The 72089-nt window shown below is 44.2% G+C and overlaps 1 protein-coding gene across 1 annotated transcript; it reads right to left on the bottom strand.

Annotated features, from left to right (window-relative positions):
* Nucleotides 1-15875: 15875 nt before the first annotated feature.
* Nucleotides 15876-43881, bottom strand: LOC130296276 (keratin, type I cuticular Ha3-II-like). Its single transcript, XM_056547668.1, has 7 exons — nt 43294-43881; nt 33216-33298; nt 32847-32915; nt 30908-31064; nt 28972-29133; nt 21217-21342; nt 15876-16082 (listed from the first exon to the last, which is right to left on the bottom strand). The coding sequence occupies exons 1-7, from the start codon at nt 43879-43881 to the stop codon at nt 15876-15878; spliced, it is 1392 nt and encodes a 463-aa protein (XP_056403643.1).
* Nucleotides 43882-72089: the final 28208 nt, after the last annotated feature.

The raw sequence follows: 72089 nt of genomic DNA, 5'->3' as shown, positions 1-72089 counted from the left end.
CAGCATTTTGGAATTCAATATTTCCTTCCACTCACCTCGTTTACCGTACAGGATCACAAACTATATTTTAATAGTGGTAATAGTGATACCAAATATGTTTGCTTATTGTTTTACATTATTTTTTTTTACATTGTTTACTATTTACATATGTTGACTATTTATAGCAATCTATAGATTTCTACTACTGTTCACTGCTATGCTTTAGCATTACACTGATCAGTGATACCAGCAATCTCCTTGTATAGTTTTCTAGATGCAAGACCATACAAGAAGATCACCGGAGTGTCCCTCGGGCAGGTGAGCAGAGCTCCGGACGCTATTTTGATTCACCTGACCCCCATGATCGTCCTGGGTGTGTCCTGATGAGTCTCTGTAAGCCCCTTAATGCATCAGTATGAATTATGGCATCTGAGGGGTTCATAGCAGGCATTATCATGATCCCTGATGTCCACCATTAGCAGCAGGTTCCTGGCTCACTTCATAGTCCGGATACATCTCAGGAACTACATGTACATTAGGTTCCGAGATGAGACCATACATTAGGTAACGAGATGAACCATATGCTGGTGCGGTTGGCCCTGGGTTCCTCCTAATGCAAGACAATGCTAGACCTTATGTGGCTGGAGTGTGTCAGCAGTTCCTGCAAGAGGAAGACATTGATGCTATGGACTGGCCCGCCCGTCCCCCAGACCTGAATCCGATTGAGCACATCTGGGACATCATGTCTCGCTCCATTCGCCAACGCCACGTTTCACCACAGACTGTCCAGGAGTTGGCGGATGCTTTAGTCCAGGTCTGGGAGGACATCCCTCAGGAGACCATCCGCTACCTCATCAGGAGCATGCCCAGGCGTTGTAGGGAGGTCATATGGGCACGTGGAGGCCACACACACTACTGAGCCTCATTGGATCAGCCTATAGTGGGGTTTTCCACTGTGATTTTGAGTGTGACTCCATATCCAGACCTCCATGGGTTGATAAATTTGATTTCCATTGATAATTTTTGTGTGATTTTGTTGTCAGCGCATTCAACTATGTAAAGACGAAAGTATTTCATATGATTAGTTCATTCATTCAGATCTAGGATGTGTTATCTTAGTATTCCCTTTATTTTTTTGAGCTGTCTATAAACTAATACTGTGATAGAAAATATATGAAAGCGATAATGCACAGTACACCATATTACTATTTTTTCAGGAATTAACATTTTAACAATATAAATAAGTTGCATTTTAGGGGACGGTCTTAGAGGGGTGTAAGTGACTCCGGGCTTCTGCCTATGGGTTATTGTAACATGCAGGATTAGATTATTAGTTTTTTCCTGTCCAAAACGCAAATAGTATAAAACTGGTGCAGGCATTGGCAGTCCAGGACAGTATGAAACACTCAATACGCTCGTGCATTTTAGAGTACTTATTGTTTAAAGGGGTATTCCAGTGAAAAACAATTAATATATATATATATATATATATATATATACATATATATATATATATATATATATATATATATATATATATATGAACTGGCTCCAGAAAGCTAAACAGATTTTCTATTAAAAAATCTGAAGTTGAGTTGTTATTTTCTGTCTGACCCCAGTGTTCTTTACTGACACCTCTGTCTGTCTCAGGAACTGTCCAGAGTAGCTGCAAATCCCCATAGCAAACCTCTTCTGCTCTGAACAGATCATGACATGGACAGAGGTGTCAGCAGAGAGCACTGTGGTCAGATAGAAAAGAACAACTCAACTTTGGCAAATGATAGGTACTGGTAGGATTAAGATTTTTTATTAGAAGTAATTTACAAATCTGGAAAAATGTGTGCAGCTCACAACCAGGTATTCAAGGTTATTGTGGTTAAAGGATTGATCCCCACCAATCCAAATGGGTAAAAACTAAAACAAAAATTAACCACACCTCAAGAATACTACCCTAGGGTACACAGTGAATAATTGTTTGAGACATAAAGTTTTGAAAATGCAGATTTTATTAAAACAGTATTGTGTAAAAAACCTAAATGGTTAAAAATATCAGAGCAATGTCAATGTTATCTTAAACTGTCATTGGGCCCTAATGACAGAATTAGAAAATATAGATATAGCAACCACCTAATATAGAATATTCTATAGATATTAAAAATAAATGCAATTTTTCAACGGCATATATCAATGATCCGGAATTGACTATTAGTCCGGCACTTGTGATGAACAAAAAGGGCTGATAGTCCGGCACTTATAATGGAAAAGGCAAAGTCACTTAATGGACTGATGTAGAAAACGCTGCCCACAGTTGTTAAACAAATGCAAAGTTCAATCTCACCCTGGCTGCTGGTCCCGTACTGCGATGGGCCGCAGCAATCCCGGCATGAGAGCCTCCGGCAGGAGACTCTCTCGGGAGCGGTCCGTGGTATCGGCAAATACCTGGATGTATGTCGGACCCTCGCTGGAGAGATCGTGGCTGGGTTCTGTTATTGCAGGCAGCAAGTTGGCTACTGAGGAAGGGGTCGTTCTTAGCACCCTGAAACGCGTCTAGGCTGATATCTAATCTGAACAGAGCACGATTCATATGCACCACCTAGACTGAAGCCGGCCCAGAACTTTGTGCACTACTTGCTGCATTCATCAAACATCCTCTCCCACTGAGCGCATTACCAACCTGCTGCCTGCACTACCAGAACCCAGCCACGATTTCTCCAGCGAGGGTCCGACATACATCCAGGTATTTGCCGATACCACGGACCGCTCCCGAGAGAGTCTCCTGCCGGAGCCCTTTATCCATCTAGGCTCTCATGTCGGGATTGCTGCAGCCAATACAAGAATTCCATCTATCGGCCCGTCGCAGTACGGGACCAGCAGCCAGGGTGAGGTTGAACTTTGCATTTGTTTAACAACTGTGGGCAGCGTTTTCTACATCAGTCCATTAAGTGACTTTACCTTTTCCATTATAAGTGCCGGACTATCAGCCCTTTTTGTTCATCACAAGTGCCGGACTAATAGTCAATTCCGGATCATTGATATATGCCGTTGAAAAATTGCATTTATTTTTAATATCTATAGAATATACTATATTAGGTGGTTGCTATATCTATATTTTCTAATTCTGTCATTAGGGCCCAATGACAGTTTAAGATAACATTGACATTGCTCTGATATTTTTAACCATTTAGGTTTTTTACACAATACTGTTTTAATAAAATCAGCATTTTCAAAACTTTATGTCTCAAACAATTATTCACTGTGTACCCTAGGGTAGTAGAGGTGTGGTTAATTTTTGTTTTAATTTACAAATCTGTTTGACTTTCTGGAGCCACTTCATATGGAAAAATTTTTTTTTTTCACTGGAGTACCCCTTTAAGAATGCCTCTCCCTAGCAGTGTATAGTATATTTGTGTATAGGGAGAGATGCGCCACTCAAGCTGGCTGTGTGGGGACCAGCTGCCAGGACCCGCCCCACAGGACTAGTTACCCAGGTCCCAATGCCATTTTTAAACCATGATTACTTTAAAATGCCCAAACATATTAGAGAAATTCATAATGTCCCGGACTGACGATGAGCCAGCTTTATGCTACCTGTGGTTGGAACAGCATAAAACTGATAAAGAGTTTCTCTTAATGAGGTATTCCCACATTTTAAAATGACCTCCATAGAATATTGAAAAAGAGGCTGGTGTGATTAGGGGAGGCCGGGTGTGGTTAGGCGGCTTGGCTGAGAATGTGGTTTGGTGCAGGGCTAAGCGTGTGGTTAGGGGCGCGGCTTTTAGGTGCACATCCTAATGCAATAAGCTGCGCACTCCTGAGAATCAGAGTGATCAGAGTGCAGACTAAGACCTGACAGTGATGTCATCAGAGTGCAGACTAAGACCTGACAGTGATGTCATCAGAGTGCAGCCTAAGACCTGACAGTGCTGTTATTAGAGTGCAGCCTAAGACCTGACAGTGATGTCATCAGAGTGCAGCCTAAGACCTGACAGTGATGTCATCAGAGTGCAGCCTAAGACCTGACAGTGATGTCATCAGAGTGCAGCCTAAGACCTGACAGTGCTGTCATCAGAGTGCAGCCTAAGACCTGATAGTGATGTCATCAGAGTGCAGCCTAAAACCTGACTGTGATGTCATCAGAGTGCAGCCGAAGACCTGACTGTGATGTCATCAGAGTGCAGCCTAAGACCTGACAGTGATGTAATCAGAGTGCAGCCTAAAACCTGACTGTGATGTCATCAGAGTGCAGCCTAAGACCTGACAGTGATGTCATCAGAGTGCAGCCTAAAACCTGACTGTGATGTCATCAGAGCGCAGCCTAAGACCTGACAGTGATGTCCTCAGAGTGCAGCCTAAAACCTGACTGTGATATCATCAGACTGCAGCCTAAGACCTGACAGTAATGTCATCAGAGTGCAGCTCAAGGCCTGACTGTGATGTCATCAGAGTGTAGCCCAAAACCTGACTGTGATATCATCAGAGTGCAGACTAAGATCTGACAGTGATGTCATCAGAGTGCAGCCTAAGATCTGACAGTGATGTCATCAGAGTGCAGCCTAAGACCTGACAGTGATGTCATCAGAGTGCAGTCTAAAACCTGACTGTGATGTCATCAGAGTGCAGCCTAAGACCTGACAGTGATGTAATCAGAGTGCAGCCTAAAACCTGACTGTGATGTCATCAGAGTGCAGCCTAAGACCTGACAGTGATGTCATCAGAGTGCAGCCTAAAACCTGACAGTGATGTCATCAGAGTGCAGCCTAAGACCTGACAGTGATGTCATCAGAGTGCAGCCTAAGACCTGACAGTGATGTCATCAGAGTGTAGCCCAAAACCTGACTGTGATGTCATCAGAGTGCAGCCTAAGACCTGACAGTGATGTCATCAGAGTGCAGCCTAATATATTGTTGCCAAGACTTAAGGAATTGCTCATATTGAAGCTACTAATGTTATGTATCTTTTTGATTACTTTGCCAACACATTTTTCAGACCAAAGCATCTTTTATTGCAGACTCTGTGGGATACAGTACATTTGCCCGAATTACAGAAATTACAGAATATTACTGACAATTTAGTTAAAGCAGAGAACATTTTCTGTCTGAAGCATGGAGGATGTGATTACAATGGTTGCACATTATATAAACTACAGCAATTCTTTAAAATACAGGTACTTTGTACATTGAATTCTACATATCCATGAACATCATTTTTATTGTGTCATTTATATTTTTCCACTACAAACTCAAAATGAAAAGTAGAATTCAGAAATTGCAATGTAATGCTTGTACATGTAACAAAGGAAGCCATTTTCTTCTGTACACTTTAGCCAGATTACTTTCCTCCCCTCAATATGAGAAATGCCGATTTATGTAACTATGGATCTTAGTCATCTGGAAATAATTTACCAGGGCTAAACATTTAAGTAATGACAGCTGAGAAATACCCAAAGACCTCGACACATTACAGATCACTAGGGATTGCCTGGTTTTGAAAACCCATTTTAAACAAGCTATTAGGACTTTACGCGTTAAAGGAGTAGTCCGGGGGGGGAAGAAACAACAACCTGTGTATGGTGTCAAAAAGTATAATAAAGCAATTTAGTAATATAATTATCAGCCATTATAGTTATTAGCTATAGTGTAGCGATCTTCCATATAAGGAATGCATTTTCCCTTGTAGCTGTGATGTCATGTCACACTCTATGAATGCAGAACTTCCCTCCCTATTTCCTCCTTATATTACTGCTCATTAGATTTATGACTCATTAGATAAGGCAGCAGTGACTCTGTTCTGATGGAAAATATTAGGAAAGAAAGGCTTCCTGCTGCCTTATCTAATGAGTTATACATCTAATGAGCTGTAATATGAGCTACCCCTTGTCACATTGCTGGTCTCATCCATAGCATACATGAGGTGAGGGATGAGGAGGGATGGGAGTTCTGCAATCTGTAATCATTTTATTGTCCAGCTATTTTCCTAACAAAAATAAATTGTCCAAAGTGGGCAACCCTCTTTAGGCTGTGTTTAGAGATTTCATGGATAGTGTGAAAAGTTGAGCATTAATTGCGCATTTATTCCAAATGGAAAATTTCCTAGTAATACATTATATTCTAAAGTACATAGTATCTTTGCACCATACATGGGAAGTATACTATATATTTGTTCCACATACCAGAATCCACCTGTGTACTACATTGAAGTAAAATGGGCCCCATATATCAGATCTGGCCTTTTTGCCCATTTGACCATGCTTTCTTTTTGCTGTACAATTTACTACATTAAAGCTCAATTGCTATGGGCCTAGAGCCAAGTCTACACTGCAGAATGTACAAAACGGGAAGACACCTCATCTGAGTAATTTCCTTTTGATCACTTGCCCCACAAATAAAATATTTCAAAACTATTCATATATCTTTCTTTTGCCGATCGGTACATGATCGGTACTTGGTGTTTGCAACCTGCCCAAGCATTCAGCTTTAAAGGGGTACTCCACCCGTAGACATCTTATCCCCTATCCAAAGGATAGGGATAAGATGTCTGATCGCTGGGATCCCGCCACTGGGAACCCCTTGCGATCTCGGCTGTGGCACCCCAAACATCCAGTGAACGGAGTGAAGTTTACTCTGTGGCCGATGACTGGCGATACTGGGCAGAGGCTCATGACATCACAGCCACACCCCACCAGTGATGTCATGGCCATGCCCCCTCAATGCAAGTCTATGGGAGGGGGCTTGAGGTCCATCACGCCCCCTCCCCTAGACTTGCATTGAAGGGGCGTGGCCATGACATCACGTGCGGGGCATGGCCGTGACATCACAGGCCTCTGGTGCTTCACCCGACGCTCTACACGAACGCCGGGTGCAGCAGGGAGATCGTGGGGGTCCCCAGAAGCGGGACCTCTGTGATCAGATACCTCATCCCCTATCCTTAAGATGTCTAGGGGCGGAGTACCCCTTTAAGGGCATAACAGCTGCAAAGCAATAACTTACATTAAAGACATGTTTTACTATGCCAACAACAAGGCTTTAAAAGTAGAAAACTATATCAGCAACTTAACATTCTGAAAGATTTAGTCTACTGGAAGCTCCAGGGTTCATCACCTTAATAAAGCGGGAACCATACAACAATTGGGGTTGGGGTTAACTTTCTAACATACACCCTTTTCAGATTCTAAGATTTTATCTTTATAACAACTGCAGGTTTTGACGGGGGTGTAAAGAAGGATTGTAGCAGACCATATCTTAGATTAAAGTGGTTATCTGGTTATGAAAAACATATCCCGCGCACGGATGTCTGGGGGGCTGCGAGCCCCCCGCAATCAGACATCTTATTCCCTATCCTTTGGATGGGGGATAAGATGTCTAGGGGCGGAGTACCCCTTTAATAATCAACATTACCGCACTGACCCCGCCAGGAGTTCACAATATGTGACTAAGTGAATTTTGCTCACAATGAAAGTAATACAACACTGCACATGTCAGTGTGTCCCTTGGTGTATAGCTTTTCCAACATTCTTTCTCTTTTCAATCATTTGTGGGGTACGGGAAGCTATGTGTAGGTCATTATAATTTGAGGGACAAAAAGAAAGTTCAGAAAAATCTTTCCAATCCTACATACCTTACAATCGACATGTTACGGATTGACTATCCACCTTTTTTAAGTGCTTGGTGCTGTCCCTTATTCATGAGGATATCCTGGTATAACCTCATACCATATCTTGCCCTCCCTGCTTAAGTTGATCAAGAATTAACTCTCTAAATGTTCCCTTTAAAAACAAAGTAGATCACGTAAACCTCTAATGCACCACGTACTAAGTTCCATCAAGAGATAAATTTGTTTTACAGAAAACCAAAGGACAGATAGACAAATTGTTAGTTAGATAGACAGATAGATAGATATGAGATAGATAGATAGATAGATATGAGATAGATAGAAAAATAGAAATGAGATAGATAGATAGATAGATATGAGATAAACAGATAGATAGATAGATGTGAGATAGATATGAGATAGATATGAGATAGATAGATAGATAGATAGATAGATAGAAATGAGATAGATATGAGATAGATAGATTTGTGATAGATAGATAGATAGATAGATAGATAGATAGAAATGAGATAAATAGATAGATATGAGATAGATAGATAGAAAGATAGATAGATATGAGATAGAAAGATAGATAGATATGAGATAGATAGATAGATATGAGATAGATAGATATACAGATAATGGATAGAGAGATAGATAGATATACAGATAATGGATATATAGATGGTTGTTAGCATTGGATAGTTTAAAACAGATGACATATAGCAATGTGCAGTATCATGCACATGTTCTAGCCTTTCAGGATGTTCTTCATTTATCTTGCGGGTCTGCCCTAAAATAATGAAAAATATTGAAATATTTTACAATTGTTGCCATAATGCTTATATGTAATGAAATTAATCATCAGTTTTTAGAGCCCATATAAAGGTATAAAATGCAATTCTTAAAATAAAAAAAGGAATGCAAAGTGATGAAAATAAATGCCTCAAAATAAGAAAGAGTTTACGAATATTTTTTTTTTAAACAGACATATTATAATGTCTTTACATCTTGATGACATGACATTACAGCAAAATATAGGATAATGTGAAGCTTACCCTGAGCTTGATAGAAATACTTCTTGGCAAATCAAAAAACAAACAAATTGTAGAAGTGCCTAAAATTTACTCTTTATTAGATTCATTTAAAATTCACCACAAAAAAAGGAAAAGGTGCTCCCTAAATGTGTGAAATCATAAACAAAAAAAGGGGTGTGCCTCATATGCTCCACGCAGTCCACCAGCTTTCTGCTGTAGTAGTCTGCTGCCTGTGAGCACACACAGAAAAAAACGTATCTCTCAACGCGTTTCTGCTGACTTTGCCGTCAGCGTCTTCAGGAGAGAATTTTTGGCACCATCATATAATTTTTATTCTACGGATTCTAGAGTTGGTTTTAACTAAAAACTACTTCCTTTTTAATGGTCGCCTTTACCACCAGCGCAGGGGCACTGCGATGGGGAGCCCCTGTGCCCCCACGTATGCAAATTTGCTCCTGGGCTGGTGGGAGGTGACCCAGGTTTTTAATGTGGAGCAGGAGGTCTTTGAGGATAAGGCTCTACTATGGTCCCGTTTTATAGACGATGTGTTGATTTTATGGACGGGCACTGTACAAGAATTTAAAGATTTTATTCTCTCGCTCAATTCAAATGAGATAGGTTTACACTTCACCTAGGAGTTAGATGACAGTAAGCTTTCATTTCTTGATGTCATGATATCAAAGGACGAGAGTGGCAATGTAGTCACCACAGTGTATAGAAAAAAGATGGCCACTAACAGCCTCCTGAGATGGGAGAGCTGCCTCCCGGTCCCCCTCAAGAGGGGGATTCCGAAAGGGCAGTTCTTCCGTCTCAGGAGGAATTGTTCAGATGCAAGTGATTTTAAGAGGAAGGCTTCAGATCTAAAAGATAGATTCTTGAAAAGAGGGTTTCCAGAATACATATTGAAAAATGCGTATAAAACAGCACTGGAAACCCCAAGAGAACACCTGCTTGTTCCAAGAAATCGAGATGAAGGTAAACCTCTAACCCGCGTCATAGGGACTTTTGAGAGAGCTGCCCAGGAGGTCAGGTCGATCTTTCAAAAACACTGGAGGATCTTGAAAATGGATAGTGACCTTGAGGACTGTGTAGGACCACATCCTATGATAACATACAGAAGGGGGAGAAACCTGGGGGACAGACTAATGGAGAGCCATTTGGCTCCCCTTGACAGACTCCCTGGCAACATGAACACATGGCTAGGTAGAAGTGAAATAAAGGGCAACTATTGCTGTGGTAAATGTAAAGCATGCGATTTCATGTGTAAAACGAAAGTGGTCGCTAACCTTCAAAGAGGAAGGAATTACCCTATTCAGCACTTTATCAACTGTAACACTCAAGCAGTTATATATGTAGCTACATGCCCATGCCCCCGTCAGTATGTTGGGAAGACGATCCGGGAATTAAAGAGACGTATTTTAGAACACGTCGGTGATGTTAGAAATAATAAAGACAAGCCTCTGGCCAAGCATGTGTTGAGATACCATGGAGGAGATCCAAAAACTTTGAAATTCCATGGTATAGAAGCTGCTAAAAAATCAATAAGGGGAGGAAACCTGGATAGACTGCTTTTGCAGAAGGAGACGAAGTGGATCTATGAATTGGATAGTTTGGCCCCAAAGGGCATTAAAGAAAATATTAATTTTACATGTTTCATCTAGATAGGATAGTTGGCTATGTGGGACGTTAGGTGTACCGCTGTAGGAAGTTAGGGAAGCCGTAGAGGGCTTACTGGAGTCAGGAAGAATCTTTTTAGCAGGGACTCTAGGGATTAATAGGGCGTAGGTTCCAGCGTGGGACCGTCCTTTTTAGGACGGCCACCCCACCTAGGCATAGGGCCCTAGAGATCAGGGTTAACCAGGGTGTAATAGACTAGCCCCCCTCCCAACGCTATAGCCCTGTCACCCTAATGTCACCTAGTACCAGGGAGGCTAGCTAGAGCGGTGGTGCTGTAATGAGCTCACCTGTACACGTCACCCCATTAGCACAGGATCTTATTTACCTATTTATTATTCTGTCTATTTATATAATATATTTTCTCTCTATCAATATGTATGGAGTCTCCGTATGTATTAATTAGTATTGGGGTGGGCCTTTTTCAGGTTTTATACCTCTAAAAGATATCGCTTAATGTACACTGGCGATGGAGGAGTCAAGACTATAAGTGGAACTTCGGCCGAAAGTAACTAAGTAACGCCAGCGCTAAACACGCATGCACAGTCTGGCAACAGGCATTTGTTTACAGCGGTTGCCAGGACACGTCTTTTGTGCGGCGCGGGGGCGTGTCAGTAGCGATGACGGCGCTGGCCAGATCAGCTGGTTCCAGCGCGAAAACCGGAAGTCGTCACCGGTGGAGCGCACACAGGGATCGCGTTCTGATGAGGTAAGATGCCGGGCGGCGGCGCGCATAAAGGGCGCGCGCCGCAGTGAATCCATGAGCTGACACAGCGTGGAATGGAGACACCAGACTTCACAGCTCCATACTTTAGGGACCGTGAGTTGCCCGTGGTAATATGCGCCCAGACACCCGGGCATTACAGGCTATGTGCTAAGAAATGAGCTGCTTGTGATGCTAATTGTGTTTACATGGGCTACGGCAATAGGGATTATGTGCAATATAGGTTAAAGAGTATCTGATTGGCACAGGGATATGTGCAATACTTGTTACAAAGTGCAACATCTTTTCTTGTTTACATCAAATGATATCTTTACATGGGCTATGTGCAATCATTCGTATTCTATAACATAATCCCGACACGGTACTTCCCAAAGTATTAGGGTCACCTCAGTGTGACCCCATAACAGGCTGTCTAAAAAGGAAGTAGTTTTTAGTTAAAACAAACTCAAGAATCCGTGGAATAAAAATGTTATGATGGTGCCAAAAATTCTCTCCTGAAGATGCTGACGGCAAAGTCAGCAGAAACACGTTGATAGATACGTTTTTTTCTGTGTGTGCTCACAGGTAGCAGACTACTATAGCAGAAAGCTGGTGGACTGCGTGTAGCATATGAGGCACACCCCCTTTTTTTGGTTATGATTTCACACATTTAGGTAGCACTTTTTCCTTTTTTTGTGGTGAATTTTAAATGAATTTGACATGACATTACAGTTATAAAAGGCTACAGATTGACCATGACTAAGTGGTCTATAGAGCGACCAGGAAAGCCAACCGCAGACCCTTCTGGAGAGACCTGGATTTTATGTAAAATGATTCTATAGAGTCAACAAATCATCCAGAGTGAAAAAATATGTCTCTTGGTAGAATATTTTAGGTGATGTTGCAAGGGTTAACCTTTAAAGGGGTACTCCACTGCCCCAGCATTCGGAACATTTTGGTGCGAACGCTGGGTGCAGGCTGAGGGGGTCGTGATGTCACGCCCACGCCCCCTCAATGCAAGTCTATGGGAGGGGGCGTGGCGACTGCCACGCCCCCTACCATAGACCTGCATTGAGGGATGTGGCATGACATCACGAGGGGTGTGGCCGTGGCATCACGACCTCTGCAGCCCGCATCCAGTGTTCGGAACAAAATGTTCTGAACGCTGGGGCAGTGGAGTACCCCTTTAAGAACCACAGATAGAAACTCTGAATTGTACACAAACTACATTCTACCTATTTATTTGTATCCAGATAGGGGTAAGACAACATTGGGGTTTTATGTATATATATATATATATATATATATATATATATATATATATATGTATAAATTTATGCTTGGCTGTAGGTGACACGAATTAAAGTAAATCGAAAATATGTTATTTTTGGCTTTATATGTACCTGCCTACTGCAGGGGTGAAGATATGTGTAATTCAGCCAATATCAAGTCAGAGTATGAACTAAAAATTAAAGGGGTACTCCGCTGCTCAGCGTTTGGAACAAAATATTCCGAACGCTTATAGCAGGCATCGGGAGCTCGTGATGTCATTGCCCTGCCCCCTCATGACCTTATGCCCTGCCCCCTCAATGCAAGTCTATGGGAGGGGCCGTGACGGCTGAGCAGCGGAGTACCCCTTTAAGCCAAGATATGGGACTTTGGGACTGGAGAAATAATGATAAATACAAGATTTTGGGGTTGAAAAAAAAGTGTGTAGAGCAAATGTTATATGTAAACATAGGTAATCAAGCACTAAAATCATATCCACTATCCTGTTGTGTCTGACTGCAGTGGTCCAACCTCTGGAACCCCGTGCTATCTCCAGAAGGGAGCCCCAACACTCCCCACCGAATGGAGTGACGTTTCGGCATGCGCTCCATTAATTGTCTAATGAAAAATTGAGCTTAAATAATGTGTCAGGTCAATGAAAAAGTGACCATCAATGTACATATTGGGGGACATTTATCAAGCAATGCCAAGGGGAGAAAACTCTCTTAAGTGGCACAGAAATGGCGGCAGTAGCTCAAAACTCAAGGGTGCATTAAAGGGGTACTCCAGAGGAAAACATTTTTTTTTTTTTTAATCAACTGGTGCCATAAAGTTAAACATATTTGTAAATTATTTCTATTTAAAAATCGAAATCAAAGAAATGTATTTATTTATTTTTCTAATACGTTTATTTTTAAAATGTATAGATTTGCACATCATATGAATATTAAAATAGCTTTAAATTAAGTTTTTTGTTTTTCTCATTGCTTTTCATTTATTTTATTTTTTTTATCTGACTTTAGTTATTGCATTTACATTACTTTTTTTGGGGGGTAATTTATTAATTCTTTATCCTTTATGTTCTACATCCCGCATACAATGTAACTGTCTCACCCTTCCAGATTCCATTACTGATTTCGCTTTCTTCTCCGGCATTCGGTGGCATCTCGGGTAGTCGTGGCAACTTCCCTACAAGTCACCGGGCCGTTGGTCAGGTGATGACGCTTCCCAAACAGCCTATCGGTTGGTAGGCTCGCTAGGACAATCAGCATTGGACCTGGCATTTGCATCTTCCAGAGGCGGGATTTTTAAATCCCAGCATTACCTCCAGCCTCTGCTTATTATTGTAGCTTCTACTCTCACCAGCATTTCCTTCTTGCTTCTTTGAATCTGTCATCTGACTTTCCTGACTATTCCTTTGCCTGCTGACTTGTACCTAGTTGTCCTCCTGGTTCTGACCATAGCCTGCCTGACCTTGCTTGGGGATCTGTTTCTATAGCTTGTTGCCTTCCTGGTTTTGTACCCCGGCCTTTTCCCTGATTACCCTCTCGTATCCTGAATTTCTAAGGCTGCATTCACATCTTGTTTTACAATACGGTTCCCGTATCCGATTTCAGTGAAAAAATGGAACTGCATGGAACTGTATTGCAAACCGTATGTATAGACATTTCATAGAAAACCGTATGCCAACTGTAGTATCCGGTTGTGTACGTTTTGCATCATTTACGGTTTTATCCGTTTTTTCCATCCGGTTTGCACAATACGGTTTTGCAGTTTGCACATGCACAGTGCACGCCAAAAGTTCTTCCCACAAATAGAACAAGAAGAACTTTATTTAATTCAGGACAAACATAAAACCGTATCCGTTTTTTTTCAAAAAACGTATTAAACTGTATGCAACCACACATCCGTTTTCAAATCGTATACGGTTTAAAACAGTAGAGAGGTCTTTACAGTTGTACATGGTTGTATAAGGTTCGGTTCGTTTCGGTTTTGAGACATACGTTTTTTTTACAAAAAAACCTGATACAGGAACCGTATTGCAAAAACGAGATGTGAATGCAGCCTTAGTGTAGAGTAGGGGTGTCAAACACCTGGCCCGCGGGCCGAATCCGGCCTGCCAGACCTCGTCATGTGGCCCGCCGCCGGCCGCCAGCCTTCACCTTTAATCTCGCTTTTTTTTTTAAAGAAAGCCACCTCTTCAGCGCATGCGTGGCAATCCTCCTTTGGTCCTCCTGGTCCTCCGCCTCTATGGTTGTACGTCAGTGACGTCCCGTGCGTACAACCATAGAGACATGGGAGGAACAGGATGACGGCAGGATCATCGCAGGAGGACGCGCGCAGGCCCTGGTAAGTGACCGGCGGCGCGTTATCTTCTTCAGCGTTCCGGTCACTGCTCGACCGGTCCTGGCACCTACTGCTATGGTCCATAGGCCACAGCAGTAGATGTGACCCCGGGCCGGAGTAGCGGTGACCGAATCACAGTGGGGGCAGCAGTACAGACATACAGCCTCCAGCCATACACTGTATATAGCTGGAGGCTGTATGTCTGTGGGGGGGGGGATGCTGCCAACCTAATGTGGGGGAACTGTACTGCCAACTAATGTGGGAGATCATGCTGGCAACTAATGTGGGGGAACATGCTGCCTAACTAATGTGGGGGGAACTATACTGCCAACCTAATGTGGTGGGAACTATACTGCCAACTAATGTGGGGGAACATGCTGCCAACTAATGTGGGGGGACATGCTGCCTACCTAATGTGGGGGGAACTATACTGCCAACCTAATGTGGGGGAACATGCTGCCAACTAATGTGGGGGAATATGCTGCCTACCTAATGTCGGGGGGGGGGGGGACTATACTGCCAACCTAATGTGGGGGAACTATACTGCCAACTAATGTGGGGGAACATGCTGCCAACTAATGTGGGGGAATATGCTGCCTACCTAATGTGGGGGGGAACTATACTGCCAACCTAATGTGAGGGGAACTATACTGCCAACTAATGTGGGGGAACATGCTGCCAACTATTGTGGGGGAACATGCTGCCTACCTAATGTGGGGGGAACTATACTGCCAACCTAATGTGGGGGAACATGCTGCCAACTAATGTGGGGGAATATGCTGCCTACCTAATGTGGGGGGGAACTATACTGCCAACCTAATGTGGGGGGGAACTATACTGCCAACCTAATGTGGGGGGGAACTATACTGCCAACTAATGTGGGGGGAACATGCTGCCAACTAATGTGGGGGTACATGCTGCCTACCTAATGTGGGGGGAACTACAAGGTACTGTACATTGCGGTAGGAGGGGTAATCTTATATGGCGAGTATATCCCAAACTCTACATTTTAACTGTAAAAACTGGGGGTCGTCTTATACACCCAGTCGTCTTATACGCCGGCATATACGGTATGTGGGGGGGGGGGTGTAGGGGTCCTACAGATACAACCGGCTCTTTGAGGGTGACCAAACTGCTGATGCGGCCCCCGATGAATTTGAGTTTGACACCCCTGGTGTAGAGGATGTCGCCTAGGACAGATAGTCAAGTAAATAGGGTCAGTGGATGGGACAAGCTCAGGGCTGCATTCTTTGCATATTTTAGGCAACCTACTGTATCACTTATTCATCCATAAGTTGTTGGTAAGTGATTATTTCAGGACGCATATTGTGCTTGCTGAAAAATGTATTTGTCTCGTAGAGGTCTCGTAGATAAGGCCGAATTCGCTGTAGTTGGTCTTCGACAGTGTTAATAGAGTTCTGCCTTTGCATTACCTCTGCCGAATAGTGATCTTTTTTCTCTGCTAGGATTCCCTGTAGGACTGTTATCTGCAACAGGAAGCATTTATACAAAACAAGAAAACATTAAAAACATGACTATAGACAGTAAAATTCCTTTAACTAAAATCACCTTAGTCCATGTTCCATTAAAGGGGTATTCCAGGAAAAAACTTTTTTTTTTTATATATCAACTGGCTCCAGAAAGTTAAACAAATTTGTAAATTACTTCTATTAAAAAATCTTAATCCTTTCAATAATTATCAGCTGCTGAATTTGAGTTGTTGTTGTTTTCTGTTTGGCAACAGTGCTCTCTGCTGACACCTCTGCTTGTCTCGGGAACTGCACAGAGTAGAAGAGGTTTGCTATGGGGATTTACTTCTAAACTGGGCGTTTCCCGAGACACGTGTCATCAGAGAGCCCTTAGACAGAAAAGAACAACTCAACTTCAGCAGCTCATAAGTACTGAAAGGATTAAGATTTTTTAATAGAAGTTATTTACAAATCTGTTTAACTTTCTGGAGCCAGTTGATATATATATATATATATAAAAGTTTTTTCCTGAAAGATGTCAAATTACAAAGTTTACTTCACCTAAGGCATTGCTTCTACGTAAGAATATCTCCATAGAATGTTATCATGAGGAGGTAAATTGAGGGCCTGGAGACCCTATGTGCACAAGGTCTAAAATCTAATTCCCATGGACATCATATGGCTTCATATTACAGCAGCAACATTTTAGCTCCTTGTAGTTCTACTGAGCCGAAATGTAGACCAGCAATGGAGAATTTATGTGTAGCTTTCTATACCCTGTAGTCTATAGATATGGTATCACATTAAAGGGGTACTCCCGTGGAAAACTTTTTTTTTTTTTAAATCAACTGGTGCCAGAAAGTTAAACAGATTTGTAAATCACTTCTATTAAAAAATCTTAATCCTTCCAGTACTTTTTAGGGGCTGAGAGAAAAACAAAAAAGAAAAACATTTCCCCTGATGTCATGACCACAGTGCTCTCTACTGACCTCTGCTGACCATTTTAGGAACTGTCCAGAGCAGCATATGTTTGCTATGGGGATTTTCTCCTGTTCTGGACAGTTCCTAAAATGGACAGCAGAGGTCAGCAGAGAGCACTGTGGTCATGACATCAGAGGAAATGCATTTCGTTTTTGGATTTCTCTTTAGTATACAGTCCCTAAAAAGTACTTGAAGGATTAAGATTTTTTAATAGAAGTGATTTACAAATCTGTTTAACTTTCTGGCACCAGTTGATTTAAACATTTTTTTTCCACAGGAGTACCCCTTTAAAGAAAAAGAAAAAATCTCAGAATCGCTCTGTTCAGAAAAAGCGTTCTGAAGTTATTACCATTTAAATAGATACATGTCATTGAGGTAAAAAATTGGTCCGTCCTTAACCCCTTCCCGACCTATGACATACCTGTACGTCATGGGTGGCAAGGTGTTCCCGACCCATGACATACAGGTACGTCATGAACATTTTTGCCGCTACTCGCGGCATCCCGCAGCGCCCGGAAAGATGGTGGCTATCACTGATAGCCAGCCATCTTACCATGCGACCACGGGGGGTTTCGGGGTTTCATCTCCCCCCCAGCAAATCTGACTAGCTGATAGCAGCGTTTCGCTATCAGAATACTTAGCAGCGCGGTGTGTGAGCCCCGATCACGGGGATCGGGACACACACCGCTCTGCTAAGTGTCCCTGACCCGTCCCCCGGCGTCACTTACCCGTCCGAGCGGTGTCCCGAGCGGTCCCGGCGGTCCTGGCGTCCTCCATGCAGTCCCGGCGGCGCTGCGTCCCAGAGGTGAGTTTCCGGCAGCAGTGCGGCATCTTCATTGGCAGCAGTGAGATCGCCGTACAGCCTTTGGCTTTCTGGGCATGCTGGAAGTTGTAGTTTTGCAACATCTGGAGGTCCTCAGTTTGGAGACCACTGTATAATGGTCTCCAATCTGTGCTCTTCCAGATGTTGCAAAACTACAAATCTCAGCATGCTCAGTCTGTCCAGGCATGCTGGGAGTTGTAGTTCTCTAACATCTGGAAGAGCACAGATTGGAGACCATTATACAGTGGTCTCCAAACTGTGGACCTCCAGATGTTGCAAAACTACAACTCCCAGCATGCCCAGACTGCCCAAGCATGCTGGAAGTTGTAGTTCGGCAACATCTGATCCTTCAGATATTGCCGAACTACAACTTCCAGCATGCCTGGGCAGTCTGGGCATGCTGGGAGTTGTAGTTTTGCAACAACTGGAGGCACACTAGTTGGGAAACATTGTCCGTTTCCTACCTCAGTGCCTCCAGCTGTTGCAATTATTGCAAAACTATAACTCCCAGCATGCACTGACAGACCATGCATGCTGGGAGTTGTAGTTTTGCAACAGCTGGAGGCACACTGGTTTGGAAACACTAAGTTTGGTTGCAAAACACTTGAAAGTTTATTACTTAACTTAGTGTTTCCAAACCAGTGTTCCTCCAGCTGTTGCAAAACTACAACTCCCAGCATGCACGGACAGCCAAAGGGCATGCTCGGAGTTTGCAACAGCTGGATGTTTGCCCCCTCCCCCCAATGTGAATGTACAGGGTACACTCACATGGGCGGAGGTTTACAGTGAGTGCTGCAAGTTTGAGATGGCGCAAATTTAGCGCTGCAGCTCAAACTTCCAGCGGCAAACTTGCTGTGAACCTCTGCCCATGTGACTGTACCCTAAAAACACTACACTACACTAACACTAACCTAAAATAAAAAGTAAAAAACACTACATAAACACATATCCCTACACAGCCGCCCTCCACCAAAAAAATAAAAAACGTCTGGTACGCTACTGTTTCCAAAACGGAGCCTCCAGCTGTTGCAAAATAATAACTCCCAGTATTGCCGGACAGCCATTGACTGTCCAGGCATGCTGGGAGTTTTGCAACAGCTGGAGGCACCCTGTTTGGGAATCATTGGCATAGAATACCCCTATGTCCACCCCTATGCAAATCCCTAATTCAGGCCTCAAATGCGCATGGCGCTCTCACTTTGGAGCCCTGTCGTATTTCAGGGCAACAGTTTTGGGACACATATGGGGTATCGCCGTACTCGGGAGAAATTGCCTTACAAATTTTGGGGGGCTTTTTCTTTTTTAACTCCTTATGAAAAGGTGAAGTTAGGGTCTACACCAGCATGTTAGTGTAAAAAAATAATTTTTTTACACTGACATGCTGGTGTTGCCCTATACTTTTCATTTTCACAAGAGGTAAAAGGGAAAACCATCTAAATTTGTAATGCAATTTCTCCTGAGTACGGCGATACCCCATATGTGGGCGCAAAGTGCTCTGGGGGCGCACAACAAGGCCCAGAAGGGAGAGTGCGCCATGTACATTTGAGGCGATTTGCACAGGGGTGGCTGATTGTTACAGCAGTTCTGACAAACGCAAAACAATAAATATCCATATGTGACCCCATTTTGGAAACTACACCCCTCACGGAATGTAATAAGGGGTGCAGTGAGCATTTACACCCCACTGGTGTATGACAGATTTTGGGACAGTGGTCTGTGAAAATGAAAAATAAAATTTTTGATTTGCTCAGTCCACTGTTTCAAATATCTGTCAAACGCCAGTGGGGTGTAAATGCTCACTGCACCCCTTATTAAATTCCATGAGGGGTATAGTTTCCTAAATGGGGTCACATGTGGGGGGGTCCACTGTTCTGGCACCATAGGGGCTTCCTAAATGGGACATGCCCCCCAAAAACCCTTTCAGAAAAACTCACTCTCCAAAATCCCATTGTCGCTCCTTCCCTTCTGAGCCCTCTACTGCGCCCGCCGAACACTTTACATACGCATATGAGGTATTTCCTTACTCGAGAGAATTTGGGTTACAAATTTTAGGGTGATTTCTCTCCTTTTACACCTTGTAAAAATTAAAAGATTGGGTCTACAAGAAAATGCGAGTGTAAAAAATGAAGATTTAGAATTTTCTCCTTCACTTTGCTGCTATTCCTGTGAAACACCTAAAGGGTTAAAACACTTACTGAATGTCATTTTGAATACTTTGGGGGGTGCAGTTTTTATAATGGGGTCATTTATGGGGTATTTCTAATATGAAGACCCTTAAAATCCACTTCCAACCTGAACTGGGCCCTGAAAAATTACGATTTTGAAAATCTTGAGAAAAATTGGAAAATTGCTGCGGAACTTTGAAGCCCTCTGATGTCTTCCAAAAGTAAAAACTTGTAAATTTTTTATGCAAACATAAAGTAAACATATTGTATATATGAATCAATATGTAATTTATTTGGAATATCCATTTTCCTTTCAAGCAGAGACTTTCAAAGTTAGAAAAATGCTAAATTTTCAAAATTTTCATGAAATTTTTAGATTTTTTACCAAGAAAGGATACAAATATCAGTGAAATTTTATCAATAACATAAAGTAGAATATGTCACGAAAAAACAATCTCGGAATCAGAATGATAAGTAAAAGCATTCCAGAGTTATTAATGTTTAAAGTGACAGTGGTCAGATTTTGAAAAAATGCCCAGGTCCTGAAGGTGAAAATGGGCTGGGTCATGAAGGGGTGAAGGGGTTAAAGGGGTACTCAGGTGGAATTTTATTTTTATTTTTAATAAACTAGTGCCAGAAAGTTATCCAGATTTGTAAATTACTACTATTTAAAAAATCGTAATCCTTTCAGTACTTATCAGCTGCTGTATGCTCCAGAGGAAGTTGTGTAGTAGTCCAGACCAGGAGCAAATCTTCATAGCAAACCTCTACTGCTCTGGACAGTTCCTGACATGGACAGAGGTGGCAGCAGAGAGCACTGTGGTCAGGCTGGAAAGAACTCAACAACTTCCTCTGTAGTATACAGCAGCTGATAAGTACTGGAAGGATTAAGATTTTTACATAGAAGTAATTTACAAATCAGTTTAACTTTCTGGCAGCAGCTTATTAGAAAAAAAATAAAATAGTTTTCCGCCCGAGTACCCCTTTAAGATACACATTTGAAATGAAACATCAGACCTATGTAAATGATCGATGAAATATAGTTTTAGCCTCAGACAGTGATGTACATGTGGGTATATATTTTTTTGTATATCATCTGCTTTTGACCATCATAAGAATTGGCTAAATCACCCAACAGCGCCCACATTTTTTATAGTAGCCTGCAGGCTAAAAAGATACATACCATGTTCTGTTCATATTGCAAATTGACTTCCATGATTTGTACAGAGGACTTCAAGCGGATTATAGTAGACTGGACAGATTTGTGCCCCATGGAGCTGGTGGCAACTTGAGGATTGAGCTTTTTAACCTATAAGATGAATAAGTTGTGAAGTAAGAAAAACAAATCAATATCCACGCCCCCTCCCGTAGACTTGGCGGGGTGTGATGTCACACGGCGGCGGCGGAGTCGTGATGTCACGATCTTCCGTCCCGGTGGTCGAGATGAACTCAGCCTGAGGCCCTACAGCGGTTTCGGCAGCCGCTACAGGTGGGTGCTGCATGGTAGATCCAGGAGGTCCCCAGCAGCGGGACCCCGGCGACCTGACATCTTATCCCCTATCCTTTGGATAGGGGATAAGATGTCTAGGGGCGTAGTACCCCAGAAAGTTAAACAGATTTGTAAATTACTTCTATTAAAAAATCTTAATCCTTTCAATACTTATGAGCTTCTGAAGTTAAGGTTGTTCTTTTCTGTCTAAGTGCTCTCTGGTGACACCTGTCTCGGGAAACGCCCAGTTTTGAAGAGGTTTGCTATGGGGATTTGCTTCTAAACTGGGCGTTTCCCGAGACAGGTGTCATCAGAGAGGACTTAGACAGAAAAAAACAACTCAACTTCAGAAGCTCATAAGTACTGAAAGGATTAAGAATTTTTTTTCAGTATGAGTAATTTACAAATCTGTTTAACTTTCTGGAGCCAGTTGATATATAAAAAAAAAAGTTTTTTCCTGGAATACCCCTTTAATTTCCAAGATTTTTATTTACCCCAAAGTCACCAGAAAGATTTTTATGTTTTCATGGATACAAACACCAAACAATCCATGTGTATTCTGATCCTGAGATCAAGAGTTGCTCACTATTATTTGCTTCATTTTAATAATAATACAGTGACCCCCCCCCCCCCCCGACCTACGATGGCCCCGACATACGATCATTTCAACATACGATGGTCTCTCAGAGGCAGCATCAACATACAATGCTTTTGTATGTCGGGACCATCGCATAAACGGCTATCCGGCAGCGCAGACTGCTTCAGCTGCCACCGGATAACCGTTTACGGTGCCCCATGTGGTCCGCTGACGATCACTTACCTGTCCTCGGGGCTCCGGCGCGTCCTCTTCTGGATCCCCTGCATCGTCAACGCTCTCCATCGTCGTCATCACGTCGCTGCACACGCCGTCCCGTCATCCAATAGGAGCGGCGTGCGTAGTGACGTGATGGCGGTGACGGAGAGCGAGGATGCCGGGGAAGCAGAGGCCTTGCCGGAGCATCGGGGACACCCTAGGGACACGGCGACAGTGATGGAAGGCGACATCCAGGGCAGCGTTGACAAGCGGTGACGGTCCAGAACGGCGGGGACAGGTGAGTATAACCTCCAATACCAGTGGTCTTCAACCTGCGGACCTCCAGATGTTGCAAAACTACAACTCCCAGCATGCCCGGACAGCCAACGGCTGTCCGGGCATGCTGGGTGTTGTAGTTTTGCAACATCTGGAGGTCTGCAGGTTGTAGACCACTGTCCTATACTTTACATTGCACGGATCCCTCAACATACGATGGTTTCAACAAATGATGGTCCATTTGGAACGGATTCCCATCGTATGTTGAGGGACCACTGTATTTAACGTTGTTAATCTTTACATTACATTAGACTAAACACAGGATGCAGAATATACAACCATGAAGACACATAGGCCTGCAAAGGTGCAGTATACACATTAAGATATTTCTACTTACAGTGGTACTTTTTTTTTTAGTCAACTGGTGCCAGAAAGTTATATAGATTTGTAAATTACTTCTATATAAAAATCTTATTCCTTCCAGTACTTATCAGCTGCTGTATACTACAAAGGAAGTTCTTTTCTCATTGAATTTTTTTCCAGTCTGACCACAGTGCTCTCTACTGACACATCTGTCCATATCAGGAACTGTCCAGAGTAGAAGCAATCCCCATAGCAAACCTCTCCTGCTCTGGACAGTTCCTGGCATGGACAGAGGTGTCAGCAGAGAGCACTGTGGTCAGACAGAGAAACACAACTCAACTTCCTGTGGAGAATACAGCAGCTGATAAGTGCTGGAAGGATTAAGATTTTTAAATAGAAGTAATTTACAAATCTGTTTAACTTTCTGGCACCAGTTAATTTAAAAATAAAAAATGTTTTCCAACGGAGTACCCCTTTAACCTCTTAAGGACGCAGGGCGTATGGATACGCCCTGCATTCCGAGTCCTTAAGGACGCAGGGCGTATCCATACGCCCGTGGGAATTCCGGTCCCCACCGCTAGCCGGTTGGGGACTGGAGCCGGATGCCTGCTGAAATCATTCAGCAGGCACCCTGGCACATCGCCCAGGGAGGTCCTGAGACCCCCCCATGTTGGCGTTCGGAGAAAATCGCATGTCAATTCAGACATGCGATTTTCTCCAATTTCGGGCTGATCGGGTCTCTGGTGTCCCGATCACCCGGAAAATAGGGCTGATCGGAGCTGTCAGCAACAACCCCAATCAGCCTAAAGGATAGGAGTGAGGTCGCAAAGCTGAGATCTACTCCTATCCCCTGCCAATACTCAGAACGGAGTTCTGACCAATGGCAGCGCAGGACAGGGGGTTGCCATGGCAACCCCCCGTTCTGCCCGCCCCTGGATGTCGAGGGGCTCTGGGAAGAAGATGGAGGCCGTACCTGCAGGAGAAGATGCCTGGGGACCTGGGATCTTCGCTGGAGCCTGCAGGATCCTGATCAGGTAGGGAATCGACAGTGGGGGGGGGAATGAAAGTGAAAGGAAATCGATCTTTACTGTGACAACCACTAGGGGGGCCAAACTGCAACACCCAGCATGCCCAGAGAGCCAAAGGGTGTCTGGGCATGCTGGGAGTTGTAGTTTTACAACATCTGGAGGGTCACAGTTTGGAGACCACTGTTACAGTGGTGCCCAAACAGTAGCCCTCCAGATGTTGCCAAACTACAACTCTCAGCATGCCTCGACTGCCCAGGCATGCTGGGAGTTGTAGTTCTGTAACATCCGTCCCTTCAGATTTAGCAATTTTCATGACATTTTTTAAAATTGCTGCTCTACTTTGAAGCCCTCTAATTTTTTCAAAAAGCAAAAGTCGGTCCATTTTATGATGCCAACATAAAGTGGACATATTGAGGGGCATTTACTAAGGGGTTTAGTCATTTTTTTTCTGACTATTTTTGGCGCAAAATTGTCACAATTGCGCCTACCCTATAAATTGTGCGACTTTCCCTAGCAAGAGCTAGAAAGTCAAATTTTTTTTCCCGCTTAATTTACGCAAGTTTTCAGTTTTTACTTGCAGTGGTCAGGAATTTATTAACTGAGACAGTCGCAACGGCCGTAAAAATTTACTAAATTTACTCCAGCTCCAACATGGAGCAGGAAAAGCTACTGCCGCCCGGGCTCCGACATACTTTCTCCCCTCTACCCTCACTGCGCTACCGGGGCACTACAGTGATTTACATCCCCCTCTCACCTGCCAGCGCCACACAACTTCCATCTGTCTGCTGTTGCAAGACTACAAGTCCCAGCATGCCCTTACAGTGAGGACACGCTGGGAGTTGTAGTCTTGTATCAGCGGGAGCTGAGCGGTGCGGGCGGGAGACAAGGGGGGGGGGGGGTAGCAGGGAGGCCGTATGAGGAGCCCGGGTGGGAGACAAGAGGGGGGGGGGGTAGCGGGGGAGGGGGGGGGGCGGGGTAGCGGGGAGGCCGTATGAGGAGCCCGGGCGGCTGCACTGTAATGTCAGCCCGGGCTCCTGCCCTGAGAGCCATAGGCTTTGGCTGTCAGGGCATGCTGGGTGTTGTAGTTTTGCAACAGCTGGAGGGCCACAGTTTGCAGACCACTGGTGTGTGGTCTGTAAACTGTAGTCCTCCAGCTGTTGCAAAACTAAACAGCTGAAGGGGACCGGCGAAAACGTTCACTTACCCTTCCGAGGCTCCAGCGACGATCGCTGACGGAGATCGTCGCGCGGCAGTGTCGTGCAGCGCTGGATCCTACGGAAGCCGGTAAGTTGCCCAAGCTTCCCAACCAGGGTGCCTCCAAATGTTGCAAGACTACAACTCCCAGCATGCCTGGACACCCTTTGGCTGTCCAGGCATGCTGGGAGTTGTAGTTTTGCAACAGCTGGAGGCACCCTTGTTGGGAAACACTGGCCTAAAACAGTGTTTCCCAACCAGGGTGCCTCCAGATGTTGCAAGATTACAACTCCCAGCATGACTGGACAGCCATTGGCTGTCCAGGCATGCTGAGAGTTGTAGTTTTGCAACAGATGGAGGGCCACAGTTTGCAGACCACTGGTTTGTGGTCTGTAAACTGTAGTCCTCCAGCTGTTGCAAAACTAAACAGCTGAAGGGGACCGGCGAAGACGTTCACTTACCCTTCCGAGGCTCCAGCGACGATCGCTGTCGGAGATCGTCGCGCGGCACTGTCGCGCGGCACTGTCGTGCAGCGCTGGATCCTACGGAAGCCGGTAACATCTCCTGCACAACACAACTACAACTCCCAGCATGTCCACTGTAAGGGCATGCTGGCAGTTGTAGTCGTGCAGGGCGGGAGATGTGTGAGCAGGTGATAATAAATGTACTAACCCATTTTTTTTTCTTCTCATTTCAGATCCGTGTATCCTGTGGACTCCTTCGGATTCGGTGGACTACTTCGATGACCAGCGTTTTTCTTTGTTTGATTTTAATAAAATGGTTAACGAGGGCTTGTGGGGGAGTGTTTTTTGTAATAAAAATTTTTTAAAACCTGTTGTGTTTTTTTCTTACTTTACTAGACAGGCTTAGTAGTGGAAGCTGTCTTATAGACAGAGTCCATTACTAACCTGGGCTTAGCGTTAGCCACAAAAACAGCAAGCGCTAACCCCCTATTATTACCCCGGTACCCAACGCCACAGGGGTGCCGGGAAGAGCCGGTACCAACAGGCCTGGAGCGTCAAAAATGGCGCTCCTGGGCATAGGCGGTAACAGGCTGGCGTTATTTAGGCTGGGGAGGGCCAGTAACAATGGTCCTCGCCCACCCTGGTAACGTCAGGCTGTTACTGTTTGGTTGGTATTTGGCTGAGAATGAAAATAGGGGGGACCCTATGCATTTTTTTTTTAAATAAATAATTAAATATATTAAAAAAACGCATAGGGTCCCCCTATTTTTATTCTCAGCCAAATACCAACCAAACAGTAACAGCCTGACGTTACCAGGGTGGGCGAGGACCATTGTTACTGGCCCTCCCCAACCTAAATAACGCCAGCCTGTTACCGCCTAGGCCCAGGAGCGCCATTTTTGACTTTCCGGGCCTGTTGGTACCGGCTCTTCCCGGCACCCCTGTGGTGTTGGGTACCGGGGTAATAATTGGGGGTTAGCGCTAGCTGTTTTTGTGGCTAACGCTAAGCCCGGCTTAGTAATGGACTCAGTCTATAAGACAGCTTCCACTACTAAGCCTGTCTAGTAAAGTAAAATAAAAAAAAAACACAACAGGTTTAAAAAAAATTTTATTACAAAAAAAACACTCCCCCACAAGCCCTCGTTAACCATTTTATTAACATGAAGCAAAGAAAAACACTGGTCGTCGAAGTAGTCCACCGAATCCGAAGGAGTCCACAGGATACACCGATCTGTAGAAGAAGTAACCAAAAAAAAAGTGTAAGTACATTTAGGGAGAAAAAAACTTTGTTAAAAAAATGTAATAAACACACACACACACACACACTAAACGCCGTTTACCACTTCTGAGCCATGACTACAATTTACAGTGATCCCTCAACTTACAATGGCCTCAACATACAATAGTTTCAACATACAATGGTCTTTTCTGGACCATCGTAAGTTGAAACCAGACTCAACATACAATGCTACAGACAGTCCAGATCTGTGAAACGTGTCAATGGCTGGAAGAACCAACCAATCAAAATGGGCATTCACTGGTAAAAACCCCTGTATTACTGAAGTGTATGCACTGACTGGTGTCTGGTATTACATATTCTGTACACTTTACCTGTATCAGGGTTAGCTGCTCTTTTGGACACCAGGTGAGGGCGACTCCATTACTTGTTTGGGACATTGCCTGTACTGTACAGGACCCCTGAAGAAGCTCCTGTCCTCTACATAGACCAGTGTTTCCCAAGCAGGGTGCCCCCATCTTTTGAAAAACTACAACTCCCAGCATGCCCGGACAGCCTTTGGCTGTCCAGGCATGCTGGGAGTTATAGTTTTGCAACAGCTGGAGGCTCCCTGCTTGGGAAACACTGACATAGACAGTGATTTACAGCTCCCAGCAGATCTTTATTACTTTTATATGGAAGGATTTGCTTTATCTGTATTAGTTATCTACTTATTTTTCTTTGTCACTTTTTCCTATTTTGGATGACATTTTGGTGCCTTTAGAACCAATTACCACGTTTCCATAGAGTTATGGTCTCAACATACAATGGTTTCAACTTACAATGGTTGTCCTGGAACCAATTAATATTGTAACTTGAGGGACCACTGTAGTTATTGAATTATTTAGATGTGGTGAAAAAGCTAAAAAAAAAACTCAAAAACAAAAGATCCAGAAGGAAACCTAGCAGCCAAACCTATTCAGACAGCAGGAAAAAGGAACAGACTATTTTTTCTACTACATGAAGTAAATTTCCCACTTTTGCCTATGTGTGCCAAATTTATTAATGCCGTGCAACAATTTAGTAAATTTGTCGCACATAGTCAAAAATGAAGTAGAAAAAAACAGGGTAAAAACCAGACTACATAGTAAAAGATTAGTAAATGCCCCTCATTGTGTTTGTGAAGAAAAATAAAATGTATTTGGAATATCCATTTTCCTTACAATTAGAGAGCTTCAAAGTTAGAAAAATGCAAAATTTTCAAAATTTTCATGACATTTGGGGATTTTTCACCAAAAAAGGATGCAATTAACGCCGAAAATTTACCACCAAAATAAAGTAGAATATGTCACAAAAAAACAATCTCAGAATCAGAATATTCGGTAAAAGCGTTTTCGCGTTATCAATTTGTAAAGTGACGGTGGTCAGAATTGCGAAAAAGGGCTCAGTCCTTAAGGTGAAAAAGGGCTGCGTCCTTAAGGGGTTAAGGCTATATTTTGCATTTTTTTTGTATTTTAGATGCATTGTAACAATAAGAAATTGCTGGACTTTAAAGGGGTACTCCGGTGAAAATCTTTTTTCTTTTAAATCAACTAGTGGCAGAAAGTTAAACATATTTGTAAATGACTTCTATTAAAAAATCTTAATCCTTCCTGTACTCATTAGCTGCTGAATACTAGAGAGGAATTTATTTTCTTTTTGGAATGCTCTCTGATGACATCACGACCACAGTTCTCTCTGCTGACGTTATAATAATAATAACGCTTTATGTATTGTTGTCCTTAGTGGGATTTGAACCCAAGTCCCCAGCACTGCATGGCAGCAGTGCTAACCACTGAGCCACCATGCTGCCCTTAGCATACATCTGCTATGCATGGTTGCTAAAATGGACAGAGATGTCAGCAGAGAGCACTGGGTTTGTGATGTCATCAGTGTTCCAAAAAGAAAGGAATTTCCTTTGTAGCATTCAGCAGCTAATAAGTACTGGAAGGATTAAGATTTTTTAATAGAAGTAATTTACAAATATGTTTAACTTTCTGCCACCAGTTGATTTAAAAGAAAAAAGGTTTTCACCGGAGTACCCCTTTAAATGTAAATGCAATAGTGCCTGCATACCGTGTGGAAGAACAGACTCTCAGCTTCTCTCTGGTTGTTCTCAATGATATTTTCATACTGCTCCCGGATGTCAGACAATGCTTTGGTTAAATGTTTGGATTTGGCTGCTTCCACCTCCACACTGACTCTGGGGCCAAGTTGAATAGTCAAAGAGTTGATCTCCTGTAATAGTAGTAGATTGATTGGTTAAAAACTATAATTATTTTATAGTGTTTTTCTAATGATGAAACCTATGTTTAGCTAATAAATAAACATTCGTTGGTGAATAAAGTGTTTTTCTCTACCTTTCTGTGGCTTTTAAAGGGGTACTCCCATGGAAAACTTTTTTTTAAAATCATCTGGTGTCAGAAAGTTAAACAGATTTGTAAATCACATCTATTAAAAAAATCTTAATCCTTCCAGTACTTTTTAGGGGGTGTATACTAAAGAGAAATAAAAAAAAGAAATGCATTTCCTGTGATGTCCTGACCACAGTGCTCTCTGCTGGCCTCTGCTGTCCATTTTAGGAACTGGAGAAAATCCCCATAGCAAACATATGCTTCTCTGGACAGTTCCTAAAATGGACAGCAGAGGTCAGCAGAGAGCACTGTGGTCAAGACATCACAGCAAATGCATTTCTTTTTGGATTTCTCTTTAGTATACAGCCCCTAAAAAGTACTGGAAGGATTAAGATTCTTTAATAGAAGTGATTTACAAATCTGTTTAACTTTCTGGCACCAGTTGATTTAAAAAAAAAAGTTTTCCATGGGAGTACCCCTTTAATGCTTTCCTTCAGTGGAGCAAAATGTCTTCTCTGTTCTTTATATTGCCCCACTTTAGACTTCCTGTTCATACTGTACACTCTAGCTGGGATTTCACCCAACTCCACTCACTCACTACACCTACTGTAGCCTCCTACTTAGAGGAAGGGAGAAAGGGCTGGCTAAAATCCCAGCTTGTGTTTACAACAGGAACAGGAAGTCTATGGCAATATGTAGGATGATTACACTACACAGGAAATGGCGCAATGGAAAAAACTGTGCAGGTATTTTGCATCAGGACCAGAATGAAAGCAATAAAGACTACAGAAAGGTAGTAAAATACATTTATGTCCATTTATTAGACAAGTAAAACAAGGTTCATCATCAGAAAACCTTTAAATTATCAAATATAATATGGTTTACGCAAAAAATGTATTAATAAATAAGTAATTTCTTTAAAGGCAAAGTCATGAATGAACATGTTTTTAGATTGTGGAAGCTTTGATAAACACTTTTGGCAAACCATACACTTTGTGCTTGGTCTAGTGTAGGACCTTAAATGGCAACTCATACACTGCCCCCTCAGGCTTTGGCCATTAGGCATTTCACAGTGAATCAGTTTTGCCTGGAGTGTCCCTTTAAAGTTTTCATTTCAACTGGTGCCAGAAAGTTATACAGATTTGTAAATGTTATCTAGATATCTATTATATCTTTTATCCTAATCCTTTCAGTACTTAGCTGCTGTATGCTCCAGAGAAAGTTGTGTAGTTCTTTCCAGTATGACCACAGTGGCCACCTCTGTTCATGTCAGGAACTGTCCAGAGTAGGAGAAAATCTCCATGGCGAACCTCTCCTACTCGGGACAGTTCCTGACACAGACAGAGGTGGCAACGGAGAGCACTGTGTTCAGACTGAAAAGAACTACACAACTTTCTCTGGAACATACAGCCGCTAAGTATTGGAATGGTTAACATTTTTAAATAGACATCATTTACAAATCTGCATAACCTAGCACCAGTTGATTTAAAAATATTTTGCTTTCCAACGGAGTACCCCTTTAAGCTATAGGAAATAAAGGGGGCTCCTGATCAGATAACCCTCCAAGCTGAAATTGCCTAAAAGGACCAACACTTTTAATATAAATAATACAATCTGTAATAAGGACCATTGTTTTAGCTACGTAATTTATACATCACCTGCTCACTTTTCTTCTTCATCTTCAATAGCTCTTGTTCAAGGATTTCGACCTCAGATTCCAGTTTACCTGTTTCATCTTTACACTCTTCCCCAATGCGGTGCAGAGTCTTCACATCGGCCTCAATATTATGTCTCACATTATGCTCCATCTCATACCTTCAAAGACATTTACAGTTAAGGTAAAGACAGTAGGATTATATCATTCATGTTAAAGGGGTACTCCGGCGCTAAGAAATCTTATCCCCTATCCAATGGATAGGGGACAAGATGACTGATCGCGGGGGTCCCGCCGCTGGGGACCCCTGTGATCTTCTACGCCGCACCCCGTTAGAATCAGCCCCCGGAGCGTGCTCGCTCCGGGTCTGATTACTAGCGATCACGGGCACGGAGCATAGTAACGTCACTGCTCCGCCCCCGTGTGATGTCACTCTCCGCCCCCTCGGGGTGCGGCGTAGAAGATCACAGGGGTCCCCAGCGGCGGGACCCCCGCGATCAGTCATCTTATCCCCTATCCATTGGATAGGGGATAAGATGTCTTAGCGCCGGAGTACCCCTTTAAATACATAGCACTGTATCCTATGGAATGCAGGTACTCAAATGTTTATTTCATTTAGATCAACATTTCATTTGCATGTTGGTTTATAGAAGGGAGTCTCTTTTAAGACTTCCCTCAATTTACCAGAGAGCAACTAAAAATAGTATCCTTCACTCTGATGGACTCTGTGGAGGGCTAGGCACTGTGGAGGACTCATCATGTAATGTCTAATTTGTCCTCGGGGGGTGCTGCAAGGAAATTAAAGTGGTACTCTGCTCCTATCTCCCTGCTGCACCTGGCGTTCGTTTAGAGCGACGGGTGCAGTGTCGGAGGCTCGTGACGTCACGACCACACACCCTCAATGCAAGTCTATGGGAGGGGGCGTGACAGCTGTCACACCCCTCCCATAGACTTACATTGAGGGGGCGTGACCGTGATGTCATGAGACTCGGCCCCGCATTGCCAGTCACCCGGCAAGGAGTAAAGTTCGTGCACTGGATGTCTTGGGTGCCGCAGCCGCAATTGCGCGGTCCCCAGTAATAATGGATGAATTGGTCTGCAACAAATCATATCAATTCTGAATTTTACAATATTTTTTTATGAATTTGAATTTGATTTGTATGTGATTTGCTTCCCGTTTCACCAAGTGGCCAGGCTAATGCTGTATGTCTGGCTGCTCAGCAGTAGAAACTTGCTGTGAATACATGGACTACCTGTGCATCTTCTTATGAACCCTATAGTAACCATTAGAGTGCTGTAGGGTTTTTCTTCCGCTGGGGACCCCTGTGATCTTCCACGCCGCACCCTGGGGACCCCTGTGATCTTCCACGCCGCTGGGGACCCCTGTGATCTTCCACGCCGCACCCCGTTTGAATCAGCCCCCGGAGCGTGCTCGCTCTGGGTCTGATTACTAGCGATCACGGGGACGGAGCATAGTAACGTCACTGCTCCGCCCCCGTGTGATGTCACGCTCCGCCCCCTCAATGCAAGCCATAGGCTTGCATTGAGGGGGCGGAGCGTGACGTCACACGGGGGCAGAGCAGTGACATCACAATGCTCCGTCCCCGTGATCGTTAGTAATCAGTTCCGGAGCGAGCACGTCCCCTTGTGATCACTAAATGGTCACTATAGAGTTCACAAGAAGATGGTGGTCAAGGCCTGCCTGGAGTGAGGAGTGATTAATATATTCACAATGTCCCACAAAAGGCTCTAGCTTCCCTGTTATTTTTAATAGGAGTTCCTGTTCCTCTATAGTAAGCAGCAAAGCCCTGTGAAATGCTGCTTACTGTATTCACTAAGCAAGGGGCATACAGCATAAGCCTCCTGCTCAGTAAGTAGTTTCCATAAGCCCTAGAGTAGGGGACCAGGAAAGCTTTGCAGAAAGTCAGCGGTGGGCTTTCTACCAACGGTTACTGTATGGCCCACTGAAGTGTGGATGCTCTGCATTAGCACTTAACTTCTTACAGTCCAGGCTGTAAGGAAAACAAATCTCAGGTTATTTGTTCATTTTTATTAATAAGCATAGCAAGATTTCTTGGCAAATACTCTGCCTAATCCACTGCTTAGGGTAGTTTAGGTGCCCCCTGCCCTTTCCTGAAAAGTCCAAAATAATCATGAGGATCAGCAGTACTTTATAGCGCACGCAAGCCTATGGATGTTGTCCTGTCCTCCGCTGTATGTGCCATTGATAATGCTCATGTATTTTTACTGTAATATGTAACAGTGTAACTTAACTTTGTTGCTTCTACTTACTCTTTGTTGCTTTTACTTACTTTTTATTAAAGTCATCAAAAGCCGTTCTAGCATTGTTGATTTGTAAGACAATGGCGGCATTTCCTGTGATTTTTGATGAGATCTACAAGACATAGAGATAACCACAATAATAAAGTTTTATACATGTTATGAACATGTTTTATTTTATGTCACAATACAATGACTTCACAGGATGCGGCAGTATCCGAATGGTGCTGTCATGACCGACTGGGGGACAGGCAGAGTGAGCCCTAAACTGACCCTAAAAACACTCTCCCTGCCTACTTGCCCATTCATCTTAAGCAATGGATCAACAACTTGGAGCCGGTCCCTGCCTGTGCTAAAGTGCAGTGGCGTAAAAACAAATATACATAGTCAGTCACAGGCCAAAAATAGAAACGGAAAACTACTAGACAACCAGATATACCAGACAGTATAGAAATACTAACAGGGCAGAATAAAAACAGGCAAACTAATCAGGAACATAGGACACTGTGCACAAACAGATACATGTACAAAGGACAAAGATAACATTAACCAAACAGGATATAAATATAGAACACTGTTCACACTGGACACAGATAACCAGCAAACAGATTAGATCCAGAACACAAGACTGGGAAATGGATGAGTCAGCATAGAACCAACAGGAATAAAAACTCAATCCCCCAGAAAACCTCCAGAAAACACAGGAATATCTTGATACTAGAACTCCATCTCCCAGAGCCCACCATGGAGCACGGAGATATCTTGTACTAAATCTCAATTCCCCAGGGTCCCATTAAAAGGTAACAGGGATGTCTTGTTACAAAAACTCAGAAAGCCGATACTGTTTGAACAGCAACTAGCAGAACGGAAATAGTATCCTAAAAACTGATTAATGAAACACAGACTAAAATCTACTAAAGACTAATTAACCATGGCTAAAAACTCAGATCAAATAAGATAAATACAAGGTAAATGCTCAAGCAGACATAGTAGCATTATTGCACAAACAGACAAAGAGTATTGCACTAACAGACATGGTAGAATTGCACTCAATAACCAGCACTGAATGCAGGAGAAGTTTGGCTTAAAATAGACACACCCGAGTTATCATTCGTCCAGAGCATTAACCATTCCCTATCCAGGGAGAATAGAAAACTGCTCTGAACATCCTAGTGTGTGAATACACACCTAAACAGAAAAATACAAAAACAAATAAATGGACATCACAGGTGCTGACTAGGACAGGCACAAGAGATGAGGTAAGGAACGTTTTAATGAATAAAATGCAACGCGTTTCATCGCACTTGCACGGTTTCATCAGGCCTGATGAAACCATGCAAGTACAGTAAAATGCATTGCATTTTATTCGTTAAATTGTTCCTTACCTCATCTCTTGTGCCTGTCCTAGTTAGCACCTGTGATGTCCGTTTATTTGTTTTTGTATTTTTCTGTTTAGGTGTGTATTCACACACTAGGGTGTTCAGAGCAGTTTTCTATTCTCCCTGGATAGGGAATGGTTAATTCTCTGGTTAGCTCCATTTGGATCCTGCCGCATCCTGTGAAGTTTTTGTATTGTATTGTTCATTCGGCTAGGAAGGCTGCAGATGGGACCGTGTTTCTCACTGACGCTGATCATTGTTGTGAGCCCACACAACCCCGTGGCAAGAACCCAAACCACTTAGTTTGTGGATTACAAATGCTGTTTTAAGTGTAGTGGAGCGTATTGTACTCCCCTAATAAGTGCATACCACGTACGTACATCTAAGTGGTGCACCATTTTGTTTCTTTTAAAGTTTTAGGGCCTAGTTACTGTGAAAGGCCAGCCAAAAGTACACACCTGCTGCTGTTCCACACAAATGCTGTTTTAAGCATAGTGGAGCATATTGTCCCCTCCTTATATACACACTAAGTTTGTCAGGCAGAGAAGTGCCAGGACGTGCACAAAGGAGTGGCAGAGGCCTAAATTCATCAGGTGCAGGCAGAGGTCGAAGCAGACTAGGAGCGAGAGGCAGAATATGTTACTGCGAGATGTCAAGCTCCTGGTATCAGCTAGCGGTCGTGTCTTGACCAGCAACCCATCTGCCCTCATCAATTGGTTAACTCGGTCATCCACATCATCACAAGTGACATCTGACACCCTCAGTCAACAGTCGATGGGTTCCTTAGATACAACCTTCAGTTGGCACTACCCAGGAGCAGTCCCTGTCCTCCCATTGTCTCTGTCCTATGCTTTTCCCTACCCCACAGAAGTATCGTATACTGTGGGTTCAGCTCCACTATTAAGTGAGGACGATCTAGAGAACAGTCAGCAGCTACTTCCCAGCCAAGAAGTTGAAGAGACATGCGCCGCTTCCTCCGCTAGGTGGGCAAGTAGTGATGAGGAGAGTAGCTTGGGAGGTGGCGTTGCTAGCATTCAGGCTCCTGAAGCAGACCTGGGGAGGACATCAGTGATGTGCAGACACAACTCGATGATGATGAAGCTGATCGCACTTGGGAGTAGAGTGCAGAAGGGGCTTCATCCTCATCAGGAGAAAAGGGTTGCAGGTTGCCAGTGAGGCAGCAGCTGAGCCAGCAAGGTGGTAGCATGGTTGGCAGTCAGCATAGTGGCAGAAATGGGAAGCCAAACATGCCCAGAGTAGACCACCTGCTTCGCGGTAGCCTACCTTCCCGGGTGGTGGTGGAACAGGGGTTCCTGGAGTCGGCAGCAGTAGCAGTCAATCAGTGCGGACTGTTGGGGGGGGGGAATCAGCTACTCGGCGGTGTGGCAGTTTTTCATCAAGCATCTGGAGGATGTTAACCTGGCCAAATGCAAGATGTGTCGGCAGAAGGGGAAGCGTGGCCAGGGTCCCAATGTTGGCACCACAGCCCTGTGTCAACATATGCAGTGTTACCACAAAGCGGTGACTGTGGGACCTGTGGCTCTGATGTGGTGGGCCAGCCTGCTGCATCACCCAGTGGCACGCCACTCCCTGCTTCAGCCAGCCAAGACTCCACCACCTCAGTAGAAGGGAGCTGTGTGTCATACCCATCTTCTGTCGCTCCAGATGCTCCTGCTCCTCCTACTTTGAGTCAGTCATTCCACCAGCAATCCATCGGTGAAGCCATGTCCAAGAGACAACAGAGAAAAAGGAAGAAAACTATTTCAGCTCACCACTCTGCGATGCTATATGATCAGAAGTCCTGTATGTTGCGGAGAGCAGGGCAGGCAAACAGCGAGCCGGGTCCCGGAATAGAATGGACAAAGAGTGGGCAAAAAAGCACGGACCTCCAGCTACTCCACTTGAGAGGTGAAAAATACGTAAAACTTGACTTTTAATCCATGAGGTTAAAAACATAGGATATCCATGGACATACGACACACAAAGAAGAAGAAACCGATGCGTTTCGAGCCTAGTCTGGCTATTAGTCGTGGCACGACTAAGAGCCAGACTAGGCTCGAAACGCGTTGCGTCGCGTATCCTTCCACTCATCTATCGGCGCAGAAGTTGAATGTGCACCTGTCCAAGTTGCTAGTGCTGCAGTCCCTCCCTTTTCAAGTGGTGGACTCTGCATCTTTCAGAGAACTGATGGCTTGTGCCAAGCCGAGGTGGAGAGTCCCAAGCCTTCATTACTTTTCAAAAAAAGGCAGTCCCAGCCCTGCACAATTTTGTGGAAAAGAAGGTGGGCCAGTCCTTGAGCCTGTCGGTGTGTACCAAAGTGCACGGCAGTACCGATGTGTGGAGCTGTAACTACGGTCAGGGACAATACATGTCCTTTACGGGGGGAGTAACACTTGCCAATGCACCATACATTGTTCCCTTCCACCTTTTAGAGGTCTTTGCATCACATCAATATTTTTCAAGGAATGTGTTACTCGTCTTAAAAAGGGGGCCCCACACAGGAACCTCTCCCTATTTTCACCTAAAAACCCTGTGAAATGTTTGTAGGTGGAAATAGGGAGAGGTTCCTGTGTGGGGCCACCCTTTTTAGGGCGAGTAACACATGCTAAGAAGGGAATTAATAGTGCGAGATTAGGGCCTTAAAGGGGAAGATTTTTGCCCCTACTGGTTACAATGGACCATATGTTTTTCCCTTCCACATTTTAGAGGTCTTTGCATCACATCAATACTTGGTGGTGTAGGTGGCACATTGGTGTTTTTTACACACCTTTCCTTTTGTTAAATAAAAAAAAAAAACGGGTCCTTATATTTTATCCTAAGCATATTATCAAAAGTTACCTTTTACGCAATGCATATCCTCAATACTTACTTGTGCACACTAACACTTTTAGAAAAGAGACCATTTTCTTCTGCATACCTGCCTCAGCTACTATTCTGATCCTGCTACCTCCTTGATGACAAACATCTGATGCCAAGTTCTCCTTTTTTCACCCACCTTCATCACCGGGTAATGGTATTGCCATTAACTTCTCCTTCTAGGTTAACTTCTCCTTCTAAATTGCAGCATACCAGTTGTACCTTTATTGTTTACAATAGTGTTTATTTTTAATTCTAACCCACTGCCACTATTAGGTCCCAGCATTTCTTACTCTTTTAGCCAACATCATACATGGTTCATACTGAGGCTATTGTGTAGACCAGATGGTATCCAATGTTCCACAATGTACACACCACTTTTAGGACTACAGGGCTCACACAGTCCATGAGCTGGCTGGGGAAAGTGTTTTGTGTATTACAAGACACTTTCCCCAGCCAGCTCATCCACAGCTCCTGTGTGACATAACCTGGTTCTTGTTGCACCGTACCAGTCTGGAATTCCTCCAGCTCTAGAATCCTATTAAAACTTTTGCCGACCCACACAGCTACTACCTAGACATGCTGTCACACAGCTTCCAGCCCCAACCAATGCCTCAGCAGACAAACCCAAGTCTACAGCCGGTCTCACAGGTACCTCATCACTCCACAACTGGTGCCAAACTCTCTCCTTAAATAAGCTCTCCTTTCAATCACATTGTATGCATAGAAAATTCCAAAAATTACATATTGCACGCATAACCAACAGCTGTAATAAAATGTCAAATATCAGGGGGCATACCACACATTTTTAAGTAAGGAGAAAATAATATTTAATTTTAGATCCGTGGGTAGATAGATAAAAAGATAAAAAAGATAGATAGATATGATATAGATTGATAGATAGATAGATCGATCGATCGATAGATAAATAGAAAGATCGATAGATATGAGATAGATAGATATATATGAGATAGATAGATAGATAGATATGAGATAGATAGACATGAGATAGATAGATATGAGATAGATAGATACCCATTTTATAAGGTGCTGGATGTGTCAAACCTTGCAAGCCTTGTAACTGAATGCTCAGAGGCATTTTCATAGTGTAGTGTCCGTCCCAATGAGGTCACCTTATAAGGGTGGGATGGTACATGCTATTTGATAAGTTAAGAACCTAAATTTTTCACTATAGCAATATAGCATTTCATATATTTCATATATAGATAGACATGAGATAGATAGATCGATAATAAATAGATAGATAGATATGAGATAGATAGATCGATAATAAATAGATAGATAGATAGATATGAGATCTTCTTTGGTTATATTACACATACGGGGGAGTGGCTACCTCCATGTTGGCTCCTGCACCCCACCCACCTCTATTAGATGTATATAAGGTGCCTTGGATGTTTCAGACCTTGCATGCCTGCTGTACTGTTCACACAGAGGCATATTCACAGTGTAGGGTCCGTCCCAGAATGAGGTCCCCTTACCGTGGTGGGACAGTCCACGCTATTTGGCGACAAATTTGCAAGCTAAGTACCTCAATTTCATAGTTTCATATCTTCATTTATTGCATTACAGCTGTATAGCTTTTCATGTTCTATCTATATACTCATGTTTTATCTATATACTCATGTTTCATCTATATCTTTGTGCTAGCAGTGTGCTGCTGTATTCTCCTGTTGCTGTATATTTAGCCCAGCAGCCTGCACCTGCAAGCCAGGTTTTTACAATAGTTTGGAATTAATAGTGCTGGCCAACTTATTCTTTGGTTGTATTACACATACGGGGGAGTGGCTACCTCCATGTTGGCTCCTGTACCCCACCCACCTCTATTAGGTGTATATAAGGTGCCTTGGATGTTTCAGACCTTGCATGCCTGCTGTACTGTTCACACAGAGGCATATTCACAGTGTAGGGTCCGTCCCAGAATGAGGTCACCTTACCGTGGGACGGTCCACGCTATTTGGCGACAAATTTGCAAGCTAAGTACCTCATAATTTCATAGTTTCATATCTTCATTTATTGCATTACAGCTGTATAGCTTTTCATGTTCTATCTATATACTCATGTTTTATCTATATACTCATGTTTCATCTATATCTTTGTGCTGGCAGTGTGCTGCTGTTTTCTCCTGTTGCTAGATATGAGATAGTTAGATCGATAATAAATAAATAGAGAGATAGATATAAGATAGATAGAGAGGTAGATACTCCAAAGCTTTCAATGGCAGCACAACCCAATAGAGCATAGGTGTAGTGGGTGCTGACAGTAGAATTCAGTCCAAATCACGGTCTGTCTATTCATTAAACAGCAAAGAGGTTCTGCAGCACTCCAGGATAAATTTTAATATGATTTTATTTTTCCATGAAGATACAATGTTTCACCAGTCTCACACCGGCTTTTTCAAGCATACACAGAGTTGTAAGTCCCACGTATTTCTATGGTGCAAATTTTAAATAGCGATCATGTCATCAATCAAACAATTAGTGATACATTTTAGAAAAAATACATATGCTGTACAAAAAACCATAAAAACTATCAAAGTGCATATTAATATAAATTCATATTATAGTGTATAAAGTTCCGATCGCTGAATGTAAACGTTGTACATATTGAATGTCATATTTCATTACAAACTACACCATGTGCAAACAGTGCTATATTGATTAAAAACAATAAAAAATAAGGAGGACCGCTCCACTCACCGGCTTTTTGCCGCCGTTATGGCGTCTCCACATGTTTTAGAAAGTCAGTGTTGGCTTAGCAGAATAGCCAATCGGAAGCTCAATCAATCACACCACGTGATCACAACACTTGTGCATGCGCACTAAATGCCATAGCACTCGCAGCGGCCGTATTGGTGAAGGGAACGGCACTCATCGGTCTCTATTCATAATTATTGCATATAAGTTCACTATATTACAATATGTCTACATATAAACATCTATTACATAATTGTAACAGAGACAGGACCTTAATTGTTCTCCACACTTGCTTGTATATAAAGCGGCTATTATTTTTCAATATAAAACATTATAAAGTCTACAAAATTAACTTAATCTGCTAACTCCAGGGGTGATGACAAAGTCTACATTAAGACCTTGTGGTCTTAACTAATTCAATTCATGTATCCAATAAACTTTTCATTTTTTTTTTTAGCAAACTTATTCTGTCACCTCCTCATTTAGGTATAGGTACATGGTCTAGTATCATACATCTTAAATCCTTTTCACTATGGCCTGACAAGTCTAGACGCTTCTTGCGAATACTGTACCGGGGTTGATTCAGGCGTGTTTTAGATTCGAGGGAAGTTTCCTCCACATAAATGAATTGGCAGGGACAAATAAGTACATATATGACAAAGGAGGAAACACAGTTCAAATAAAATTTGATCATGTATTCCCTCCCGTCATAGGATGATTGAAAATTGGCCCTTTTTTTTGCAGGGATATGAACCCTTGTTTGCAACTGTCTAATACTTCTGTGCCCCTCCAACCTTTTTCAGGGACACATCCGGTTTAATTAACCTGTCCCTCAAATTAGGTGGCCTCCTGTAGGACATAAGTGGTTTATTGTTAAATTCAGAAATCTTAGAGAATGAATCCTTCAAAATAGACCAATGCTTACAGACAGCAGGTACCGCCATGGGCACCTATGTGGCGCCCACTTATGCTATCGTGCTCCTGACAGACCTCGAGGACCTCGTTCATCTATGTGTCCCACCACTTCAGCCATGTGCTGGAGTGGTGGAGATACATAGATGAAGTCTTCATCATATGGACGGGCACTAATCAGCAATTACAAGATTTTTTTGAATTTTTTAATCTGATTAATACACATATCCAATTTACGTTAACAGCTTCACATCATTCTTAAAATTTTTTGGACACACTGGTCATTATTCAGGACATAAACTTTAAACTGATTTGTACATTAAACCAACCAATAAAAATTCCTGTTGGAGATACGACAGTTGAACATGCCCTAACAAAAATCATGAACAACTTTAAAAGAAGGGGTTACCCAAGGGAGTTAGTCCTACGCAGAAAAACACAAATGTCTAGGAGGGAGGAACTTTTACAACCAAAACAGAGAACTAATAATTCGAGAATTGCATTTGTTTCCACCTATAGCCACAACTCAGGGGCAGTAGCAAATATTTTGCTGTTTTGCTGTTTTGCTGTTTTGAAGGATTCATTCTCTAAGATTGTTGAATTTAACAATAAACTGCTTATGTCCTACCGGAGGCCACCTAATTTGAGGGACAGGTTGATTAAACTGGACGTGTCCCTCAAAAAGGTAGGAGGGGAACAGAAGTATTTGCCAGTTGCATACAAGGGTTCATATCATAGTAACATAGTAACATAGTTCATAAGGTTGAAAAAAGACCAGAGTCCATCAAGTTCAACCCATAACCCTAATAAGTCCCTGCAGAAACTGCGTTAACTGTACATACATGGAAAAACGCCAATTTTCAAACATCCTATGGCGGGAGGGAATACTGGATAAAATTGTATTTGAACTTGTTTCCTCCTTTGTGATATACTATATGTACTTATCTGTCCCTGCCAATTCATTTATGTGGGGGAAACTACCCTCGAATTTAAAACACGCCTGAATCAACACAGTACATTATTCGCAAGAAGCGTCTAGACTTGCCGGTGTTGAAACACTTTTCTGAGGTAGGCCATAGTGAAAAGGATTTAAGATGTATGATACTAGACCATTTGCCTATACCTAAATGAGGAGGTGACAGAATAAATTTGCTAAAAAAAATTAGAACTTTATTGGATACATGAATCAAATTCATTAAGATAACTGGGTCTTAATGTAGACTTTGTCATCACCCCTGGAGTAAGCAGATTAAGGTATTTTTGTAGACCACTTCTGAAGTTGTTTTCTACTGACCAGTTAGCACTGTATATAGAGGGTTAATGAAGTGTCCAAAAAATATCAGTATTTGACTAACATATATTTTTTCTCTTTATTTCTAGATCAAGCGGAAGAAAGAGGACACCACCACTCACCATTAATATGACTGTATTATGTAATTTATAATGTTTTATATTGAAAAATAATAGCCACATTATATACAAGCAAGTGTGGAGAACAATTAAGGTCCTGTCTCCATTACAATTATGTAATAGATGCTTTTATGTAAACATATCGTATTACAGTGACCTTATATGCAATAATTATAAATAGAGACCGATGGATGCCTTTCCCTTCACCAATATGGATGCCGCGAGCACTATGGCATTAAGTGCGCATGCGCAAGTGTTGTAAACACATGGTGTGATTGATTGAGCTTCCGATTGGCTATTCTGCTAAGCCAACACTGACTTTCTAATACATGTGGAGACGCCATAATGGCAGAGAAAAGCTGGTTAGTGGAGCGGTCCTTCTTTTTAATTGTTTTTAATCAATATAGCACTGTTTGCACATGGTGTTGTTTGTAAGGAAATATGAAATTCTATATGTACAACATTTACATTCAACGATCGTCACTTTATACACTATAATATAAATTTATGTTAATATGCACTTTGATTGTTTTTATGGATTTTTGTACAGCATATGTACTTTTTATAAAATGTATCACTAATTGTTTGATTGATGACATAATCACTATTTAGAATTTGCACCATATAAATAAGTGGCACTTACAACTCTGTGTATGCTTGAAAAAGCCGGTGTGAGATTGGTGAAACGTTGCATCTTCATGGGAAAATAAAATCACGTTTTGAATTAATACTGAAGTGCTGCAGAACCTCTTTGCTGTTTTAGAAAGAAAGATAGATAAACACAGTAGATAGATATACCTTACATACCTGTATTACATCTTTTGCTTTTACAGTACCTTATTCTGGAGCTCTCTGATATCGCTTGAGTATTGGCTTTGGTCTGTGGTTATGATAGGGGAGTTATTTCTTTGCCATTCACTAATCATCTTCTTGAGTCGTTCATTCTCCTGTTCTAGAGAACATATCTCCCCCAAATAAGAGGACAACCTGTCATTCAGAAGTCGCATTGCCCCTTTTTCATTAAGTGTAGTATGATTATTCAAAAATCCATGGCCCCCAGAAGTCTTTTTATGACTGTGAATATCTTCTCGATGGCCTTGACTTACTCTGTTCGTCTTTGGATCTCCATAACCTTTTGTAAGATCATAGGGCCCAACATGGTGCAAAGTATTTAACCTTCCATGATGAAAAATATAGGCAGCTACTTTATGGTTGACATGGGAATCTCCATAATGTGACATATGAGGTCCTCCTGGAATTGAAGAATGTGGACGTCCATGTGATTTAATTAATCCTCCATGACTTGGTCTCTGGTATCCACCATGATTGGAATAACAAGAATAACTAGGAAGATATGTGCCAACGGGATACATTTTCCTTTGGTATCCAGCAAAGAAAGAGCTGTGCGTCTTACTTTCAACCATGTCAGCTCTGTAGAAGACATCAGACAGGCTCCGTATGGGATTGAGACTAAGAAGCTTTGTGTCTGTGGGATCATTTTTATAACATGCTGACCAAGCATCAGAGAAAGTTGAGTAATCTCTACGGGCGTTTTATTAGCATCTAATTCCCTTTCAATTTTATTTCATCTCCCTTTAATTTAGAATTAATTCGTAAAATGTTTCATACAAAGAAACTAAGAATATTTTAAGTAATCTAGTAACAGGTTTCACAAGTATTGCAGTTTACTAGCATTTTCTTAAAGGGGTACTCTGCCCCTAGACATGTTATGTTGTCTGATCATGAGTGCTCGGCCAAGCCCAAATTCCTGTGTATGGAGAGATCAGGAGAGATAGCTGTGGGCTAAACAAATAGTTACAGCGAGTGAAAAAGGTATTGAACATGTCACCATTTTTTTCACTTAGATGGGTCCTCTGCTCCTAGACATCTTATACCCTATCCTAAGTTATGTGTAATAATGTAAAACCACACAGGGAAAAAGTATTGAACTCGTGAACAAAAGGTGGGGAAAAAGGTATGGAAAGCCAAGACAACAGCTCAAATCTATCAGTAATTAAAAAGCAATCCAGACCATAGTCAGTGCAACTGATGGCCTACAGAAAGACACATCTTATGATGGGTAAAAGCAAAGAGCAAAGTCTCCAGACCTTTGCAACCTAATTGTTGCAAAACATAACAATGGCGTTGGTTACAGGCACATTTCTATGCTTTTAAATGTTCCAGTGAGCCCTATTGGGGAGCTATAATACGGAAGTTAAAAGACAATCATTTCAACCAGGTGTTCCTTGCACGATTTCTGAAAAAGTAGTGAAAAGAATAATTTAAATGAATAGCATCTTAAAGCTTGCTTAACCCCTTAAGGACTCAGCCCATTTTATTTTTACGTTTTAGTTTTTTCCTCCTCGCCTTCAAAAAATCATAACTCTTTTATATTTTCATCCACAGACTAGAATGAGGGCTTGTTTTTTGCGTGACCAGTTGTCCGTTGTAATGCCATCACTCACTTTACCATAAAATGTATGGCACAACAAAAAAAAATACTATTTGTGTGGGGAAATTAAAAAGAAAACCGCAATTTTGCTAATTTTGATTTCATTTTCACGCCGTACAAGTTATGGTAAAAATGACATGTGTTGTTTATTCTTTGGGTCAATACAATTAGAATGATACCCATGATAACATACTTTTCTATTACTGTTGCGCTTATTTTGAAGACCTATGACTTTTTCATTTTTCCGTATAAGCGGCGGTATGAGAGTTCATTTTTTGCGCCATGATCTGTACTTTTTATTGATACCATATTTGCTTATGTAAAACTTTTAATACTTTTTTTATAAATTTTTTTGGGAACAAAATGTTTTAAAAAAGCAGCTATTTTGGACTTTTTTTTTTTACGTTCACGCCGTTCACTGTACGGTATCATTAACATTTTATTTACATAGTTGGGATATTTACGCACGCGGTGATAATAAATATGTATATTAAATATTTTTTTTACACTTTTTGAGGGTGAAATAGGGAAAATTGGACAATTTACGTTTTTTTTGGGGGGAGGGAGTTTTTTCAAATTTTTTTTACTTTCTTTTTTACTTTTTTTACTTTTATTTTTACACTTTAATAGTCCCTATCATTCGATTGCTAATACTGTTCAGTGCTATGCATAGGACATAGCACTGATCAGTATTATCGATCATCTCCTGCTCTGGTCTGCTCGATCGCAGATCAGAGCAGAAGACCCATGGAAAGCAGCGGAGGCAGGTGAGGGGACCTCCGGCTGCCATGCTGGATGATCGGATCGCTGCGGCAGCGCTGCGGGTGATCTGATCATCCATTCAAAGTACCGCGATGCTGCAGATGCCATGATCATTGATCACGTCATCTGAGGGGTTAATGGCGGACATTCGCGCGATCGCGGATGTCCGCCATTAATGGCGGGCCCCTGGCTGCTATCAGCAGCCAGGACCTGCTGTGCATGACGCGAGCATCGCTCCGATGCTTGCGGTTATGCATAGGACGCAAGTACCAGCTCACCAGGACATACATTTACGTCCTGCGTCATTAAGAGGTTAAAGGGGTACTCCACTGCTGATCGTTTGGAACAAACTGTTCCGAACGCTGGAGCCGATGCTGGGAGCTCGTGACGTAATAGCCAGACTCCCTCGTGACATAATAGCCAGACGTTATGCCCTGCCCCCTCAATGCAAGTCTATGGGAGGGGGCGTGATGGCTGTCACGCCCCCTCCCATAGACTTGCATTGAAGGGGCGGGGTGCAACATCATGAGGGGGTGGGGGTAAGAAGTCACAAGTTCTCGGCACCCGCTCCAGCGTTCGGAACAGTTTGTTCCAAACACTGAGCAGCGGAGTACCCCTTTTACCCTTTTTCTTCCCCATTTTGCTTGAAAAGGATGTCTGCTTAATAATGTGGAACATCCTCCTTTAGTAATTTTTTCTAAAATCACCTGGCAATCTAATTATCACAGGTGTCCGAGATTGTTTTCAGTTATTAAAAGAGCCCTGAGACACAATGCCATCCATGAGTTAAACTAAAAAACAAAATATTAAATCTTTGTGACACCTAAATAGAATTTGCATAATAATTTGGAGCAGGGTGTATGTGCTACATATAAAATTTATCACCCAGTACAGTCACACAACGCTCTACAAAATTTCCTTTCCTGTTTATATAAGAATAAACCTTCATATCATCTTAAAATCAGGGAGGATCACATTGAGGGTGCTGTCTGGAGGTTTACAAAATGGTGAATGATACAGTTTAAACAAGTTGTTTGATGCTTGTAAAACGACAGTACGTAGGTAGCAATGGACTAGGTAAAATGAGATACGGTTAAAGTCTGTCAATCAGTTTATTTTTATATGTTTTCTTATATAGTAATTTTGTCAAATGGTCATGTAATGAATAGACTGGGAAGGTGATAATGTCTGACACTCAGTCCATTAAAGAAGCTTTTTTCGAAATGAGTGTCAAAAGCAATAATATCTAAGTGATCCCTGTATGTTACTAGTGGAGGATGCAAATACTTTATAACCAAACTATATAAGGGGTTTGCCAACTTATAAATTATGATAGTCTCATAATGCATTAATCAGAAGTAGAGATGAGCGAACTTTTTAAAAATTCGATTCGGCCGATTCGCCTAATTTTCCGAAAAAGTTTGTTTTGATCCGAATGTTTTCGCGGCAAATCTATATTAAAAAAGACTATTTCTAGCCTACATACAGCCTCAATAGGGGTATAGAACACTTTGCTGTGTTCTAAAACGCATATGGAATGTGCTGGGGTAGTGAAATAATACTGTTATTCAGAATAACATGCAGATTACCGGCATCGCTTTTAGAATCACTGCCGCACAGCAGCACAATGACAGAGCCTGGAGGTGGCATCAGTGTCAGGAGACCATATAGTGACTGAATGACACAGCATGGAGGTGTTGGCAGCATGAGGAGACCATATAGTGGCTGAATGACACAGCTTGGATGAGGCTGAAGCATGAGGACACCATATAGTGGCTGAATGATACAGCATGGACATGTCTACATGAGGAGACCATATAGTGGCTGAATGAAACAGCGTGGAGGGGTTGGCAGCATGAGGAGACCATATAGTGAATGAATGGCACAGCCCGGAGTTGCCAGCAGCACGAGTAGGCACTAGGCCTTCACAATCCCTAAGATTAAAAGATGAATTTAGAAATTTAAACCAAAGATTTTGGATAGCGGGTTCTACCTATGTGAAAATTTTAATTTCCCAGACCCAGGCCCCACAGTGGCATCAGTAACCCATATATTGCCTGAATGACACAGCCTGGAGTTGGCTGATACACGAGTACACACCAGGGCTTCACAATCCCTAAGAAAAAACACAACAATTTTTGAAATTTTTGAAGAAGATTTTGGATAGCGGGTGCTACCTATGAGAAAATTTGAAATTCCCAGACCCAGTCCCCACAGCGGCATCAGTAAACCCTATATTTCCTGAATGACACAGCTTGGAGTTGGCTGATGCATGAGTACACACCAGGATTTCACAATCCCCCCCCCCAAAAAAAACACAACAATTGTAGAAATTTATGAAGAAGACTTTTGGATAGCGGGTGCTACCTATGAGAAAATTTGAAATGCCCAGTCCCAGGCCCCACAGAGGCATTAGTAAACCATATATTGCCTGAATGACACAGCCTGGAGTTCGCTGATGCATGAGTACACACCGGGGCTTCAAAACCCCCCAAAAAAATCACAACAATTGTAGAAATTTATGAAGAAGACTTTTGGATAGCGGGTGTTATCTATGAGAAAATTTGAATTTCCCAGTCCCAGGCCCCACAGCGGGATCAGTAAAACATATATTGCCTGAATGACACAGCCTGGAGTTTGCTGATGCACGAGTACACACCAGGGCTTCACAATCCCCCCCAAAAAACACAACAATTTAAGAAATTTATGAAGAAGATTTTGGATAGTGGGTGCTACCTATGAGAAAATTTGAAATTCCCAGGCCCCACAGCGGCATCATTAAACCATATTGCCTGAAAGCCACAGCTTGGAGTTGGCTGATGCATGAGGAGACCATTGAAATGTCTGATTTTTTAATTTGAAATTTAAATCAAACTTTGAGGGGCCCGGACCCCAGCGTGTGGGTACGAAGGACCAAATCCAAAAAAGCCCCCACATTGCTCATGTGGCCATGAGATGTAGGCGCAACGTCTCCATTGCCTTGACTCACCCTTTTTTTTATTTTTTTTGTACCTTTGTTTAAGATCAAGCGCATATCCAAGAGTCCAGAAGACTCTATAATGCAGGACGGTGGACCACAAAAAGACATTCTTCTCTAAAGTAATGTTTTCTGAAATAAAGAAGCAGAGTTCATCCTTCTCCGTATTATTTTTGACAATTTTAATTAAAAAATCACACACAACAAGCGTTCAATGGTGTAATGGTTATTATTCTGGAAAATTCAAGTTTATTACTGAGAAAATTATCAGAAAATTTGAAAAAAAAAACAGTACACAAGAGGGTTTAAAAACCTCATACATTGCACCTTAAATGTTGAAATTTTAATTAAGCATGTATGTATCTATTTCACAAATCGTAAAATTAAAGGCCCAAGCCCAGAAGCATCATGAAGGCAAATAGTTCCTGAAAGACACAGGAGCAGTCAGGAGTAGGCATCAGCAGTACCCAAGAGGCTTTCATAAACCCTTACATAGCACGATCAATCGCGAGATCGAGCAATAACAGGTGTGTGATGCTCTCAGATGTCCGGGGCTGCTAGCGCACTACACTGAACGGACCAGCGTGTGTCTATCCTTCACCGACAAGTGCGGGTAACCCGCTCAACCCCGTTCATGATAAGGATCGGGGATTGCAATTATTTGCCATGAAAGAAGAATTCCAACTAAGTGTGGGTCATAAGCTCGGGTTCATTAAGTCCCTGGCCTTTGTACACACCGCCTGTCTCTACTACCATTTGGATGGTTTAGTGAGGTGCTCTGATCGGCCCCAGCGGGGTAGGCGACGGCCCTGGCAGAGCGCCGAGAATTTAAAGATCATTGTTGAAATTAGCATTAAGCATGTATTATCTACTGCTAAACTTCCAAAAATTAAAGGCCCAAGGCCAGAAGCATCAGTGAGGCAAGAAGTTCCTGAAAGACACAGGGTAAGCCAGGAGCAGGCATTCGCAGTACCAAAGAGGGTTTCATAACCCCTTCACTAAAGATCAATGTTGAAATTTGCATTAAGCATGTATTTAGCTACTGCTAAACATCCAAAAATTAAAGGGCCAAGGCCCGAAACATCTGTGAGGCAAGTAGTTCCTGAAAGACACAGGATGAGCCAGGAGCAGGCATTCGCAGTACCCAAGAGGGTTTCCTAACCACTTACATGTAAAGATCAATGTTGAAATTTGCACTAAGCATGTATTTAGCTACTGTTAAACATTCAAAAATTAAAGGCCCAAGGCCAGAAGCGTCAGTGAGGCAAGTAGTTCCTGAAAGACACAGGATGAGTCAGGAGCAGGCATTCGCAGTAACAAAGAGGGTTTCATAACCCTAATTGATAACCCAAGAGGGTTTCATAAACATAATTGGGAAGTGTTGGTGTAGCAGCATGGTCAATCTACTCTGAGGCATCTGGCATTGGTGGCTGGAAATCCTGGCTGATCCATCCCTGATTCATTTTGACAAACGTCAGTCTCTCCACATTTTTAGTGGACAGATGAGTTCGCCTTGGGGTGACTATGGCCCCGGCCACAACTAAACACCCGCACTGATGGCACACTACTGGCCGGGCAGGACAGCTTTTCCAGGGAAAACTCTGCTAGTTGTGGAAATAAATCAAGTTTGGCTGCCCAGAAGTCCAGCGGATCTTCAATGGTTGTTGGCATGGCCATGTCAAGGTATGCCACCACATGCTGGTTCAGGTCCAGCTCCATGTCTACCTGCTATTGATGAGATGCTTCACTATTTGGGTGAAGAAAGCTACTCATCAGTGACTGTAGACTCAGGCTGCTGCTGATTGAGCTGGTACTGCTCCTGCCACCCCTCCCCTCCCCAGCAGCCATTGCATTGGAAGGTGAGCGCAGAGGGCCCCCCGAGTCAGACCTGCGAGTGGATGGACCATGTGGCCAATAGGCATCGGCCAACTGACTACGCAGGATCTCTCTGTAGTAGGTCAGTTTGTCCTCCCTCTCAGTGGGTGTAAAAAAGGCCCCCATTCTGGGACGGTAGTGAGGGTCCAATAAGGTGGAGATCCAGAAGTCATCTGTGACTGAACCTAGAGTCACTTGGATGGACTTCAGGACATCACTATTTGTACCCCTCAGTTGATGTTGTCCAGTGACATAAAGCTCAGAGTTAAAATACTTTTATTTACTGTTTTCATACACTTTCTGCACACGGTCCACTTTTGGTGCACAATACACCCTTTTGCACATGGTCTACCTTTTGCACATGGTCTACCTTTTGCACACTGTCCACCTCCTTTAAACAATACACCTTTTGCACACAGTCCACTTTTTGCACACGGTTCACCTTTAGTACAATACACTAATTCTACACATGATTCTCCTTTTTGCACACAGTCCAACTTCTGCACACCTCCACCTTTTGCACTCAAGGCACTGTATAAGGAGAGCTATTCACCTTTATTGTATTATCTCCAAGACTCACTGTCACCTGTATTGTCTTTACTGACCCTTCCCCCTGTGATGTCCCTCCTATAAAAGAAGACACTTGTTGCACAATAAAGAGTTCTGATTTTATACCTCAAGACTGGTGTTGCCTGGTTCTTTTGGTACAAGGATGCAATAATCTCTAGTTCTGCCTGGGGATATTGCCTGTGATATGCTGGGGCTCATCATCCGGAAGGAGAAGTCACTTTTGGCGGAGTCAGTCCGTCACAATTGGAGGCAGTGGTGGGATCTGACTTCTCCAGGATCGACACTGAGACCAGCCCAGCTGGGGGAGATACAGCCGCTGGCTTGACCCCGGTCTCAGCAACTTACCCTAGCGAGGAAGAGCCTGCAAGAATGGAGGATTTCCGAAGAGAGGTGCAATGGTTCCTGGGTCTCTTCAAAGATCCTCCACGAGAGAGTGTGAACAGGATCCTTACACAGGTGACACAATTCTGTATAGCGAAGCTGCAGTATGCCATGGAAGAGATGTCCATGCAAGAGAGAGCTGTAACGCCGAGTGCTCCGGGTCCCTGTTCCTCCCCGGAGCGCTCGCAACGTTCTTCTGTGTGCAGCGCCCCGGTCAGACACGCTGACCGGGAGCGCTGCTCTAGTGTCCTCAGCAGGGAATGCGATCCACGTGGCGGGATGTGCCCGCCCGCGGGTCGCATCCCAATCATCTTACCTGCCTCGTCCCCCTTCAGTTCCGTCCCGGCGTGTGCGACCCCGCTCTCTAGAGCGCGCGCGCCGGCTCTGTGCAATATAAAGGGCCAGTGCACCACTAATTGGTGCCTGGCCCAATTAGTGTAAAACACATAAAAACCCACTTCCCCTTCCTGTCCTTGCCGGATCTTGTTGCCCTGAAAGCCACAGCTTGGAGTTGGCTGATGCATGAGGAGACCATTGAAATGTCTGATTTTTTAATTTGAAATTTAAATCAAACTTTGAGGGGCCCGGACCCCAGCGTGTGGGTACGAAGGACCAAATCCAAAAAAGCCCCCACATTGCTCATGTGGCCATGAGATGTAGGCGCAACGTCTCCATTGCCTTGACTCACCCTTTTTTTTATTTTTTTTGTACCTTTGTTTAAGATCAAGCGCATATCCAAGAGTCCAGAAGACTCTATAATGCAGGACGGTGGACCACAAAAAGACATTCTTCTCTAAAGTAATGTTTTCTGAAATAAAGAAGCAGAGTTCATCCTTCTCCGTATTATTTTTGACAATTTTAATTAAAAAATCACACACAACAAGCGTTCAATGGTGTAATGGTTATTATTCTGGAAAATTCAAGTTTATTACTGAGAAAATTATCAGAAAATTTGAAAAAAAAAAACAGTACACAAGAGGGTTTAAAAACCTCATACATTGCACCTTAAATGTTGAAATTTTAATTAAGCATGTATGTATCTATTTCACAAATCGTAAAATTAAAGGCCCAAGCCCAGAAGCATCATGAAGGCAAATAGTTCCTGAAAGACACAGGAGCAGTCAGGAGTAGGCATCAGCAGTACCCAAGAGGCTTTCATAAACCCTTACATAGCACGATCAATCGCGAGATCGAGCAATAACAGATGTGTGATGCTCTCAGATGTCCGGGGCTGCTAGCGCACTACACTGAACGGACCAGCGTGTGTCTATCCTTCACCGACAAGTGCGGGTAACCCGCTCAACCCCGTTCATGATAAGGATCGGGGATTGCAATTATTTGCCATGAAAGAAGAATTCCAACTAAGTGTGGGTCATAAGCTCGGGTTCATTAAGTCCCTGGCCTTTGTACACACCGCCTGTCTCTACTACCATTTGGATGGTTTAGTGAGGTGCTCTGATCGGCCCCAGCGGGGTAGGCGACGGCCCTGGCAGAGCGCCGAGAATTTAAAGATCATTGTTGAAATTAGCATTAAGCATGTATTATCTACTGCTAAACTTCCAAAAATTAAAGGCCCAAGGCCAGAAGCATCAGTGAGGCAAGAAGTTCCTGAAAGACACAGGGTAAGCCAGGAGCAGGCATTCGCAGTACCAAAGAGGGTTTCATAACCCCTTCACTAAAGATCAATGTTGAAATTTGCATTAAGCATGTATTTAGCTACTGCTAAACATCCAAAAATTAAAGGGCCAAGGCCCGAAACATCTGTGAGGCAAGTAGTTCCTGAAAGACACAGGATGAGCCAGGAGCAGGCATTCGCAGTACCCAAGAGGGTTTCCTAACCACTTACATGTAAAGATCAATGTTGAAATTTGCACTAAGCATGTATTTAGCTACTGTTAAACATTCAAAAATTAAAGGCCCAAGGCCAGAAGCGTCAGTGAGGCAAGTAGTTCCTGAAAGACACAGGATGAGTCAGGAGCAGGCATTCGCAGTAACAAAGAGGGTTTCATAACCCTAATTGATAACCCAAGAGGGTTTCATAAACATAATTGGGAAGTGTTGGTGTAGCAGCATGGTCAATCTACTCTGAGGCATCTGGCATTGGTGGCTGGAAATCCTGGCTGATCCATCCCTGATTCATTTTGACAAACGTCAGTCTCTCCACATTTTTAGTGGACAGATGAGTTCGCCTTGGGGTGACTATGGCCCCGGCCACAACTAAACACCCGCACTGATGGCACACTACTGGCCGGGCAGGACAGCTTTTCCAGGGAAAACTCTGCTAGTTGTGGAAATAAATCAAGTTTGGCTGCCCAGAAGTCCAGCGGATCTTCAATGGTTGTTGGCATGGCCATGTCAAGGTATGCCACCACATGCTGGTTCAGGTCCAGCTCCATGTCTACCTGCTATTGATGAGATGCTTCACTATTTGGGTGAAGAAAGCTACTCATCAGTGACTGTAGACTCAGGCTGCTGCTGATTGAGCTGGTACTGCTCCTGCCACCCCTCCCCTCCCCAGCAGCCATTGCATTGGAAGGTGAGCGCAGAGGGCCCCCCGAGTCAGACCTGCAAGTGGATGGACCATGTGGCCAATAGGCATCGGCCAACTGACTACGCAGGATCTCTCTGTAGTAGGTCAGTTTGTCCTCCCTCTCAGTGGGTGTAAAAAAGGCCCCCATTCTGGGACGGTAGTGAGGGTCCAATAAGGTGGAGATCCAGAAGTCATCTGTGACTGAACCTAGAGTCACTTGGATGGACTTCAGGACATCACTATTTGTACCCCTCAGTTGATGTTGTCCAGTGACATAAAGCTCAGAGTTAAAATACTTTTATTTACTGTTTTCATACACTTTCTGCACACGGTCCACTTTTGGTGCACAATACACCCTTTTGCACATGGTCTACCTTTTGCACATGTTCTACCTTTTGCACACTGTCCACCTCCTTTAAACAATACACCTTTTGCACACAGTCCACTTTTTGCACACGGTTCACCTTTAGTACAATACACTAATTCTACACATGATTCTCCTTTTTGCACACAGTCCAACTTCTGCACACCTCCACCTTTTGCACTCAAGGCACTGTATAAGGAGAGCTAATCACCTTTATTGTATTATCTCCAAGACTCACTGTCACCTGTATTGTCTTTACTGACCCTTCCCCCTGTGATGTCCCTCCTATAAAAGAAGACACTTGTTGCACAATAAAGAGTTCTGATTTTATACCTCAAGACTGGTGTTACCTGGTTCTTTTGGTACAAGGATGCAATAATCTCTAGTTCTGCCTGGGGATATTGCCTGTGATATGCTGGGGCTCATCATCCGGAAGGAGAAGTCACTTTTGGCGGAGTCAGTCCGTCACAATTGGAGGCAGTGGTGGGATCTGACTTCTCCAGGATCGACACTGAGACCAGCCCAGCTGGGGGAGATACAGCCGCTGGCTTGACCCCGGTCTCAGCAACTTACCCTAGCGAGGAAGAGCCTGCAAGAATGGAGGATTTCCGAAGAGAGGTGCAATGGTTCCTGGGTCTCTTCAAAGATCCTCCACGAGAGAGTGTGAACAGGATCCTTACACAGGTGACACAATTCTGTATAGCGAAGCTGCAGTATGCCATGGAAGAGATGTCCATGCAAGAGAGAGCTGTAACGCCGAGTGCTCCGGGTCCCTGTTCCTCCCCGGAGCGCTCGCAACGTTCTTCTGTGTGCAGCGCCCCGGTCAGACACGCTGACCGGGAGCGCTGCTCTAGTGTCCTCAGCAGGGAATGCGATCCACGTGGCGGGATGTGCCCGCCCGCGGGTCGCATCCCAATCATCTTACCTGCCTCGTCCCCCTTCAGTTCCGTCCCGGCGTGTGCGACCCCGCTCTCTAGAGCGCGCGCGCCGGCTCTGTGCAATATAAAGGGCCAGTGCACCACTAATTGGTGCCTGGCCCAATTAGTGTAAAACACATAAAAACCCACTTCCCCTTCCTGTCCTTGCCGGATCTTGTTGCCCTGAAAGCCACAGCTTGGAGTTGGCTGATGCATGAGGAGACCATTGAAATGTCTGATTTTTTAATTTGAAATTTAAATCAAACTTTGAGGGGCCCGGACCCCAGCGTGTGGGTACGAAGGACCAAATCCAAAAAAGCCCCCACATTGCTCATGTGGCCATGAGATGTAGGCGCAACGTCTCCATTGCCTTGACTCACCCTTTTTTTTATTTTTTTTGTACCTTTGTTTAAGATCAAGCGCATATCCAAGAGTCCAGAAGACTCTATAATGCAGGACGGTGGACCACAAAAAGACATTCTTCTCTAAAGTAATGTTTTCTGAAATAAAGAAGCAGAGTTCATCCTTCTCCGTATTATTTTTGACAATTTTAATTAAAAAATCACACACAACAAGCGTTCAATGGTGTAATGGTTATTATTCTGGAAAATTCAAGTTTATTACTGAGAAAATTATCAGAAAATTTGAAAAAAAAAAACAGTACACAAGAGGGTTTAAAAACCTCATACATTGCACCTTAAATGTTGAAATTTTAATTAAGCATGTATGTATCTATTTCACAAATCGTAAAATTAAAGGCCCAAGCCCAGAAGCATCATGAAGGCAAATAGTTCCTGAAAGACACAGGAGCAGTCAGGAGTAGGCATCAGCAGTACCCAAGAGGCTTTCATAAACCCTTACATAGCACGATCAATCGCGAGATCGAGCAATAACAGATGTGTGATGCTCTCAGATGTCCGGGGCTGCTAGCGCACTACACTGAACGGACCAGCGTGTGTCTATCCTTCACCGACAAGTGCGGGTAACCCGCTCAACCCCGTTCATGATAAGGATCGGGGATTGCAATTATTTGCCATGAAAGAAGAATTCCAACTAAGTGTGGGTCATAAGCTCGGGTTCATTAAGTCCCTGGCCTTTGTACACACCGCCTGTCTCTACTACCATTTGGATGGTTTAGTGAGGTGCTCTGATCGGCCCCAGCGGGGTAGGCGACGGCCCTGGCAGAGCGCCGAGAATTTAAAGATCATTGTTGAAATTAGCATTAAGCATGTATTATCTACTGCTAAACTTCCAAAAATTAAAGGCCCAAGGCCAGAAGCATCAGTGAGGCAAGAAGTTCCTGAAAGACACAGGGTAAGCCAGGAGCAGGCATTCGCAGTACCAAAGAGGGTTTCATAACCCCTTCACTAAAGATCAATGTTGAAATTTGCATTAAGCATGTATTTAGCTACTGCTAAACATCCAAAAATTAAAGGGCCAAGGCCCGAAACATCTGTGAGGCAAGTAGTTCCTGAAAGACACAGGATGAGCCAGGAGCAGGCATTCGCAGTACCCAAGAGGGTTTCCTAACCACTTACATGTAAAGATCAATGTTGAAATTTGCACTAAGCATGTATTTAGCTACTGTTAAACATTCAAAAATTAAAGGCCCAAGGCCAGAAGCGTCAGTGAGGCAAGTAGTTCCTGAACGACACAGGATGAGTCAGGAGCAGGCATTCGCAGTAACAAAGAGGGTTTCATAACCCTAATTGATAACCCAAGAGGGTTTCATAAACATAATTGGGAAGTGTTGGTGTAGCAGCATGGTCAATCTACTCTGAGGCATCTGGCATTGGTGGCTGGAAATCCTGGCTGATCCATCCCTGATTCATTTTGACAAACGTCAGTCTCTCCACATTTTTAGTGGACAGATGAGTTCGCCTTGGGGTGACTATGGCCCCGGCCACAACTAAACACCCGCACTGATGGCACACTACTGGCCGGGCAGGACAGCTTTTCCAGGGAAAACTCTGCTAGTTGTGGAAATAAATCAAGTTTGGCTGCCCAGAAGTCCAGCGGATCTTCAATGGTTGTTGGCATGGCCATGTCAAGGTATGCCACCACATGCTGGTTCAGGTCCAGCTCCATGTCTACCTGCTATTGATGAGATGCTTCACTATTTGGGTGAAGAAAGCTACTCATCAGTGACTGTAGACTCAGGCTGCTGCTGATTGAGCTGGTACTGCTCCTGCCACCCCTCCCCTCCCCAGCAGCCATTGCATTGGAAGGTGAGCGCAGAGGGCCCCCCGAGTCAGACCTGCAAGTGGATGGACCATGTGGCCAATAGGCATCGGCCAACTGACTACGCAGGATCTCTCTGTAGTAGGTCAGTTTGTCCTCCCTCTCAGTGGGTGTAAAAAAGGCCCCCATTCTGGGACGGTAGTGAGGGTCCAATAAGGTGGAGATCCAGAAGTCATCTGTGACTGAACCTAGAGTCACTTGGATGGACTTCAGGACATCACTATTTGTACCCCTCAGTTGATGTTGTCCAGTGACATAAAGCTCAGAGTTAAAATACTTTTATTTACTGTTTTCATACACTTTCTGCACACGGTCCACTTTTGGTGCACAATACACCCTTTTGCACATGGTCTACCTTTTGCACATGGTCTACCTTTTGCACACTGTCCACCTCCTTTAAACAATACACCTTTTGCACACAGTCCACTTTTTGCACACGGTTCACCTTTAGTACAATACACTAATTCTACACATGATTCTCCTTTTTGCACACAGTCCAACTTCTGCACACCTCCACCTTTTGCACTCAAGGCACTGTATAAGGAGAGCTAATCACCTTTATTGTATTATCTCCAAGACTCACTGTCACCTGTATTGTCTTTACTGACCCTTCCCCCTGTGATGTCCCTCCTATAAAAGAAGACACTTGTTGCACAATAAAGAGTTCTGATTTTATACCTCAAGACTGGTGTTACCTGGTTCTTTTGGTACAAGGATGCAATAATCTCTAGTTCTGCCTGGGGATATTGCCTGTGATATGCTGGGGCTCATCATCCGGAAGGAGAAGTCACTTTTGGCGGAGTCAGTCCGTCACAATTGGAGGCAGTGGTGGGATCTGACTTCTCCAGGATCGACACTGAGACCAGCCCAGCTGGGGGAGATACAGCCGCTGGCTTGACCCCGGTCTCAGCAACTTACCCTAGCGAGGAAGAGCCTGCAAGAATGGAGGATTTCCGAAGAGAGGTGCAATGGTTCCTGGGTCTCTTCAAAGATCCTCCACGAGAGAGTGTGAACAGGATCCTTACACAGGTGACACAATTCTGTATAGCGAAGCTGCAGTATGCCATGGAAGAGATGTCCATGCAAGAGAGAGCTGTAACGCCGAGTGCTCCGGGTCCCTGTTCCTCCCCGGAGCGCTCGCAACGTTCTTCTGTGTGCAGCGCCCCGGTCAGACACGCTGACCGGGAGCGCTGCTCTAGTGTCCTCAGCAGGGAATGCGATCCACGTGGCGGGATGTGCCCGCCCGCGGGTCGCATCCCAATCATCTTACCTGCCTCGTCCCCCTTCAGTTCCGTCCCGGCGTGTGCGACCCCGCTCTCTAGAGCGCGCGCGCCGGCTCTGTGCAATATAAAGGGCCAGTGCACCACTAATTGGTGCCTGGCCCAATTAGTGTAAAACACATAAAAACCCACTTCCCCTTCCTGTCCTTGCCGGATCTTGTTGCCCTGAAAGCCACAGCTTGGAGTTGGCTGATGCATGAGGAGACCATTGAAATGTCTGATTTTTTAATTTGAAATTTAAATCAAACTTTGAGGGGCCCGGACCCCAGCGTGTGGGTACGAAGGACCAAATCCAAAAAAGCCCCCACATTGCTCATGTGGCCATGAGATGTAGGCGCAACGTCTCCATTGCCTTGACTCACCCTTTTTTTTATTTTTTTTGTACCTTTGTTTAAGATCAAGCGCATATCCAAGAGTCCAGAAGACTCTATAATGCAGGACGGTGGACCACAAAAAGACATTCTTCTCTAAAGTAATGTTTTCTGAAATAAAGAAGCAGAGTTCATCCTTCTCCGTATTATTTTTGACAATTTTAATTAAAAAATCACACACAACAAGCGTTCAATGGTGTAATGGTTATTATTCTGGAAAATTCAAGTTTATTACTGAGAAAATTATCAGAAAATTTGAAAAAAAAAACAGTACACAAGAGGGTTTAAAAACCTCATACATTGCACCTTAAATGTTGAAATTTTAATTAAGCATGTATGTATCTATTTCACAAATCGTAAAATTAAAGGCCCAAGCCCAGAAGCATCATGAAGGCAAATAGTTCCTGAAAGACACAGGAGCAGTCAGGAGTAGGCATCAGCAGTACCCAAGAGGCTTTCATAAACCCTTACATAGCACGATCAATCGCGAGATCGAGCAATAACAGGTGTGTGATGCTCTCAGATGTCCGGGGCTGCTAGCGCACTACACTGAACGGACCAGCGTGTGTCTATCCTTCACCGACAAGTGCGGGTAACCCGCTCAACCCCGTTCATGATAAGGATCGGGGATTGCAATTATTTGCCATGAAAGAAGAATTCCAACTAAGTGTGGGTCATAAGCTCGGGTTCATTAAGTCCCTGGCCTTTGTACACACCGCCTGTCTCTACTACCATTTGGATGGTTTAGTGAGGTGCTCTGATCGGCCCCAGCGGGGTAGGCGACGGCCCTGGCAGAGCGCCGAGAATTTAAAGATCATTGTTGAAATTAGCATTAAGCATGTATTATCTACTGCTAAACTTCCAAAAATTAAAGGCCCAAGGCCAGAAGCATCAGTGAGGCAAGAAGTTCCTGAAAGACACAGGGTAAGCCAGGAGCAGGCATTCGCAGTACCAAAGAGGGTTTCATAACCCCTTCACTAAAGATCAATGTTGAAATTTGCATTAAGCATGTATTTAGCTACTGCTAAACATCCAAAAATTAAAGGGCCAAGGCCCGAAACATCTGTGAGGCAAGTAGTTCCTGAAAGACACAGGATGAGCCAGGAGCAGGCATTCGCAGTACCCAAGAGGGTTTCCTAACCACTTACATGTAAAGATCAATGTTGAAATTTGCACTAAGCATGTATTTAGCTACTGTTAAACATTCAAAAATTAAAGGCCCAAGGCCAGAAGCGTCAGTGAGGCAAGTAGTTCCTGAAAGACACAGGATGAGTCAGGAGCAGGCATTCGCAGTAACAAAGAGGGTTTCATAACCCTAATTGATAACCCAAGAGGGTTTCATAAACATAATTGGGAAGTGTTGGTGTAGCAGCATGGTCAATCTACTCTGAGGCATCTGGCATTGGTGGCTGGAAATCCTGGCTGATCCATCCCTGATTCATTTTGACAAACGTCAGTCTCTCCACATTTTTAGTGGACAGATGAGTTCGCCTTGGGGTGACTATGGCCCCGGCCACAACTAAACACCCGCACTGATGGCACACTACTGGCCGGGCAGGACAGCTTTTCCAGGGAAAACTCTGCTAGTTGTGGAAATAAATCAAGTTTGGCTGCCCAGAAGTCCAGCGGATCTTCAATGGTTGTTGGCATGGCCATGTCAAGGTATGCCACCACATGCTGGTTCAGGTCCAGCTCCATGTCTACCTGCTATTGATGAGATGCTTCACTATTTGGGTGAAGAAAGCTACTCATCAGTGACTGTAGACTCAGGCTGCTGCTGATTGAGCTGGTACTGCTCCTGCCACCCCTCCCCTCCCCAGCAGCCATTGCATTGGAAGGTGAGCGCAGAGGGCCCCCCGAGTCAGACCTGCAAGTGGATGGACCATGTGGCCAATAGGCATCGGCCAACTGACTACGCAGGATCTCTCTGTAGTAGGTCAGTTTGTCCTCCCTCTCAGTGGGTGTAAAAAAGGCCCCCATTCTGGGACGGTAGTGAGGGTCCAATAAGGTGGAGATCCAGAAGTCATCTGTGACTGAACCTAGAGTCACTTGGATGGACTTCAGGACATCACTATTTGTACCCCTCAGTTGATGTTGTCCAGTGACATAAAGCTCAGAGTTAAAATACTTTTATTTACTGTTTTCATACACTTTCTGCACACGGTCCACTTTTGGTGCACAATACACCCTTTTGCACATGGTCTACCTTTTGCACATGGTCTACCTTTTGCACACTGTCCACCTCCTTTAAACAATACACCTTTTGCACACAGTCCACTTTTTGCACACGGTTCACCTTTAGTACAATACACTAATTCTACACATGATTCTCCTTTTTGCACACAGTCCAACTTCTGCACACCTCCACCTTTTGCACTCAAGGCACTGTATAAGGAGAGCTAATCACCTTTATTGTATTATCTCCAAGACTCACTGTCACCTGTATTGTCTTTACTGACCCTTCCCCCTGTGATGTCCCTCCTATAAAAGAAGACACTTGTTGCACAATAAAGAGTTCTGATTTTATACCTCAAGACTGGTGTTGCCTGGTTCTTTTGGTACAAGGATGCAATAATCTCTAGTTCTGCCTGGGGATATTGCCTGTGATATGCTGGGGCTCATCATCCGGAAGGAGAAGTCACTTTTGGCGGAGTCAGTCCGTCACAATTGGAGGCAGTGGTGGGATCTGACTTCTCCAGGATCGACACTGAGACCAGCCCAGCTGGGGGAGATACAGCCGCTGGCTTGACCCCGGTCTCAGCAACTTACCCTAGCGAGGAAGAGCCTGCAAGAATGGAGGATTTCCGAAGAGAGGTGCAATGGTTCCTGGGTCTCTTCAAAGATCCTCCACGAGAGAGTGTGAACAGGATCCTTACACAGGTGACACAATTCTGTATAGCGAAGCTGCAGTATGCCATGGAAGAGATGTCCATGCAAGAGAGAGCTGTAACGCCGAGTGCTCCGGGTCCCTGTTCCTCCCCGGAGCGCTCGCAACGTTCTTCTGTGTGCAGCGCCCCGGTCAGACACGCTGACCGGGAGCGCTGCTCTAGTGTCCTCAGCAGGGAATGCGATCCACGTGGCGGGATGTGCCCGCCCGCGGGTCGCATCCCAATCATCTTACCTGCCTCGTCCCCCTTCAGTTCCGTCCCGGCGTGTGCGACCCCGCTCTCTAGAGCGCGCGCGCTGGCTCTGTGCAATATAAAGGGCCAGTGCACCACTAATTGGTGCCTGGCCCAATTAGTGTAAAACACATAAAAACCCACTTCCCCTTCCTGTCCTTGCCGGATCTTTTTGCCCTGAAAGCCACAGCTTGGAGTTGGCTGATGCATGAGGAGACCATTGAAATGTCTGATTTTTTAATTTGAAATTTAAATCAAACTTTGAGGGGCCCGGACCCCAGCGTGTGGGTACGAAGGACCAAATCCAAAAAAGCCCCCACATTGCTCATGTGGCCATGAGATGTAGGCGCAACGTCTCCATTGCCTTGACTCACCCTTTTTTTTATTTTTTTTGTACCTTTGTTTAAGATCAAGCGCATATCCAAGAGTCCAGAAGACTCTATAATGCAGGACGGTGGACCACAAAAAGACATTCTTCTCTAAAGTAATGTTTTCTGAAATAAAGAAGAAGAGTTCATCCTTCTCCGTATTATTTTTGACAATTTTAATTAAAAAATCACACACAACAAGCGTTCAATGGTGTAATGGTTATTATTCTGGAAAATTCAAGTTTATTACTGAGAAAATTATCAGAAAATTTGAAAAAAAAAACAGTACACAAGAGGGTTTAAAAACCTCATACATTGCACCTTAAATGTTGAAATTTTAATTAAGCATGTATGTATCTATTTCACAAATCGTAAAATTAAAGGCCCAAGCCCAGAAGCATCATGAAGGCAAATAGTTCCTGAAAGACACAGGAGCAGTCAGGAGTAGGCATCAGCAGTACCCAAGAGGCTTTCATAAACCCTTACATAGCACGATCAATCGCGAGATCGAGCAATAACAGGTGTGTGATGCTCTCAGATGTCCGGGGCTGCTAGCGCACTACACTGAACGGACCAGCGTGTGTCTATCCTTCACCGACAAGTGCGGGTAACCCGCTCAACCCCGTTCATGATAAGGATCGGGGATTGCAATTATTTGCCATGAAAGAAGAATTCCAACTAAGTGTGGGTCATAAGCTCGGGTTCATTAAGTCCCTGGCCTTTGTACACACCGCCTGTCTCTACTACCATTTGGATGGTTTAGTGAGGTGCTCTGATCGGCCCCAGCGGGGTAGGCGACGGCCCTGGCAGAGCGCCGAGAATTTAAAGATCATTGTTGAAATTAGCATTAAGCATGTATTATCTACTGCTAAACTTCCAAAAAATAAAGGCCCAAGGCCAGAAGCATCAGTGAGGCAAGAAGTTCCTGAAAGACACAGGGTAAGCCAGGAGCAGGCATTCGCAGTACCAAAGAGGGTTTCATAACCCCTTCACTAAAGATCAATGTTGAAATTTGCATTAAGCATGTATTTAGCTACTGCTAAACATCCAAAAATTAAAGGGCCAAGGCCCGAAACATCTGTGAGGCAAGTAGTTCCTGAAAGACACAGGATGAGCCAGGAGCAGGCATTTGCAGTACCCAAGAGGGTTTCCTAACCACTTACATGCAAAGATCAATGTTGAAATTTGCACTAAGCATGTATTTAGCTACTGTTAAACATTCAAAAATTAAAGGCCCAAGGCCAGAAGCGTCAGTGAGGCAAGTAGTTCCTGAAAGACACAGGATGAGTCAGGAGCAGGCATTCGCAGTAACAAAGAGGGTTTCATAACCCTAATTGATAACCCAAGAGGGTTTCATAAACATAATTGGGAAGTGTTGGTGTAGCAGCATGGTCAATCTACTCTGAGGCATCTGGCATTGGTGGCTGGAAATCCTGGCTGATCCATCCCTGATTCATTTTGACAAACGTCAGTCTCTCCACATTTTTAGTGGACAGATGAGTTCGCCTTGGGGTGACTATGGCCCCGGCCACAACTAAACACCCGCACTGATGGCACACTACTGGCTGGGCAGGACAGCTTTTCCAGGGAAAACTCTGCTAGTTGTGGAAATAAATCAAGTTTGGCTGCCCAGAAGTCCAGCGGATCTTCAATGGTTGTTGGCATGGCCATGTCAAGGTATGCCACCACATGCTGGTTCAGGTCCAGCTCCATGTCTACCTGCTATTGATGAGATGCTTCACTATTTGGGTGAAGAAAGCTACTCATCAGTGACTGTAGACTCAGGCTGCTGCTGATTGAGCTGGTACTGCTCCTGCCACCCCTCCCCTCCCCAGCAGCCATTGCATTGGAAGGTGAGCGCAGAGGGCCCCCCGAGTCAGACCTGCGAGTGGATGGACCATGTGGCCAATAGGCATCGGCCAACTGACTACGCAGGATCTCTCTGTAGTAGGTCAGTTTGTCCTCCCTCTCAGTGGGTGTAAAAAAGGCCCCCATTCTGGGACGGTAGTGAGGGTCCAATAAGGTGGAGATCCAGAAGTCATCTGTGACTGAACCTAGAGTCACTTGGATGGACTTCAGGACATCACTATTTGTACCCCTCAGTTGATGTTGTCCAGTGACATAAAGCTCAGAGTTAAAATACTTTTATTTACTGTTTTCATATACTTTCTGCACACGGTCCACTTTTGGTGCACAATACACCCTTTTGCACATGGTCTACCTTTTGCACATGGTCTACCTTTTGCACACTGTCCACCTCCTTTAAACAATACACCTTTTGCACACAGTCCACTTTTTGCACACGGTTCACCTTTAGTACAATACACTAATTCTACACATGATTCTCCTTTTTGCACACAGTCCAACTTCTGCACACCTCCACCTTTTGCACTCAAGGCACTGTATAAGGAGAGCTAATCACCTTTATTGTATTATCTCCAAGACTCACTGTCACCTGTATTGTCTTTACTGACCCTTCCCCCTGTGATGTCCCTCCTATAAAAGAAGACACTTGTTGCACAATAAAGAGTTCTGATTTTATACCTCAAGACTGGTGTTGCCTGGTTCTTTTGGTACAAGGATGCAATAATCTCTAGTTCTGCCTGGGGATATTGCCTGTGATATGCTGGGGCTCATCATCCGGAAGGAGAAGTCACTTTTGGCGGAGTCAGTCCGTCACAATTGGAGGCAGTGGTGGGATCTGACTTCTCCAGGATCGACACTGAGACCAGCCCAGCTGGGGGAGATACAGCCGCTGGCTTGACCCCGGTCTCAGCAACTTACCCTAGCGAGGAAGAGCCTGCAAGAATGGAGGATTTCCGAAGAGAGGTGCAATGGTTCCTGGGTCTCTTCAAAGATCCTCCACGAGAGAGTGTGAACAGGATCCTTACACAGGTGACACAATTCTGTATAGCGAAGCTGCAGTATGCCATGGAAGAGATGTCCATGCAAGAGAGAGCTGTAACGCCGAGTGCTCCGGGTCCCTGTTCCTCCCCGGAGCGCTCGCAACGTTCTTCTGTGTGCAGCGCCCCGGTCAGACACGCTGACCGGGAGCGCTGCTCTAGTGTCCTCAGCAGGGAATGCGATCCACGTGGCGGGATGTGCCCGCCCGCGGGTCGCATCCCAATCATCTTACCTGCCTCGTCCCCCTTCAGTTCCGTCCCGGCGTGTGCGACCCCGCTCTCTAGAGCGCGCGCGCCGGCTCTGTGCAATATAAAGGGCCAGTGCACCACTAATTGGTGCCTGGCCCAATTAGTGTAAAACACATAAAAACCCACTTCCCCTTCCTGTCCTTGCCGGATCTTTTTGCCCTGAAAGCCACAGCTTGGAGTTGGCTGATGCATGAGGAGACCATTGAAATGTCTGATTTTTTAATTTGAAATTTAAATCAAACTTTGAGGGGCCCGGACCCCAGCGTGTGGGTACGAAGGACCAAATCCAAAAAAGCCCCCACATTGCTCATGTGGCCATGAGATGTAGGCGCAACGTCTCCATTGCCTTGACTCACCCTTTTTTTTATTTTTTTTGTACCTTTGTTTAAGATCAAGCGCATATCCAAGAGTCCAGAAGACTCTATAATGCAGGACGGTGGACCACAAAAAGACATTCTTCTCTAAAGTAATGTTTTCTGAAATAAAGAAGAAGAGTTCATCCTTCTCCGTATTATTTTTGACAATTTTAATTAAAAAATCACACACAACAAGCGTTCAATGGTGTAATGGTTATTATTCTGGAAAATTCAAGTTTATTACTGAGAAAATTATCAGAAAATTTGAAAAAAAAAACAGTACACAAGAGGGTTTAAAAACCTCATACATTGCACCTTAAATGTTGAAATTTTAATTAAGCATGTATGTATCTATTTCACAAATCGTAAAATTAAAGGCCCAAGCCCAGAAGCATCATGAAGGCAAATAGTTCCTGAAAGACACAGGAGCAGTCAGGAGTAGGCATCAGCAGTACCCAAGAGGCTTTCATAAACCCTTACATAGCACGATCAATCGCGAGATCGAGCAATAACAGGTGTGTGATGCTCTCAGATGTCCGGGGCTGCTAGCGCACTACACTGAACGGACCAGCGTGTGTCTATCCTTCACCGACAAGTGCGGGTAACCCGCTCAACCTCGTTCATGATAAGGATCGGGGATTGCAATTATTTGCCATGAAAGAAGAATTCCAACTAAGTGTGGGTCATAAGCTCGGGTTCATTAAGTCCCTGGCCTTTGTACACACCGCCTGTCTCTACTACCATTTGGATGGTTTAGTGAGGTGCTCTGATCGGCCCCAGCGGGGTAGGCGACGGCCCTGGCAGAGCGCCGAGAATTTAAAGATCATTGTTGAAATTAGCATTAAGCATGTATTATCTACTGCTAAACTTCCAAAAAATAAAGGCCCAAGGCCAGAAGCATCAGTGAGGCAAGAAGTTCCTGAAAGACACAGGGTAAGCCAGGAGCAGGCATTCGCAGTACCAAAGAGGGTTTCATAACCCCTTCACTAAAGATCAATGTTGAAATTTGCATTAAGCATGTATTTAGCTACTGCTAAACATCCAAAAATTAAAGGGCCAAGGCCCGAAACATCTGTGAGGCAAGTAGTTCCTGAAAGACACAGGATGAGCCAGGAGCAGGCATTTGCAGTACCCAAGAGGGTTTCCTAACCACTTACATGTAAAGATCAATGTTGAAATTTGCACTAAGCATGTATTTAGCTACTGTTAAACATTCAAAAATTAAAGGCCCAAGGCCAGAAGCGTCAGTGAGGCAAGTAGTTCCTGAAAGACACAGGATGAGTCAGGAGCAGGCATTCGCAGTAACAAAGAGGGTTTCATAACCCTAATTGATAACCCAAGAGGGTTTCATAAACATAATTGGGAAGTGTTGGTGTAGCAGCATGGTCAATCTACTCTGAGGCATCTGGCATTGGTGGCTGGAAATCCTGGCTGATCCATCCCTGATTCATTTTGACAAACGTCAGCCTCTCCACATTTTTAGTGGACAGATGAGTTCGCCTTGGGGTGACTATGGCCCCGGCCACAACTAAACACCCGCACTGATGGCACACTACTGGCCGGGCAGGACAGCTTTTCCAGGGAAAACTCTGCTAGTTGTGGAAATAAATCAAGTTTGGCTGCCCAGAAGTCCAGCGGATCTTCAATGGTTGTTGGCATGGCCATGTCAAGGTATGCCACCACATGCTGGTTCAGGTCCAGCTCCATGTCTACCTGCTATTGATGAGATGCTTCACTATTTGGGTGAAGAAAGCTACTCATCAGTGACTGTAGACTCAGGCTGCTGCTGATTGAGCTGGTACTGCTCCTGCCACCCCTCCCCTCCCCAGCAGCCATTGCATTGGAAGGTGAGCGCAGAGGGCCCCCCGAGTCAGACCTGCGAGTGGATGGACCATGTGGCCAATAGGCATCGGCCAACTGACTACGCAGGATCTCTCTGTAGTAGGTCAGTTTGTCCTCCCTCTCAGTGGGTGTAAAAAAGGCCCCCATTCTGGGACGGTAGTGAGGGTCCAATAAGGTGGAGATCCAGAAGTCATCTGTGACTGAACCTAGAGTCACTTGGATGGACTTCAGGACATCACTATTTGTACCCCTCAGTTGATGTTGTCCAGTGACATAAAGCTCAGAGTTAAAATACTTTTATTTACTGTTTTCATATACTTTCTGCACACGGTCCACTTTTGGTGCACAATACACCCTTTTGCACATGGTCTACCTTTTGCACATGGTCTACCTTTTGCACACTGTCCACCTCCTTTAAACAATACACCTTTTGCACACAGTCCACTTTTTGCACACGGTTCACCTTTAGTACAATACACTAATTCTACACATGATTCTCCTTTTTGCACACAGTCCAACTTCTGCACACCTCCACCTTTTGCACTCAAGGCACTGTATAAGGAGAGCTAATCACCTTTATTGTATTATCTCCAAGACTCACTGTCACCTGTATTGTCTTTACTGACCCTTCCCCCTGTGATGTCCCTCCTATAAAAGAAGACACTTGTTGCACAATAAAGAGTTCTGATTTTATACCTCAAGACTGGTGTTGCCTGGTTCTTTTGGTACAAGGATGCAATAATCTCTAGTTCTGCCTGGGGATATTGCCTGTGATATGCTGGGGCTCATCATCCGGAAGGAGAAGTCACTTTTGGCGGAGTCAGTCCGTCACAATTGGAGGCAGTGGTGGGATCTGACTTCTCCAGGATCGACACTGAGACCAGCCCAGCTGGGGGAGATACAGCCGCTGGCTTGACCCCGGTCTCAGCAACTTACCCTAGCGAGGAAGAGCCTGCAAGAATGGAGGATTTCCGAAGAGAGGTGCAATGGTTCCTGGGTCTCTTCAAAGATCCTCCACGAGAGAGTGTGAACAGGATCCTTACACAGGTGACACAATTCTGTATAGCGAAGCTGCAGTATGCCATGGAAGAGATGTCCATGCAAGAGAGAGCTGTAACGCCGAGTGCTCCGGGTCCCTGTTCCTCCCCGGAGCGCTCGCAACGTTCTTCTGTGTGCAGCGCCCCGGTCAGACACGCTGACCGGGAGCGCTGCTCTAGTGTCCTCAGCAGGGAATGCGATCCACGTGGCGGGATGTGCCCGCCCGCGGGTCGCATCCCAATCATCTTACCTGCCTCGTCCCCCTTCAGTTCCGTCCCGGCGTGTGCGACCCCGCTCTCTAGAGCGCGCGCGCCGGCTCTGTGCAATATAAAGGGCCAGTGCACCACTAATTGGTGCCTGGCCCAATTAGTGTAAAACACATAAAAACCCACTTCCCCTTCCTGTCCTTGCCGGATCTTGTTGCCCTAGTGCCCTGAGAAAGCGTTGTGTGTATCCCTAGCCTGTGTATCCAGACCCTTTTTGCCGTTGCCCCTGACTACGAACCTTTGCCGCCTGCCTTGACCTTTTGCTACGTATGACCTTGCCTTAGTCTTGTCCTTGTGTACCGCGCCAGTCTCAGCTGCCAGTGAGGTCGAGTCTCTATCAGGGGATACGACCTGGGAGTTACCGCCGCAGCAAGTCCATCCTGCTTTGCGGCGGGCTCTGGGGAAAACCAGTAACTCCTTAGAACCGGTCCCCTGGTACGGCCCACGTCATCGTCTCACTGACACAGAGGATCCACTACCCGTATCCTCCCCGCATACCAGTCCAGGTCCTGACAGTAGACCCGGCCATGGATCCCGCTGAGGTGCCACTGCCCAGTATCGCTGATCTCACCTCCGTGGTCGCCCAGCAATCTCAGCAGATCGCCCAACAAGGACAACAGCTGACTCAGTTGACTGCCATGCTACAGCAGCTTCTGCCTCCACAGCAGCAACCATCTCCTCCGCCAGCTCCAGCGTCACCTCCGCAGCGAGCTGCCGATTCCAGACTCCGCCTGTCCCTACCTGATAAGTTTGATAGGGACTGTAAGCTGTGCCGTGGGTTCCTGTTCCAGTGATCTCTACACCTGGAGATGATGTCGGACCAGTTTCCCACAGAACGGTCTAAGGTGGCGTTCGTGGTCAGCCTGCTGTCTGGAAAGGCTTTGTCCTGGGCCACACCGCTTTGGGACCGCAATGATCCTGCCACTGCTACTATTCAGTCCTTCTTCTCCGAAGTACGCAGTGTCTTTGAGGAGCCAGCCCGGGCTTCCTCAGCCGAGACGGCCCTATTGAATCTCGTCCAAGGGAGCTCTTCAGTGGGCGAATACGCAATGCAGTTTCACACCCTCGCCTCTGAGCTAGCTTGGAACAATGAGGCCCTCTGCATGACCTTCAAGAAAGGTTTATCCAGCCACATCAAAGATGTTCTGGCCGCACGAGAGATTCCTGCTACCCTGTCTGACATTGACATGCGTTTCACAGAAAGACGCCAGGAGCTTCGCCAGGAAAAGGATCTTGTTCGCACCAGGCGATTTTCTCGCTTGGTACCTCTCTTCCAGTGTCCTTTGCAACCTGTTCCGGTGCCTTCCGCCGAGGAGGCTATGCAAGTGGATCGGTCCCGTCTGACCCAACAAGAGAGGACTCGCAGCAAGAACGAAAATCTGTGCCTGTACTGTGCTAGTACCGAACATTTCCTGAAGGACTGTTCTATTCATCCTCCGCGTCAGGGAAACGCACGCACCTTGTTAACGTGGTAGAGGCGTTACTAGGTGTGAATTCTTCCTCTCCACCACTGACTATACATGTGCGGATTTCTCTACCCGTAAGTACTAATACTTCCTTCTCCGCTGTGGCCTTTCTGGACTCAGGTTCAGCAGGAAATTTCATTGAAGCCTCACTCATCAATAGATTCAATATCCCTGTTACCCGTCTCGTCAAACCTCTCTTCATTTCATCAGTAAATGGAGAAAGACTGGTCTGCACCGTGCATTATCGAACAGAACCTCTGCTCATGAGCGTTGGACTTCTCCATCATGAGAGTATTGAATTTTTTGTATTGCCCAACTGCACCTCGGAAATTCTTCTTGGCTTGCCCTGGCTCCAGCGTCACGCACCTACTCTCGACTGGGCCACTGGGAACATTAAAACTTGGGGATCTTCCTGCCACAAATGATGTCTCAAGTCTGTTCCTACCAGCCAATTCTCCTTCGCTACAGCATTGCCAGGGCTTCCTGAGGCCTATCAGGACTATTCTGATGTTTTCTGTATAAAGCAAGCAGAGGTCTTACCGCCACACAGACCCTTTGACTGTCCTATTTATTTGCTTCCTGGCACTACTCCACCCCGTGGCAGGATTTTCCCCCTATCCGCTCCACAAACGCAGGCCATGTCAAGAAAACCTTAAAAAGGGTTTTATCAGAAAATCTTCATCTCCTGCAGGAGCAGGCTTCTTTTTCGTTGCCAAAAAAAAAATGGATCCTTACGACCTTGCATTGATTACTGCGGTCTTAACAAAATTACTGTAAAGAACCGTTATCCTCTGCCTCTCATCTCAGAACTATTTGATCGCCTGCGGGGTGCAAAGATTTTTACCAAGCTCGATCTTAGGAGTGCCTATAATCTCATCCGTATTCGAGAAGGTGATGAATGGAAAACCGCGTTCAATACTAGAGATGGACACTTTGAGTATCTTGTCATGCCCTTTGGACTTTGCAACGCCCCTGCAGTCTTTCAGGACTTTGTCAATGAGATTTTTCGGGACATGCTGTATTCCTGTGTGGTAGTCTATCTTGATGACATCCTAATTTTTTCCCCCAACCTAGAGGATCACCGCCTCCATGTCCGTCAAGTGCTTCAGCGCCTACGCAAAAATCATCTTTATGCCAAAATTGAAAATGTCTCTTTGAGCGCAGCAGTCTACCCTTCCTGGGATACATAGTGTCCGCTCAAGGCCTTCAAATGGACCCTGACAAGCTATCTGCGGTGATAGATTGGCCACGCCCCACTGGTCTGCGAGCTATCCAACGATTTCTCGGATTTGCAAATTATTATCG

The sequence above is a fragment of the Hyla sarda genome, chromosome 12 (assembly GCF_029499605.1).
Source record: "Hyla sarda isolate aHylSar1 chromosome 12, aHylSar1.hap1, whole genome shotgun sequence".
NCBI classification, from domain to species: domain Eukaryota; kingdom Metazoa; phylum Chordata; class Amphibia; order Anura; family Hylidae; genus Hyla; species Hyla sarda.
The sequence above is the reverse complement of the archived record's forward strand: the minus strand, read 5'-3'. Positions and strand labels throughout refer to the sequence as shown.

Coding starts and splice junctions, on each gene's coding strand:
- LOC130296276 (XM_056547668.1), bottom strand. CDS start 43,881: ATGGTTGAAAGTAAGACGCACAGCTCTTTCTTTGCTGGATACCAAAGG. Junction 33,299..43,293: donor TCAGAGAGCTCCAGAATAAG/GTACTGTAAAAG, acceptor TATGTCTTGTAG/ATCTCATCAAAAATCACAGG. Junction 16,083..21,216: donor TGCAATATGAACAGAACATG/GTATGTATCTTT, acceptor TTCCTGTTGCAG/ATAACAGTCCTACAGGGAAT.